At 39.3% G+C, this 69,525-nt stretch overlaps 1 protein-coding gene and 1 pseudogene across 1 annotated transcript; one reads left to right on the forward strand and one right to left on the reverse strand.

Annotated features, from left to right (window-relative positions):
• Positions 1-32,403: 32,403 nt before the first annotated feature.
• LOC118834854 lies at positions 32,404-32,761 on the reverse strand (annotated as a pseudogene).
• A 14,581-nt stretch (positions 32,762-47,342) lies between these two features.
• Positions 47,343-60,426, forward strand: PTGER4 (prostaglandin E receptor 4). The gene is made up of 3 exons (XM_036742033.1): positions 47,343-47,943; positions 48,526-49,429; positions 58,441-60,426. The coding sequence occupies exons 2-3, from the start codon at positions 48,563-48,565 to the stop codon at positions 59,029-59,031; spliced, it is 1,458 nt and encodes a 485-aa protein (XP_036597928.1). The 5' UTR covers positions 47,343-47,943; positions 48,526-48,562; the 3' UTR covers positions 59,032-60,426.
• The last annotated feature ends 9,099 nt before the right edge of the window (positions 60,427-69,525 follow it).

Genomic DNA, 69,525 nt, shown 5'->3' on the forward strand with positions numbered 1-69,525 from the left:
CTCCAGAGGACCTATGATAAAGCAAACTGTCTCCTTTTTTTTCAGAGTGGGGAAAGCAGGGCCAACTGGGGTTAAGTGACTTGCCCAAGGTCACACAGCTAGTAAGTGTGTCAAGTGTCTGAGGCCAGATTTGAACTCAGGTCCTCCTGTCTCCAGAGCCAGTGCTCTACTCACTGCGCCACCTAGCTGCCCCAAGCATGCTGTCTCTTGACAGAGAGGGGGACTCAAGTTGCAAAATGAAGCATATTTTTTGGACATGCCCAATGAATGAATTTGTCCTTATTTTACTTGGTATATTTTTTACAAAGATTCTTTTCTTTTTTGTGGGTTGAAGAGAAGAGTGGGGAAAGGAAAAATAGGTTTCTATTCATTTAAAAAATAAAATTTAAGTTAAAAAGAAAGGAAAGGATTGAGGGCATTTGGAATAGTAAGGGCTTTTTAGAGCTGGAGAAGATCACTATTATCCTTCCTTAACTCGTGTTACGTCATATTGAATTTGTATCTATTCTGTTCATGTTCCTTGAGAGCAGAAATTATTTTATTTTTGTGTTCCCAGCACCACCTAGCATAACACCTGGCACATAGTAGGTATTTGACAAATATTGGTAATTAGTTGATTGAAGACCATTAAATGGGCGTTTCTTCCCCTCCCCTCTCCTCTTTCCTCCTCTCTCTCTCACCTTTGTGGCCATTGAGCTAAAAGTTGAAGGAAGCGAACGAGGGAAAAAACAAAGAGCATTTTCAAAGTGCACACTCCTCCCCTTAGCTTTGGTAGACAGCCCACTCTGAGGAAGGGAGAAAGAAAAGAGAAGATGCAGAGGGGAAAAGTGAATAAACCAGGCATGAAATAGTGAGGACCTGCCTACATAGTCTTATACTGCCATGCAACTAATCCCTGAGTGCGCTTTGTATTACTCCACATATATTATAAACTCTCTGTTCTCTACATTTTAGTTGCTTTTCACAGCACATATCACTGTATTGAATACTTCTTAAATGGACAGGAAACTACAAACTACTCAGTAAACACAGCAATGCCCAGCAAACTCTGGGATTGTGAAAGAAGAGAACATCCAATTTATATGAATTTTACAAATTATTAAAGCTATCACTTTAAATGACAAAGCAAAGCAGAGGTTTTATTTTAGGGTTTAACCAGCTAGGTCATGCAATGTATAGCATGCTGGACCTGGAGCCAGAAAGACTCATCTACCTGAGTTCAAATACGGCCTCAGACTCTGCTGTGTGACCCTAGGAAAGTCACTTAACCCAGTTCTCCTCAGTTTCCTCATCTATAAAATGAGCTGGAGAAGGAAATGGCAAGCCACTCTAGTATCTTTGCCAAGAAAACCCCAAATGGGGTCAGGAAGAGTCAGACACAACTGAACAGCAACAACCATTTAACAGAAGCCTTTCTAAATTATATTACATTTAAACCAATGACATGAAACATAATATAACTTTTTATCAATTACTAAGCTTTTATGAGCATCAACCTTTGTACCATGCTATAAAGTGCTAGACAGTAATACTCTACTGGAATGCTGTGGGTGAAGAATCTAAAGATAAATAGATTCCTCCTGAGTTATTGAGATGTGGAGAATGGTTTGTCCCTACATTAAATGTCCTTAGAATTCTGTGCTTTTAGAGTTTTTCTGACTGCTTTTAATAGTTCATCTGTTTTCTTTGTTAGAGGTCATTTCTCTCTACTATCAGTGTATCCTGTCTCTAATAGCATCCTCTTTCTAATCTGAAATCAGTAATCATGGCTGCTAAATCAGTAACCTTAGTGGACTTCTGATTATTAGGAATAGACTCTGAATGAGGGCCTCAGGATGGTGCCACATCTGTCCTATGGTTGGTTGTTGTCCTTTGTTCTCAAAGAGGACCAAAATGACATCACTACATTAGAGTCAAGTTCCAGTGTGTCCGACTATGCTGATCAGACTAATGTAAGCTCAGAATGTTCTACCCCAGGTTGGGCACAAGCAGTCCATGTGCACATTTGGGGCGTATTCTCTGAATTTGCACGTCTCACATTTCTTTTGAGCTACTGCAATTCTGCTTCGCTCAGAGAACACAGCCTTCTTTGATAAGGGCATGCCATGCTGAGCACTCCTGTGCCAGTGTCTCTCGTGTCACCCAATCAATTTTAAAGTTATTAAGAGAGACCTTAATAGTGTCCTTGTATCACTTCTTCTGACCTCCATGTGAGCGCTTGCCCTGTGTGAGTTCTCCATAAAAGGGTACATTTGGCATTCAAACAATGTACCCAGCCCATTATAATTGTGCTCTTTGCACAAGAGTTTGAATTCTTGGCAGCTTAGTTCAAGAAAGGACCTCAGTTGCTAGTGTCTTATCCTGCTAGGTGATCTTCAGAATCTTCCTAAGGCAATTCAAATGGAAGTGATTCAGTTTCCTGGCATGGGGCTGGTGTACTGTCCAGGTTTCATAGGCATATAACAATGAGGCCAGCACAGTGGCTCTGTAGGCCTTTAGTTTGGTAGTCAGTCTAATACCTTTTCTCTCCTACACTTTCCTTCAGAGCCTCCCAAACACAAAGCTAGCTCTGGTAATGAATAAGTCAAACTCATTATTAGTATGTACATCCCTAGAAAGGGATATACTGCCAGGGTAAGTGAACTTATCCACAGTATTCAAAACTTCTCCATTTCCTGTAACCAATGGTTCCACATATGGATGGTGTGATGCTGGCTAGTAGAGTACCTGTGTTTTCCTGATGTTAATTGTTAGGCCAAAATTAGCACAAGCAGCACAGCACAAGATCCATACTTTGTTACATCTCAGCTTCAGAGGCTGCCCTGAATACACAATCATCCACAAACAAAATATTATGCACCAACATTCCCTTCTTGTGGGGGTGGGGGGAGGGTCAATAAATATACTGGAACATTCAGATGCGGATCAGTTAGAAGTCCTTCATTCCATTAATTATATCTTCCTCTGTTTTATACCTATTTCTAGTGTTCTGATAATAGGAAAAGGGGCCCCACTACAGAGTTGTAAGTACTCGAGTTTTGGGGTAGCTATTTTCTGGCTCTATTTCATAACTTACTGAGCATTAATTGTGTATGAGGCTTTGGCCTAAAAGGGGAGAGCGCTAAGGGCTCATCAACTTAGGCAGCCTCTGATATAGACCTCTCTTCTCCTTCTCAGTAAAGTACCATGCCACCAGCCTCTACATTACACTAGAAAGCTGGCATGTTAATTGCTATTTGGCAATTAACATCTCCCCTCTTCATCTTCTCTCTCTCTCTTCCTCAGAACTCGCTATCTGCCAAAGCTAAGGGAAGAAACATGCACTTTGCCGATGCTCTTTGTTCCTTCTCATTTTCCCTTCCTTCAACTTTTCAGCTCAATGACCACAAAGGAGAGAGGGAGGAAAGGAAGAGGACAGAGAAAGGGAGGGAATGTTCATTTAACAATGGATAAACCTTTTTCATCTCTCAAGGCTCAGGGACTTTTCTGAAATTCATGAATTTTTTTGAGGGGGTGGGGGGGATCTAAAACTTCCAGGGATACCACTGAGTAAGCCCAATAAACCTGTTGAGGCCTTCACATACAAATGTGCAGTCTATCACTCTATGTGACATATCTCAGATTGAAGTCAAGACAAGTGACCCAGTCCAGCTGTACCCACAGAATTCCTTTGCTTCATTTGTAAATATTTTTTAATTGTCAAGCTTGTGGATACATATCTAAAATATACCTTTTTGTTTTCCACTCACAGAAATCCTCCTTTCTAGAAGAATGGACTCACTGAGCTCCAGCCACTTCTGCATTGACAATGTCGGTGCATATTTATATCAGCCGGGGAAGCCTTTGTCAATTGCTGTTTTTATTTTTCTCCTCCTAGAAATATTTGGAAAACTTGGAGGGAAAATGAATCAGCAACAATGAGAGCTTTACTTAAGAAAACATATGATATGGCTTATCATTTCTGCATGAGACTAAAGGAGCTTAAGTACTAAACTCCCAATTTCTGAAAGGCAATATATCTGAATTCTGATAGTAATGATGCCTCATTGTGTATACCTAGTTCAGCTTGCTATTTTGTCCAGTTCAAGATCCTTTATCTAGTCCTCAGCAAATTATCACTAACCCCAAAGTTAAGTCCTCCACCAGGTCTGCATTTAAGTGTTCATTTAAGTGAGAATACCTCAGTTGTGTCATACGCTTCCGAACTGTCTCTTTGGCGTATTAGGGAAATAATATTTATCTTCCTAATAGAAAATACAATTACTTGTGAAGCATCTAATTCTGAGAAAATTATTAGGGTTGAGAATTGTAGAGGAGGATGGGAGTATGAGAGTGGAAATGGGGCTTTTTACTGCTTTCTGAGTTCAGGGGATTCTTTGGAAATTATTCTACAGGATCTTAGATTCAGGGCTAGAAAGGACCCTAGAGAATACCTAATCTACCTCTCATTTTACATGTAATGAGTGTAATCAGAGGAACTCCTCCTACCATCAACTCTGGTCAAGTATGTACCACGGATCATGCCTAGATCTTGGCCCCTTCTAGTTCTATACGTGCTGACCTGTAGTGGGACCCAATTCTAGGCATGTTCTATGGGGTGAATTCACACCAGAGCCAACAAGGAGGGGGAGGGGTCTCCCTGATTAAACCCATACCACACAGATGGAGAAGCTGAGGGCCAGAGAGACAAAGCAGCTTGTCCAGGGTCACCTTGACACAAGTAGAAAGCTAATATTTGAACTTAGATCCTTTGATTCCAGATCCAACGTTCTTTCTGATTCCCCTGTGTAAAATACCACATTTCCGTCGGCCCCCTCTCATTGCATCCAGTCCAAACACTTCTTCCTGACTTTCCAGTTCCTTCAATTTCTGGCCCCACTTAACCCATCCAGCTCTATTTCCCACTCTTGTCCAATACATAACTTGTTTCCGTCAGGTAAGCCTACCATCTGTATTCCCCACATAATCCATGAGTGTTGCCACCTCCATGACTTTATTCATTCCTCTGCTTCTTGATACATCTTAACTCTCCCTTATATTTATTTAAATCCTTTTCATCTCTTAAGGCACACATCAAGTACCGAGTCCTCCATGAAACCTCCCAATTATTCCTACATGTATATTTCCTTTTTCAAACTCTTATGTCTAATAGTTGTATTACACAGTTTGTCAGTAAACATTTTCATGAATGTCACTTCTGTCTCCTCACCTAGACTATAAGTACCTCAAGGTTAGGGACAATGTTTTATATGTTCCTCTCCTGTCTGCCTTAGTTCCCGGCACAATGTGACTTGCCTAAAAGTGTTAGTTTTGAAATCTGCCCAAAGGGCTATGATGTATTCTAACTGCATGTTAGTGCCTCAGTTTGACCTTCAAATCTAATTTGTTTCTCCCGATATCCCTTTTCCAGTGGATGGCTGAAGACAGTAACTCCTCTATTAGTCCAAACATTCACTAATGAGTCTCGTGGCCACAGTTACAGAACAAGGAAGAATTTTCTCAACAAACCAACACTGGTGACATCCTGCAGAACTCATCCTAGAATATAGAAAGGGACAGATTACTACAAAGGTGTTTTGTTAGAAACCTGAAGCAGATTAAATGAAAAATTCTGCCTGAATGTTAGAGGAAGAAGTGTGTAGGTGCTATCTTCAAGCATGTTGGCATATGATAGAGGAATAGGATATTTAGTGCCATAAAGCACCTTAATGATAATTTGGTCCTGCCTTTGCATTTGCCAGATGTAAACTGTGTGACCTTGGCCACCACCCATATTCTCTGGAACCCTGCTCCCTCAAGTGTGAAATGAGGGGGTAGGTTGGCCCGGATGATTTTCTAATTCAAAAATCCTATGGTCCTCTGAACCAGGAAATTAAATTCACCAGAATAGCCCATTCACAGGCATTCTGATTATCAAGATTTTACTGAACAGATATTAACTGGTTGTGGGAGAGTTACTTAATCTCCTTGAAACCTGGAAAGGGGTCCATGTTCATACGATAAGTAAGTGGCTGAGTTAAGATTCAAATTCAGATCCCCTGCTTCCAAATACAGTGCTTTTTCACACTGTACACCAGAATTTAATCAATCAATTAACAAATATTTATTAAGAATATACCATATGACAGGAATTATGTTAAACTTCAAAGTATTAGAGATAAAAAGACAAAAATGGAAAAGTCATTTCCCATAAAGAGTTTACATTCTGTTGGAAGCCTTTCTGCTATCAGCTCTTACTTTTTGTAAATCTTTCTGTAATATAAGCCTACTTTCCTGCTTCCACTAGGGCAGCTAAGAGCCACTGCTTAAAGCGCCAGATCTGGAGTCAAGAAGACCTAAGATCAAATCCACTCTCAGATTGTTGAGTGAACCTAAGTGAGTCACTTAACCTCTTTTTGCCTCAGTTTCCTCAACTATAAAAGGGGGATAATAACAGCAGCTCCCTCTTAGGCTTATGGTGAGGATCAACTGAGATAATAATTGGAAAGAGCTTAGCACAGTGCCTGGCCTACGATATGGGCTATATAAATGTTAGCTCTTATTATTAGAGAACAGATTCAATTTTTCTTGTTGTTCAAGATCTTATACTGCCTTGGCATCATCTTCCTGAACGGTAACTTTAGGCTTACATGCACAAAGGAGTCTTCTATTCCTTAAGGTCTCTGAATTCCATCTAAAGAGTAAATTTTCAAGTCCGTATTGAATCAGCTAATATTAGAGCTCAAAAGGACAACTGGTCCTACTCTCTCGTCTGACAGAAGATACATTTGGGCTATGAGAAATTCAGTGGCTTGTCCAGAACCACATAGCTAACTAGAGGCAAAGACAGGCTTCCTGGATTCCATTGCATTGTATCCCAGAGGCCAGTTGATCAACACAGAGAAGGCAGCAGTACCAGCAAGTCAATCAAACAACCTCATATTGACTTTGGTGAAATAGCACCTGCTAACATTGTTCTATGACTTACTTTGATAGACTTAGCTCTTCATAGCAATGCAAGGATCTAAGGCAACTCCAAAGGACTCATGATGGAAAATGTCTTCCACATCCAGAGAAAGAGCTATGGAGTCTGAATGCAGATAAAGCACACTATTTTCTCTTTTTTGTTTCTTCTTTCACATGGTATTGTGTGATTTGACCAGATGAGACTCTGGGTAGTTGTTGTTAAGGACCCTTCCAGCTTGAAAACCCAGATTTGGTGCTTCTCTGGTAACTATGTACTGAGATGTTGGACAGGAAGCTAGAAGATTGTCTACTGGTTTGTGTTATTTGGTCTGTCGATATTTTCTATTTGTAATTTCTGTTTGTATTTGCTCTGAAGTTCAGGGTGGTGGTGTTCCCCCTGAACTAAGTGAATTATATATATATTATATATATATATATATATATGTTTGATTAAAGTGAGATTGTTAACCCCTTAAGGTTGCTTTCCTTAGAAAAGCAGATCAAAGAACCTGTGCTGGCAGGTCTTCTGTGTGCTGGTGTTGTTGGTCTTACACAGCCACAGTAGCAGCAAGCCACATTGTTGTTATATATGATCAGAAGGAAATTCAGCAATCCTCTAGTCTAGGGTATCCACCTGCACCCTAAGAGAAATCCTCCCTTATTACGTATCCAACAAGGGGTCATCCAGCTCCTGCTTAAAGACCTTTAAGAAAGGGGAACCCACTACTTCTCAAGGCAGCTTATTCCACTATTGGACAGCTTTCATTTCTAGGAAGTTGTTTTCCTTACTCCAAACCTAGATTTTCTTCTTTTACAACTTCTATCCTTTGCTCTCAGTTCTGCCATCTTACACCAAACAGAACAAATCTCTCTTCTAAAAGACAATCGTTCAGACACTTAAGCAGAGTTAGCTATCATGACCCATCCTCTTACCCTCCCAGTCTTATCTTCTGAAGGATAAACATCCTCATTTCCTTCAGCTAATCTTTTTTTAAGGCTTTTGAAAAGAGTGTTGAAATAAATTATCTCTGCCTCCATATTTACTATTCCACCCTTTTCCCAATTACCTTTAAACAGCCTAAAAATTTGTCATTAAAAAAACCCAAAACATTTAACTTTGCCAATAATTCTAGGTAATGCTGGATTTTTCCCAAAAGGATTGTGATAAGATCGTGTCTAATTTTAAAAAATTATTCCAATGGGATGAACTGAACTGTGTAACCTATGATTGTGTTTCAGATCTTTAACATTAAATGTGTGAAGGATTTGAAAAGGTTGGGGAACAAGACTTACTATGAAGGCAGGAGGACTCAACTTCTTACCTGTCTAAATGTAATTAAGCTAACTGGAATAGTTACCAAAATGAAGACCTCAGGACACCAAAGCCTTCTTTATTTCTTCAATAAAGCTCTTTGATAATGATTATCTCATTTACTAGACCTATGTCTTTTGCCATTCCAAGGACCAAACCCACAGACTTTCCAATTACCAAACATACTGTAACGCTGAATCAAAAATCCAAACGGGAGCTCACTGTTTAACCCTCCTGGTGCTGACCTCCCCAATATCTAAAGGTGGCAATGAAGTGCACAGAAAGAAAAGGAAAGGATGCATGGATGTATACATAAGGGATGCAGCACCAGAGTTAACGGAAATAAAACCAGCTTAGGGCAAGGAGGTGTATAAAGGTTAAACCACTGATGGGCTGAGCCAAATAGGGGGTTACTTCCCCTGCACAAAGTGGGCTATTTATTTTCATCTTTTAATCATGTAGCCTAACAACCTCTTGTTTCTGCTACCATGCCAAGGACTCATTTCCCATGATTTCTCATATGTCCCATCTCTCCTAAGAGGGAGAACTACTGTGGAAGTGGCCTCTATAACGAATGACTCTGTGGTAAGTAGAGGCTTACTAGCCAATCTAGTAAGCTTTCTATGGATTTTTCTGTGTACATCCCTTGACAGATTTTGAACTAAGATACTAGTATCTTCCGTGACCTATGTATGTAAAGCGGGTAATTTAAGTTGCCTGCCACCTGGCCTCTGACTGCCCTTCCAGACTACCCCTTGCTACTCCAGCCCAACCTGGCAGTTTAGTCAGTGCCAGCAGAGATAATGCCTAAAATTAAAATTGGCTTTTATTTTCCCAGAGTGGGCAAGGAAACTGGTAATCTTATAGTTTTACAGACCTTCCTTTGATAACTGCTGTCCAAAAGCAGCTGATAGCCTGGCTACCTTAGGAGGTAATGAATTAATGAGCTCTCTTTCACTGTAAATCTTCTAGCAGAAACTGGAAAACTACTGGATGAGAATGCTAGGAGAAGATTCCTGCATTCCTAAATAACCACTATATTCCTTTCAAAGGATGAGATTCTGCAACAAGGTGATAAAGGTCCAGGAATACCCAGGACTCAGTACCTGGATGTCTGGGTTCGAGGAGGTCCTGTGTATCCACATATTTACTATTCCACCCTTTTCCCAATTACCTTTAAACAGCTTAAAAACTTGCCATTAGAAAAAAAAACCCAAACATTTAACGTTGCCAATAATTCTAGATAATACTGGGTTCTTCCCAAAAGGACTGTGATAAGATTATGTTTGATTTTTTAAAATTACTCTAATGGGACAAACTGAACTGTGTAACCTATGATTGTGTTTGGGCATCTCAGATTTACTTCTCTCTGGAGAGAGTATGGTGCTGACTGGAGGCCTGTAGAAAGCTCTGCCCTTGTGCCAGTGAAGCTAATTTGCTCTATAACACAGTACAAGGAAGGATAGATTAAGAGGGTCCCCTACCACTCTGCTCCTACCAACCCTATACCACTTCCCCTTTCCCCCAATCCTGTACCATACAGATAATTAAGCGATTTATTCTTGGGGCAGCTAATGGTGAACTGGATAAAGTGCTGGGCCTGGAGTCAGGAAGACTAATTGCTTGTCCTTCTTCCAATCTCTCCTCTCCAATCCATTCCCCACACAGCTGCCAAAATTAACCTCTAAAAGCACAGATTTAAAATTGTCCTTGCTACAAAACAAAACAAAACCAAAAACCTTTCCATGTTCCTTATTCCCAGTAAGATAAAATCCAAACTCTTTCACCAGATGTTAAAGGCCCTCTGCAGTCTAGCTCCAAACTCCTTTTTTGCCTCATTTCGCATTATTCCCCTTTGCACATTTTATAGTCCATCTAACATAGACTCCTGGACACTTCATTTCTCATCTCTCTACATTGGCACAAACCATTTCCTGTGCTTACAATATACTCTTCCTCATCCCTGCCTTGCAAAGATCCTTATCCTCCCTCAAGATTCAGTTAAGGTATTACTTTGGTGAAGCTTTCCCTTCACTTCCTCTCTCCTCAATAGTTCTCTGTTTGCTCGAATTACCTATTATTTACTCATCTCAGTTCCCACTGCCTGAATCACTCTTCTTCCTCAACCCTACCCCCTGGCTTCCTTCAAGTAACATCTGAAGTCCCATTTCCTGCAAAAAAAAAAAAATCTTTCTTAATCCTAGTGTCTTCTCTGAGACCACCCCCAATTTATCCCATCTATATGTTTGTACATAGCTGTTTGTATGTTGCCTCCTCTATTACACTGTTCATAGTGTTCCTCGAGAGCTGGAATCTTTTGCCTTTCCTTTTATTCCCAGCTCTTAGCCCAAAGCCTGGCAGATAATAGGTGCTTAATTAAATGCTAGTTGGCTGACTGACCTTCCTCTTCCCACCCCTCCCAGAAAAATGTAAAGTCATTGAGAGCAGACTATGCCATTTTTTTTTGTATATTTGTATTTTTTTTCTCTATATCCCTTGTGACCTAGCATAGGATATTACCTTGAGCATAGTTTGCACTTAATGAAAGTTTGTTTAATTGAAGTTAATTAAATGTAGTTTTTAGGGTTGCATTGTACCTTCTTTTCCTCAGAGAGGCCCTTAAGGGAATAAAAATATTATCAAAGTCTTTAGAATTCAGCTTCCTTTTGTAAAGAGGGAATTGGCCAGTGATGACAGCTAGATTTCTAATTAAGGACTACTACTAAATAACTCAGAACAATTGTGATCCTTCAGATCCAGGAACATAAATAAGCTCAGGAAACAGAATGAGGCATCATAAATTGATATGAACCATGGGAGCATCCATAGTGTCTCTAGTCCCATTATAATCCACATCATTTTAATGTTACATCTGTGAAACGCTAATTAAGTACATTTCCATTTCTCAAATCTGATATTTCCTTTCTCTAGACAATCTAACTTTAGGGGGCAATGGTTTAGCATCTCATCAATCAATATTGATTTGATGGTCACATCACTATGGGACTTAGAGAGTGTAAGGAAGATCTAGTCTCTGCTCTCCTTACCTGGAATAATCTTCTAATATGGGGTTAAGTCCTTCAGATAACTGAGTTACACAGCCTAATCCTTACTTCACTTAATAGTCACTTTGAAATGAACTTTAAAAAAAAAAGTAGGAGAAGTCATGTTTAAAAAAAAAGTTTCCCTCCTCTAGATCAAATGAGATAATATTCGTAAAGTACTTAGCTCAGTGCCTGGCCCATAGTAGCACTGTATAAATGGTTATTTCCTTCCCTAAAGTCCTACTCCAACATCTCATCATGGTGTGCAGATGACAGGTTTCTTGAAGGCTATATCAGCAGAATTCATGATATGGCAGGTTGTACAAGATTGGAAAGGCTAAACAACCACTGGTTCTATCTAATACAGACATACTGATGGATCTGCTCTGTAGACTATCTATCCAACCACATACTGTCTGAAGAATAGGAGTTCTTTATTAGCTTGCTTTTTCCTGTAAGGTTGCTAGGCCAAAAGCTTTTTGAATAGTTACAGGTCTCATTTAGGAAGTTCTGCAATATTCTAGGGCTTGATGCAATGAGTGCAATGTCATCTGTAAAAAGTTGCCCTGGGAGACCTCACCATCTATGAAGAATCACTCTTTCATTCAGACGCATTGGACATCTTTCCTGACTGATAATGACAAACACCTTCTGAGTGAGCATATTGTCTCCCTGTTTAATGCATGACGATCTCAGCAATCAGGGATCATAGAACAAGTAATCTCTCTTTATGATCTTAATATGTAAGTGGCAGGCAGCTTGTTGGAGAAGAGACTTTAAAGCTCTATTTGGCCCTATTGAATCAAACACCTTTGTATAGTCAACAGACAATAAGCTGTCTCATATTGTCATCAAACTTGTATAAATCATTCTCATCAAGGTTATGTAGAGAAAGTAGATCTGCAGGTTAGGAGTTAATTATGCTCTCTCTCTCTCTCTCTCTCTCTTTCTCTCTCTCTCTCTCTCTCTCTTTGTCTTTCTCTCTCTCTCTTTCACCATTTGGTAGATATTAATAACATCCATGATTCTTCTCAATAGTTCAGTATCTTCCCCTCCTTCAGATGTCTTGAAAATGGATCGCTCAGTAACTTCAAAATTGCCACACTTCCGAGCACAGATGTCCTCTGTGCCTGCCTGTTTTGTTCCAGGTACTGTTCCCAACCTTATTTTCTTTAGTAATAGCTCTACTTTCCAATTCAACACATGGGGGACTGTGATATTAGAATCTGAATACAGTGGCTACATGGTAAGAAGATAATATGAAAGAAATAGCTTCCCTTTTTTCATCTGTTATCCTCTTTCCAATTTTCTCTTTAAATGCATACAGGACAGGCAAACTCCTGATGAGATTTTTATTGCTCCTTTCAGAGATAACTTTCAGGTTATCTGCAGGTTGCAGCTTCCATATTTGTTCCCAATACTCTCTGTAATTAAATGTGGAGGCGGGGCGGTGTATGTGTAATCTCCCTCTCAGGAACCTCCTTGTTATGCATGAGTCTTCTTTGCCTAATGGTGATATCATTGTTGTTTAGTTGTTTTCAGTCATGTCCCACTTTTCATGACCCCGTTTGGGGTTTTCTTGGCAAAGATACTGGGGTTTTGTTGGAAAAAAAAATACTGGATTAGCTTGCCATTTCCTTCTCCAGCTCATTTTACAGATGAGGAAACTGAGGAAAACAGGGTTAAGTGACTTGCCCAGGGTCACACAAATAGTCAGTATCTGAGGCCAGATTGGAACTCAAGTCTTCTTGACTCCAGGCCCAGAGCTCATGTACTATGCTATTTAGCTGTCCATAACTGTGACGTATGTTAAATCTAAATTATTAATGAGAAGCTGCTATTTACTTAAGCTGATTCTCATTTTGATGAATTATTCATCTACTTGGCCTTGAGCTAACATTTCTCCAACAGGAATGATGTATATTTTGATTCTGTATGACTCATACATTTATATATTATCCGAGACAAAATACTGTCATTTCTCTCTTCAAACATCCCTCTTTTGTGCTCCTTTCTCTCCACTCACAAAAACAACACCCAAGTTCAGGCCTCTATCACCTCTCATCTGAACTATTACGATGGACTCCCTACCTCAAGATTCACCCCACTACAATCCATCTTCTGCTCAATTTCCACAGTATTTCTCCTAAACCATAAATCTGACCATGCCAACCCCCAGCTCTATAAATTATGTTGTTTCAGTCATTTTAGACATGTCCAACTCTTGTGAACCCGTTTGGGGTATTCTCGGCAAAGACACTAGAGTGGTTTGCTGTTTCCTTCTTCAGCTTGTTTTGCAAATGAGGAAACTCAGGCAAACAAGGTGAAGTGACTTGCCCAGGATCACACAATTAGTAAGTGTCTGAGGTCAGACTTGAACTCAGGAAGATGAGTCTTCATGACTCCAGGCCCAGCATTCTATGCACTATGGCACCATATAGCTGCCCCTCTATAAACTATGGAGGGCCCCTAATACCTCCAGGAACACATATAGACTCCTCTGATTGGCGCTGAAAGCTTTCAACAACCCTCCCTATCTTTCCACTCTTACACTTGACTCCCCTCTACACTCTAATCTAGCTATGCTGATGTACTTGCTGTTCTGCATCCAAGACCCTCCATTTTCCGTCTGTACTTTTGCACTGGCTGTCCCTAATACTTAAAATGCTTTCCCTCCTCCTCTTAGTTTCTCAGTCTTCCTTCAAGACTCATTTCAAACCTTACCTTCTCAGGGTGCCTTCATGGTACACTCACACATCTCCAGATACAATTGCCCTCCTCTCTGACAGTACCTTTTATCTACTCAGTATATTCCTGGACCTATCTAGTTATTAACCTCTTATCTCTCCTATTAGAATGTGAGTTCCTTGAAGGCCATATTGCTTTTGCTTTTCCTTATATATCCCCAGAGCTTAGCACAGTGCCTGACACAAAATAAGTATGTAATAAATGCTCTTTGACTAATTGGCTGCTTAATAGACACCGGTTACTTGCCTGTTTGATTATCTAGGGACCAAGACTGGCTCAGGTAAGAAAGTACTCATTTCTGAAGTGGACAAATTTCTGTACAATAGCATAGACATCTTAAGACTCTTTTTTTAAATGGTGACAGGGTTGAGAAAGAGGTTGATTGGGGCAGAAAATAGAAATACTATATGAGTCACAGGCTGGGAGGTACTCTCCGGCTCTTCTTGATTGGCCAACAATAGTCTCAGGGCAAGCCTTAGTTGGCCATTGTTTGGACCCTGATTTGGCTCAGAATGAATATAGATAGTAATTGTTTCTGTTTTGGCCAGAAACTGAGGCCCTCCCCCCTCCCATATGAATTTTTTTTTGACTAGGTAAAGAGGCCATTCTCTGCCTCATTTCTTACCTAGCCTTAATCACTAAATGGGTGTTGCCTCAGTCAAACTGAGGCCTGTTAAAGACCGTAGCTTGAGTTGTCCTGATCTACATCTGGCCACTAGACCCAGAAGTCTCCAGAACAGAAAGTGAAGCTGGTGACTTTGTACAGCCCTCCTTCACTTAAATCCATGGCAGCACCTCCTGTGAGAAGGAAGGACCAACAACAGCCACAACTTTCTGGGTAGAAAACATTTGAAGAGTCCTGCTTGATAGCAGAGGAGAGTTCCTTTTTGTAGCATTACTCTGAATTATCTGGTTTAATAGAAGACATTCACTTTGCTCCAATAGCATCATTCCCTTTTTTAAAAAAATGGTCTGCTGCCTTCATTTCCATAACCTGGGCATCTGGCAGCTCACTGTAGTACATTAGCATTTGTCAAGGCTGTTTCCAATAAAATAAAAATAAAGGGACCCAGAATTGCTTAAGCATTAAATAAATAAGCCCTCTGAATGTACTGGTGGCAGACACAATGTGGCAACTCTGCCAGTTTAAAATTAAACATTGCTATCTTTTTCCTTCTCTTTCGTAAGGCAACAATCTGCCTTCTACGTGGTGGCTAATCATAGGCCAGAGGCTGGGTGATTTATCACAAAGAATAGGTGAAATGATTGCAGTAGGTAACAAAGGGGCAATGACTTTCACTATTACTGTATTGTACATGTTTAATTAGTGCAAAGTTCATAAGCCTTATTCCTGAATCCTGACAATAAAAGGTCAAGTCTGGGTCTTCCCCTGAAACCTACAGTAGAAGCTGAGTTCAGGCGAAAATATACAGGAAGTAATATGTATTATATTAATCATTTTATTAGAATAAAAAGTCATGTTCTTTCAGAATTGCTGTACTGTAATCCGATTGGTTCAAAGAATATATCTGATTTGTACTCACTGGGCTAATATCTTTACAAAGCATTGCAAATAAGCATGTAGCCCTTCCTCCCCTTCCCAGAATAAAATAAACCAGGTCTGGCTTTGAGTAATAACTCTTAAGAAAATTTACTAAATTGTTTTGCTATCATGTATTTTTTCATAGGAATTTTTATTCATGAGGAAACTCTGAGAACATTTTCATAAGAATGCATTTACTCTCCAAGCCCAGAAATATGGGGACTTGTCAAAAGGGATATTGAGATAATTGGATGCAAATTTTGTGAGTAGCTAAATATTTCTATGGGCAATATTCACATATAATCTCCAGCTGGGTTGACAGTTAAAGTGAAATGGAAAATAAGATAGAAAATAAGCCAGACAAAAGTTTTCAGGGTTTTATTTTCCCTTAAATTACCAAAATTACTGTTTTTGATCTCTCCATATAGAAACTCAATTCCATCACCATAGTACAAAATGAAATATAGATCCAGCATTGAAATGATGAATTTACTGACAAGTCAATGGAACAACGGAAAATTTCACTTTGATTTTTAAATTTAACATAGCTATCTTCACTGATCAAAATGAATGAACAAATGGATGAAGGAGGGAGGGAAGTAAAGCCATTTATTAAATGCTTACTGTGTGCCAAGCACTGTGCTAAGGGCTAGAGATACAAATAGGAAAATAAGACAGTCCCAACTCTCAAGGGGCTCACATTCTAAAAGGGGAGAGAACACATTTAGGAGATTTCATTGTTATTGTTTGTCCATCTTTCTCAAAGAGGACCAATGACATCGGGAGGGTAATGTCTTGACTTGCAAGTGAATTGGATTTAAGTGAGGCAGAGCTTTGGAAAGTCACCAGCCTCACTCTCTCCTCCAGAGTCATCAGAGTCCAGTAGCAAGACATAGGTCAGGACGACTAGGGATGTCCCCAGATGCAGTGGGAGACTTGGCCTTTTTAAGCTAGTCTTTCCCAGGTCTCAGTTTGTCTGAGGCAGCACTCATTCAGTGATTTAAGGCGAGGTAAAAAAAATGAAGCAAAAGACAGCCTAGTTCACCTACTCAAAAAAAAAGCCTGGGAGGAAAAGACCCTCAGAGTTTCTGACCAGAACCAAAAAAAAAAAAAAACGCTATTTGAGCTCACTCTGAGCCATCAAAACCCAAACAATGAGCGAGTGAAGCTTGGGCTTGGACCTATTATTGGTCAATCAGTAAGAGCCACAGTGATTTGGGTTTAAAGCATGGTCAAGTAGCTCCATTTGAATCTCAATGGGCTTTATCAAAGCCTGGTTGTCCAGAACTCTATTTCAAAAAATCACAAATGAAACTACGTGGACAAAAGAGTTAATTGTCTCAGTTTTTTTTTTAATGATAGAACAAATAAGGAGGGAAGAAAGAGGTTTCAAACTTAGGGCAGATGGAAAGATCAGAGATCCTTAGAGGATAATGGCAAAACAGATGTCAATGCATCTTCTTCAGTGTCCCTTCCACTGATGAAACTACTTCCATATGTAATATTGAACTATTTGACAGTGCCAAGGACTTTGGTGAGAGCTTTCTTTTCTGGGTCTTCTATAGCTGTGACTTCTGAGGTGGCAGGGACTTCAGCTCTATAAGAGATAGTTACAAGAAATGTTAGAAGCAGGGCTACTGGCCTGGAGGGCTCTCAAGCTTCCCAGTCCACCAGTAGTAGGCTGGTGTTTGTGATGGAGGTCATGGCAGGACCTGTTTCCACAGAGCTTGCTCTCTTGAATGGTGCCTGGTGGGCCTGAGCTGGAAGCAAGACCAGTAATCTGGGAGATTTGGGATACAATGTATAAGGGCTATCTTCACCAGGGTGGAAGGAGAAGTGGTTATCAACATGGTGGCAATTGTTTGACCAGGTTGGTCCATGCTGCTTTCTGTTTCTCCCTCAGAGTTCCTTGTTGCCTCAGCCAAGCTGGTTTGACCACCCCAGAGGTAGTAAATGGTCCAGAGTTGATGTCGCTAGTGGTAAGGATGACAGGCTTCCTCTCCACAGGTGTTGTTCCCTCGAATGAGTGCCAAGATAGAAGCCAAATTGTAGAATAACTTCGAAAAATTAAAATTAGAAAATAGAAAAGTTGGGCAGTAATTCTCATCTTATTTTAAAAGATTTATTCCCTGAGGCCATACCATGGATTATTATCATTAAAATGTGACTTACTTCTCAATCACTCTTTTTCTAGAAAGCTTTTTTTTTCCCCTAACTCAGTGAATCCTATCATCGCTAGTGCTCACTATTAGAGAAAAAAACCCAAGAGAGGATATCTTCAACTCTTCCTTTGGCTAGAAAATTCAACTCAACTTTTAAAAGTATTGCAATTACCTAGCTGGAAATTCAAAAGTTGAGGCCAGATCATAAGGCATGCTTTCATCTGGTGCATTTGAAACTTGTATGATCATGTAATATCTGCCCAAGTTTTAGGGTTTTACCTAACTATCTAGACAATACAGATAAAATACTTCTGGGACTGCCAAGGTAAATAAGCCACAGGTAAGCTTTTCAAAAGTTAGACTCAGTTTCAAACTGCTGCAATCAACAGATCAATTTTGAGCCTGAAATTTCCTGTTCCATTAGACAAATCGTACCACCTCTATGTCAAACATCATGAGGTCAGGCCCATAAGGGAAAATTGTAAAGGGTAATATAATGTAATGTAATGTAATGTAATGTAACATAATATAATATAATATAATATAATATAAGTAACATAATGTAACATAATATAATGTAATAATAATATATAAAATATAATATAATATAATGTAATGTAATGTAACATAATATAATGTAATATAATATAATGTAATGTAATGTAACATAATATAACATAATATAATGTAATATAATATAATAAAATATAATGCAATACAATACAATACAATATAATATAATATGATACGACATGATACAATACGATACAATACAATACTATACAATACAATATGATAAAATGTGTATATACATATATACACATATACATATATACATGTGTGTGTGTGTGTGTGTGTGTGTGTATCTCTGACACGTCCAGATAATAGAAGCTACAGTAGAGATTGCTTTGTCTTTTTTAACCCAGTTTACCTGGTTAAGGGCTTCAGTTCTCAGCTGTAGGTATCTATACATGTCCTTAGGATGTCTTTCTTTGAGGTTGGTAAAATTTTCTAACAATTAGAACTAACCTTTAAACACCTTTCACCTGGACAATTGTAAGAACATCCTAATTAGTCTTCCTGCTTCAAGTCTTGAATGAATAAACAAATGAAAGAAAAAGCAGTTATGGGGTATTTATTATATGCCAAGAAATGAAGACAGTCCCTGAACTAAAGGATATTATTATTATTATATATTAATTATATTCTAATGGGGAGAGGAGAAAGACAGAGACAGAGACAGAGAGAATACATAAAGGAAGTGGTGGCCAGTAATGGGAAGTTATAGAGATGGAGATATAGGCTAAGATTGACACACCCTTTCCAAAAGCAAAATGGTCGTCTTCATTTTATTTGAATCCAAGAACTGGAAAGCAGGGACTGGAAGAGCCTATAGGGGTCTCAGCTTTCAAGAAGATGGCCAAGGAGCAAAGTGAAGCAAGGCTGGAGAAAACCTAGATATAGTGGACCACGTGAGGCACTCACCAGTTAGGACAGTGGGCTCCTAAGGTAGAATTCCAGAGATGAAGAAGTTAAGTCCTCGAGTGCAAGGTTTCTGATCCAGGTGGAATCCTCCATACAGCTGCCACAGTGATTTCCTAAAACAAAGGTCTGACAGTGTTCCTCTGCTCAGTAAGGTTCAGTGGCTCCCTGTTCCCTCAAGGCTTAAATACAAACTCCCCTGTTCAGTATTTAAAACTTGCTTGTTGATTGAGTGATTGAACAAAGGACTTGAACAACTCTATGAAAACCTACACAGAGCTCCATTTCATTGAAGGAGGATCTGATCAGTTGTAAGGTTAAGTTGGGTTTAGGAACAGAGCGAGTTTTCAAGGTATCCTAGCTGGTGGCAATCATCTGGAAGTGAAGTATTGATCAGAAAGATACATTGATGCCATGGCTCTCAGAGCATATATCCATCAGGCAACTGTTTTGATAATGAAGATGTGGTCTACTACACAAACTGTTCACAGATAATATATTTGTAAATATTCAGGAAAAAAAAGTTTGGCCTGGGGTCTCCTCTCCTTGTCTTACCCCCAAATATAGTATGCCTGGAAATATTTGCTTTTTAGTAGGATTTCAGAGCTGCGGGTGGACTACCATCATTAATCTCAGGCTCAGAGATGTTAAGTATTTTGCCAAAGGTCACATAGCAAGTGAATAGCAAAACTGAAACCAAAAATCCTGAGTCCTTGGCTGGATAGACACAGATAACACCACTAAATACTTGAGTTTCAAATATTGAAAATATTTGAGTATGTTATATTTAATACCAGCAGAAATAAACTGTCAGGGTGGAGCCAAGATGGCGGCTGGAAAGCAGGGACTAGCATGAGCTTCCCACCAAGCCCCTCCAAAAACCTATAAAAAATGGCTCTGAACCAATTCTAGAACTGCAGAATACAGAAAATGGCAGAGGGAAGCAGGGCTCCAGCCCAGGACAGCCTGGATGGTCTCTGGGTGAGGTCTATCCCACATGGAGCTGGGAGCAGAGGGGAGCAGAGCGGAGCAGAGCCCAGCGTGCGCTGCACGGACCAACCAGACCAGGAGCCGGGCTGAGCGTGCCCTAGTGCCCTGAATCAGTGAGCTGCAGCAGTTACCAGACTTCTCAACCCACAAACACCAAAGACAACAGAGAAGGTTAGTGGGAAAAGCTGTGGCAGTAGAAGGAGTTCGCAGTTCGGCCACCGCCCCAGGGGCAGCGGAAGTGGGGCAACTACAGAACTACAGCTGCAGTTACTTCCAGCCTCAGGCCCACCTGGGGGAGGAATTAAGTGGCAGATCAGAGCAGGAGTGAAGAGCCTGCTGAAGATCTAAGTCCAGTCTGGGTTGGGTGTTCTTGGGGAAGGAGGAGTGCTGGTGTGGCAGAGCTGGCACATCCCCCCCAGGCATGGAACATAGTTCTCTTAACTCTATAAGCACGCATACCCCCCTGAAAAACTCAAGGGTCAAGTTAGTTGGCTGGGAATATGGCCAGGCAGCGAAAACGCACCCAGATTAAGTCTCAGACTCTGGAATCTTTCTTTGGTGACAAAGAAGACCAAAACATACAGCCAGAAGAAGTCAACAAAGTCAAAGAGCCTACAACAAAAGCCTCCGAGAAAAACATGAACTGGTCTCAGGCCATGGAAGAGCTCAAAAAGGATTTGGAAAAGCAAGTTTGAGAAGTAGAGGAAAAATTGGAAAGAGAAATGAGAAGGATGTGAGAAAACCATGAAAAACAAGTCAATGACTTGCTAAAGGAGACCCCAAAAAATACTGAAAAATATACTGAAGAAATCAACACCTTAAAAAATAGACTAAGTCAAATGGCAAAAGAGCTCCAAAAAGCCAATGAGGAGAAGAATACCTTGAAAGGCCGAATTAGCCAAATGGAAAAGGAGCTCCAAAAGACCACTGAAGAAAATACTACCTTAAAAATTAGATTGGAGCAAGTGGAAGCTAGTGACTTGATGAGAAATCAAGATATTATAAAACAGAACCAAAGGAATGAAAAAATGGAAGACAATGTGAAGTATCTCATTGGAAAAACCACTGACCTGGAAAATAGATCCAGGAGAGATAATTTAAAAATTATTGGACTACCTGAAACCCATGATGAAAAAAAGAGCCTAGATATCATCTGTCAAGAAATTATCAAGGAGAACTGCCCTGATATTCTAGAGCCACAGGGCAAAATAGAAATTGAAAGAATCCATCGATTGCCTCCTCAAATAGATCCCAAAAAGAAATTTCCTAGGAATATTGTTGCCAAATTCCAGAGCTCCCAGATCAAGGAGAAAATACTGGAAGCAGCCAGAAAGAAACAATTCGAGTATTGTGGAAACACAATCAGAATAACTCAAGATCTAGCAGCTTCTGAATTGAGAGATCGAAGGGCTTGGAATACGATATTCTGGAGGTCAATTCCGGAGGATCAAAACCAAGAATCACCTACCCAGCAAAACTAAGTATCATGCTCCAAGGCAAAATATGGATTTTTAATAAAATAGAGGACTTTCAAGCTTTCTCAGTGAAAAGACCAGAGCTGAATAGAAAATTTGACTTTCAAACACAAGAATCAAGAGAAGCATGAAAAGGTAATCAAGAAAAAGAACAAGAAAAAGAAATTGCAAGGGACTTACTAAAGTTGAACTATTTTGTTTACATTCCTACATGGAAAGATGATGTGTATGATTCATGAGACCTCAGTATTAGGGTAGCTGAAGGGAATATGCATGTGCATATATATATACATACATATATATATATATATATATATATATATAGTTCAGGGACTGTCTTCATTTCTTGGCGTATAATAAATACCCCATAACTGCTTTTTCTTTCATTTGTTTATTCATTCAAGACTTGAAGCAGGAAGACTAATTAGGATGTTCTTACAATTGTCCAGGTGAAAGGTGTTTAAAGGTTAGTTCTAATTGTTAGAAAATTTTACCAACCTCAAAGAAAGACATCCTAAGGACATGTATAGATACCTACAGCTGAGAACTGAAGCCCTTAACCAGGTAAACTGGGTTAAAAAAGACAAACCAACATATATATGTAAGTATGTATGTATGTATATTTGTATGTATATATATATATATATATATATATATATACATGGAGAGAGAGAGAGAGAGCGGGCACAGGGTGAGTTGAAGATGAAGCGATGATATCTAAAAAAATAAAATCAAATTAAGGGATGAGAGAGGAATATATTGAGAGAGGGAGATAGGGAGGGAGAGAATGGGGTAAATTATCTCGCATAAAAGTGGCAAGAAAAAGCAGTTCTGTAGGAGAGGAAGAGAAGGCAGGTGAGGAGGAATGAGTGAATCTTGCTCTCATCAAATTTGACCTGAGGAGGGAATACCATACATACTCATTTGGGTATCTTACCCCACAGGAAAAAAGGAGGAAGAGGATAAAAAAGGGGGGATGATAGAAGGGAGGGAAGATGTGGGTGGAGGTAATCAAAAACAAACACTTTCGAAAGGGGACAGGGCCAAGGGAGAAAATTCAATAAAGGGGGATAGGTTAGGAAGGAGCAAAATAATGTTAGTCTTTCACAACACGAGTATTGTGGAAGTGTTATACATAATGATACCCTTGTGGCCTATGTTGAATTGCTTGACTTCTTAGAGAGAGTGGGTGGGAAGGGAAGAGGGGAGAGAATTTGGAACTCAAAGTTTTAAAAACAGATGTTCAAAAACAACAAAAAAAGTTTTTGCATGCAACTAGAAAATAGGATACACAGGCAATGGGGCATAGAAATTTATCTTGCCCTACAAGAAAGGAAGGGAAAAGGGGATGGGAGGGGAGTGGGGTAACAGAAGGGAGGGCTGACTGGGGAACAGGGTAACCAGAATATATGCCATCTTGGAGTGGGGGGGAGGGTAGAAATGGGGAGAAAATTTATAATTCAAACTCTTGTGAAAATCAATGCTGAAAACTAAAAAAAAAAAAAATTTAAAAAAAAGAAATAAACTGTCTTCTACAGGTTTTAGAGGAGTTGTGTAGACCAGTGTTGTTCAAACCAGTTTGATCACAGAGCACTTTTTTGGCTTTGAGTAAATCAAAGATAGTATGTAATCTAGGGAAATATCCAAACCTGGAGTCAGAAGACCTGGTTCAAAATCTCACCTCAAAAACTTAGCTGTGTAACCATGAGCTCAGAGCCTTAATAATAATGCTTGTATTACAATATTGTTGTTAGGACAATACTCTGTAAATGTTGGAGCATGCTAAAACATTAAATATGAGTTATTATTGGTCCAATGAGTCTAGGCATATTCTTTAAGGACAGATCTCACCCCTTACTCAATGAACTCCACTGTCTTCCTATGGCTTCTAGGATCAAATAAAAACCCTATTTTGTCTTTAAAAGCTCAACACAACCAGCCTTCACCCTCTCTTTCCAATGTCACTGGACATTACTCCTCCCCCCACACTCTTTGATTCAGCACACATGCCTTTTCTCTATTGCCTATACATGACATTCCATCTCCAGTCTCTATGGCTATGCATTGGCCATGCCTAGAACACCCTCTCTTCTCACAGGGTCCTTCTCTTTCTTAAAGATAGAACTCAAATGCCATCTTCTACATGAAGCCATTCCTGATTCTCCCGAAGCGTCAATACCCTCCTTCCTAAACGACTTATATGAAACTACTCAGCAGTGTAATAGCACTTAGCACAGTGCCTGGCACACGGTAGGTGGTTTATAAATGGTATTGAATGAATGAATGAATGAATGAATATTTGTATTTACTCATTTTACATTTATGTTGTATGCATTTTGATATGTATCTGTTATCTCTCTCATTAGAATGAAAATACTGTTTCATTTTTTTGTACTACTATCCACAGTGTCTAGCACAGTGCCTGGCACATAGTAGGTGCTTAGTGAATATTTGTTAATTGATTCTTCGATAGAATACTCCTAGAACAAAGCAAAGTTTAAAAAAAAACTATGGAGCAAAAATTATACGTATTGTTTAAGGACACTTATTGTTAAGAACAATTAATTTTTTTGATGTAGACATGATTTTATACATCATGCTTCAGAGTGGAAAATGTTACCATCACCAAAATGTTCCTGTGATACCTACAAATACAGGTGCATTGAATGCAATAATCTTATTGTGTCCTCATTAGGTTACTTAGAATTTTTTTGCATTGGGTAGCGTGTAAGATTGGGTGCACATTATTTGTTCCTGTCATTTTTAAGAGGGCCAGTGACCTAAAGAAGATGACACCTGCCAATAAAGTACATTACACAAAAAAAATCGGAAATTCTGGGGGAATGTAAATAAACTTTACATTTACATTTACATTTACAAATCTCATCAGAGATTCTTTGGTTACTGAGTGGTTTGCAATTCATCAGCTTTCTGTACAGATTTGTTTTCATTGTTCCTAGGACTTCCAGATGGGACCCCAAAATAATTCCAGCTCTCCACTAATTACTGGATCTGTGACATAGTATGACTCACTTGACCTCTCTGGGCCTGAGTTTGCTCATTTTCAAAATGAAGAGGTCAAACTAGCTGACCTCTACAGTGTCTTCCAGATGTGGATCTATGATCCTGTCATTTTCCAGCTCTACATCTTATGTACTTCTATGACCTGATGAAATAAACCCATGACCCATATGGACAGTGATAGCCACCAAATGTGCTAATTTTGTTACAGTTTTATTTGGAATCGTCGCATGATGGAGAGACATTCATGACTCATGGTTGGGCTGTGCTAATATAATAAAAATGACAAAACTACCTAACTAATTTACAGATTTAGTGCCAAAGCAGTCAAAGTACCAACTGGTTGCTTTATAGAACTAGACAAAATAATAACAAAATTCATCTGGAAGAACAAAAGGTCAAGAATCTCAAAGAAAATGATGAAAAAAAGGGGAGGGGTGGCTAGCAGTGCCAGACTTCAAGCATCACTACAATGGAATAATCATCAACACTATTTGGTACTCATTAAAAAACAGAATACTTGATCAATGGAACAGATGAATCAAGTTAAACAAGATCTAGAAGTAACTGAACATAGTAGCAGACTGTTTGATAAAGCTAAAGACAAAACAACAAAAAAAAGCTAAGGATCATGTGTTTAGAGATGAAAGGGACCTTGGAAGCCTTTGAGGACAATCCCTCATGCTACATATGAGGAAACTAAGCCTGAGGAAGGCTGTGTCTTGTCCGGATCACACACTTCACAAGTGTCTGACACAGAATTTCAGATTCAGGTCTTCCTCACTCCAGTTCCAGGCTTTATCCCCATACCACTGTGCTGCCTTAAGGACTCCCTTTTCAATAGTGATTGCCAGGAAAACTGGAAGGCTCTCAATCAATCAATAAATAAACACTTATTAAGAGCTTATTATGTGCCAGGTACTGTGCTAAGTGCTAGGCATACAAAAAGAGGCAAAAGACAGTCCTTGCCCTTGCCCTCAAGGAGCTCACAATCTAAAGAGGGATACAACACATAGACAAATGTACACAAAGCAAGCTCTATATAGGATAAATAGGAAATAACAGAGGGAAGGCAATAGAATTAAGAGGGTTTGAGGAAGGCTTCCAGTAAAAGATGGGGTTGGAACTTAAAGCCAGAAATTATATACAGTTATCCCTTCTGCATCATAGGGTTTAGGGTAGCCCCTGCAATACAGAAAATCCCCATAAAATTTTCTGACCCTCCCCTCACACCAGAGAAGTCTAATTTTTCTTCTTTTTCTTTTATGTGGTGTTTACGGTACTAAAAGATAAAATACGTTGATATTATATGATACTATACATATATTTTATGCATTTTTAAACTTCTAAGCTTTTTTCTGTGTTGTCTGCTGGCCTTCACATATCATCTGTGGCTTCCACAAAACTCTCTCAAAATTCCCATTTAATTTTTTATGCTGTCAAGCAATATATTGAAACTGCGATGGCGAAACTCACAATGTGGAAGGAATAACTGTATAGACCAACATCTCATATTACAAGAAATTCCAAATAGACACAGGAAGAAATAGAACAGAGTAATGTAACTCACAGGATTCTATGTCTGGAAGCAATGAGAGAAATGCGTTTCCCATAGAAAGGCAGTGACCAGGGATACACATTATGCCCGCTAACATTTTGTGTTGACATAATAAAGTGGTCTGAAAATTCAGTGGCCTGAACCTCAAAGATCCCATGGGTCCTAACCCCAGAAGGCATAAGTCAGGTCATCCTGATTGATAGAATGTATGCTAGAGGGCAGCTAGGTGGTGCAGTGAGTAGAGCACCAGCCCTGGAGTCAGGAGGACCTGAGTTCAAATCCGACCTCAGACACTTGACACACTTACTAGCTGTGTGACCTTGGGCAAGTCACTTAACCCCAATTGCCCTGCCTTCCCCCCTCAAAAAAAAAAGATAGAAGGTATGATCAACCACCCCATCCAAAAGCAAAGCAGAGGGTGGGGAGGATAGAGGGGAAAGCCTGGTCCTGGAAAAAAGCTTCAATTTAAAAACTAAGGCTAGAGAGATGAGGAAATCTAAGAAAACACCAACCACTAGTATAATTATTGTAGATTCAGAGATACCCCAAAATCAAACATAGGAGAGAGTATCTCCATAACAATGGCAAGCAGAGACTCAAAGGAAAAAAATGGACTTTTTTTCCACAGGTATTATGTGACTATCTCAAAGAAAGAAAAGGTAAAAATGCAATAAAAGCTCTATTGGAAAGATTTGGAAAAAGAATAGCTTAGAAGAGATACTAGTAAATTTTACCTGTTTAATGAACTCCTTTAAAATTCAAATAAATCAAACAAAAATCAATGACTCCTTGAGGTAACAAGAAAGAAAGTTTTTGATCAAACCAAGAAAAGGACCTAAGTGTAAAAAAATATTTATAAGAACTCTTTTTGGTGCAGCACCTACCTCCCCAACTCATTATGAGGATCAAATGAGATAAGATTTGTAAAGTGCTTACTGCAATGCCTGGTACATAGTAGGCTCTATATAAGTGCTAGCTATTATGATTATTATTATCATTGGACTCCCTGAAAACCATGATTTTTTTTAAAAAGCCTGAACCACATATTCCAAGAAATCATAAATGAAAACTTCCCAGACCTATAAGAATCAAAAGAAAAAAGTAAGATCAAAAGAGTCTACCCAACACCTCCCAAAACAAACCCAGAAAGGAAAAGTCCCCAGAATATCACAGCCAAAATCTAGAGCTTCCATATAAATATATATATATATACATATGTTTAGTAGCCAGAAATCCAACAGTTCAATTAGCGAGGAACCATAGTCAGAATCACATGGGACCTAGAAGCTTCTGCTCCAAATGAGAGGAGATCTTGGTAAAGGTTATAATCAAGAATAACCTACTCTGAAAAGTTGAGTAGAATTCCATGGGGAAAAATTGGATCTTTAATGGAAGAGAGGACATTTGATCATTTCTGATGAAAATACCAGAGCTGAGTAGCAGCTTGAACATGCAAACACAACACTCAGGAAAAATCTGAAAAGGTAAATTTATTTGGATAATTAGAAAGAGTCATATGGTGATGATGACGGGCTAGCACTCAAACAGGAAGAAAAACAAGTATCCCTTCAGATCCTTAACTGTCTCCAAATGGCAACTGGGGAGTTAAACAAGAAAAACAGAAGAGGTAGGGAAATGAATTGATTTGGTTCTGAGGGTTTTAAGGAAGGAAATTGAAACAAGGATAAAGGGAATTTCCTAGGGCAGAAAGGAAGAAGTGAGGAGGAATTTGCTATTTCTCATGATTGGAGTGTGAGAAAAGCATAGAGGAATAGATGAAAGGAGTGGACATTGAATGAACCTCCCTCCTACCTGAAATGGAGGAGAGAGGAGGGAGGGGGAAGAAGGAAGAAGAAAGAAGAGAGGGAGAGGCAGCTGGTGGTGCAGCAGCCAGAACACTGGGCCTTGGAGTCAAGATGACTTGAGTTCAAATCCAGCCTTACACGTTTACTAGCTATGTGAATTTGGGCAAGTCATTTGACTTCTATTTATCTCAGTTTGCTCAACTATAAAGTGAAGACAATAACAGCACCTACCTCGAATGATTATTGTGAGGATCAAATGGGATATTTGCAAAAGAAAAAAAAAAGGCCCTTAACATAGGGCCTAGCACAAAGTAGGCACTATATAAATGTTTGTTCCCTGCCCCTCTTTTATTTTACTAAACATATTGCAATATAATTGACTCCCTTCGCAATCCTATGTATTTGATTTTGTGCATTTAAAAATATGATTCCTGGAACGGGTTGATAGGCTTCACTAGACTGTCAAAGGGGGTCCATGACACCAAAAAAGACTAAGAATTCTTATTCCAAAAAAATTAAAACAACTCTGAGGAACTACCTCACACCTATCAGATTGGCTAATATGACAGGGAAAATAATAACTGTTGGAGGGGATGTGGGAAAATTGGGACATTTATGCATTATTGGTAGAATTGTGAACTGATCCAACCATTCTGGAGAAAAATTTGGAACTATGCCTAAAGGGCTGTAAAATTATGAATACTCTTTGATCCAGCAATATCACTACTAGGTCTGTATCCCAAAGAGATTTAAGAAAAAAGAGGGAAAGGACCTATTTGTACAAAAATATTTATAGCAGCTCTTTTGTAGAGGCAAAGAACTGGAAATTGAGGGAATGCCCATCAATTGGGGGATGGTTGGACAAGTTGTGATATATGATATGTAATAGAATATTACTGTGCTATAAAAAATCATGAGCAGGCTGATTTCAGAAAACCCTGGAATGACTTAAATGAACTAATGCAAAATGAAGTGCGCTGAGCAGAAGCAGGACAGCATTGTACACAGTAACAGCAATACCATACAATGATCAGCTATGAATGACTTAGCTCTTCTCAGCAATACAATGATCCAAGACAATTCTAAAAGACTCATGATGAAAAATGTTATCCACTTCCAGAGAAAGAACTAATGGAGTCTGAATACAGATTGAAGCACACAATTTTAAACTTTCTAGATTTTTTTCATGGTTTCTTTTTTCCTTCAGTTCTGTTTTCTTTCACAACATGACTAATATGGTAATATGTGTTGCATGATTAAACATATGTAACCTATATCAAATTACTTACTCTTTCAGGGAGGAGAGAAATGAGGGAGGGAGAAAATTTGTCTTTATATATAAATGGGGAAATTATTTAAAAAAAAAGAATCCTTACTCTAAAGGAATTTTGTTTCTGATAAGCCATACGTAGTCATGTCAAAGGGTAGTAAATGAGTTGGATTCAGGCAATAGCAAAACTGATACAGAGGAGGGACAAGGCCTTCCACTCCACTCCTTGGGGGGGATATAGTTCAATATGATGCTGTAACTAGAAAGGTCAACAAACCATTGAGTGTTATTAAAAATGGTACTGGAAGCAAAAAATAAATCAATAGAAATAAAACCATTTTACCAGCTTTATACAAAGTTGACACATGCTGTACAGAGTTCACGTTGCCACCATTAAAGAAAGAGGTAAAAGAGCTGGAGAAGGCCAGCTGAACCCATTCAACATAGACGGAGAACCATGATTACAGATGCAATGATGAAACACTACCCAGCTCCTGACAGAGAAGTGATGGACTCAGGGTGCATCAGAATAAGATGTACATATTGGGACGTGGCCAACGTAAGAATCTGTTTTTCCTGACTGTGCATAGTCAAGTCATATCCACAAGGGCTTTGCTTTTATTTTCATTTCAATAAAGATGTCAGGGAAGGTAGAAGGGAGAGAATATGTGTTTGTTATTTTAAAAAATTAAGTTTAATATGTGGAGAGTAATAATAATAGCATATTTTTGTAGCATTTGATATTTACAAAGTATAATACAAACATACCGTTACGTCTTCACAGCAATCCTGTGAGATAGGTAATACAAATACTATCTGCTTCATTTGACTGATGAAGAAATTGAATCTCAAAGAGGTAAAGTGACTAACCTAACATCCCAAAGCTAGCACAGACATGCACAGAGTATATATAGGTCAGGTATGTCAGCACATCCCATGCTGAACACTACCATTGGTCCTTCTCCAAAAAGGGATTTGTTCCACCGAAGGACAGAAGGACCAATAATAACACTTGCCCGCTCATCTTCTATGCATGATTAAGATGTCTAAAAAGTGGAAAAGCCAGGAGCGTAATCCAAATTTTCTGACTGCTTCCTATGCAATACCCTGCCTGCATGCCGACCTCACACAAGAAATGCTGCATGAAGTCAGACTAACAAGATTTGTATTAGACTGTAAGCTCCACAAGATTAGGAACCATGTGTGATCTAAACTTCATTTCATCCTCTGTACCTAGCACAGTGCTCTTGACACAAGGAAAATATAAATGAAGCACTTCAGCTGTTAATATTAAATGTTGGTGAATTGGATCAAATTGAACTGACTACTCATTCAGGAAAAGCTGTAGCCAATAGAAGACCTGATGGAACAAAGACACTCCTGTGCCCCAAATCCCACTGGAACTAGAAACTTGATACAACAAAACAGTAAGAGAAGAATTCTACTAAACAGTATGCTATTAAAGCCTAAAAATATAAATAGGTTTAACAGAAGTTAATATAAATTAATGAATGACAAATCCTTAAAGGAGTGTTTAAGGGAAAATAGGGTGTTTGAAGAATATCCTAGAGCAGAGCTGTCAAACACAGCTTATGGGCCATCTGCAGCATCCAATATCCCTAAGTACAGCCTGAACCAGATTAAAATATAGTTGGAAAATATTTAACAAAATAAAAATATAATAAAACATAGGTAATATTACATTTTAAAACCAAGCCAATATGTGGCCTACAAGAATGAATTTGTTTAGTTGTTTTTGACTCTCTGTGACCCCATTTGGGGTTTTCTTGGCAAATATACTGGAGTGGTTTGCCATTTCTTTCTACAACTCATTTTACAGATGAGGAAACTGAGGCCAACAGGGTTAAATAACTCACCCAGGGTCACATGGTTAGTAAGTGTTTGAGGCTAGATTTGAACTCAGGAAGATGAGTCTTCCTGACTCCAGGCCTAGTGCTCTACCCACTGTGCCACCTAGCTGCCCCTTATGTACAGTTTAGTGGCCCCTATTTCTATTTGAGTTTGATACCACTGTCTGAGAGTGCTGGGCCTGAAGTCAGGAAGACCTGAATTCAAATCCAGCCTCAGATACTTAATAGCTGTGTGACCCTGGGCAAATCATTTAACCTTCCTCTGTCTTAGTTTTGCCAAATGTAAAATGAGACTAATCACAGCACCCACCCCCCAGGGTTGTTGTGAGGATCAAATGATATAATATTTGTAAAATGATCAACACATTGCCTAGCACACCGTAGACAAAAGCAAATCCAACTTTCTGGCCCTGACGGGAAGATTAAAAGGCAGAAAAAAGAAAAGCAAAGACCTGGAACCTAAGGGGATGTTGACTCGCTCATTGCCCAGCACCCAGGGAATGGTGGAACTAATTGTTGTATATGTAATGGTATAATAACTACAACCAAAAAAAAATGAATTCAGTGCAATTACAATAAACAACTTGTGCAGACAAAAAATGGGGGGGGGGGATCCATCTCTCTTTTCTTTCTTTGCAGATGAGCAGTATTATAGCTGTAAAACATTGTGACCCACCATGTCACACGCTGTCAGATTCAAGTGGATAGCTTTGCTGAACTGCCTTTTTTTTCCTTCGTTTTTTATTACAAGAAATGTTACACTGAGTTAGAGGAAGGAGAAAGGATCTATTCAAAAGGGAAAAACAAAAGTTATCAGTAAACTTTTTTTAATTTGGAATACCTAAAACATTTTAAAATGTTTAAACCTAGAAAAAAAGTAAAATTAATGTGTGAAATTTGAGGCACACCTATATCAGGGGTGGGATGGCAGCTAAAATTCGTCTTTAATCTGTATTTTATTTTCAGGTCTCGTGCAAAAAAATCCCCACATACAAGACTGAGTCCTACAAAAACTAACTTTCTCCCCCCTTCCTCTTCATCTCTATCATCCAGCCTCCCTGGCTTCCTTGAGTCACAGCTAAAGTCTTACCTGTTGTAAGAAATCTTTCACAGTCCTCCTTAATCTTTTTTTTTCCCACATTTTAATTTTCTTTATTATTCAAAAAATATATCCTTTCTATTTGCTTTTTTGACTCTCGGCCTGTACCTTCAACACCTTCACAACAATTTTCTGTTTCTCTATCAGGAAAGCACGCTTGATCCTGTCATGGACACACTTAGCACACATGGAGCCATCATAAGCCCTGCTGACACGCTTTTTTGTTTTTGATAGCCTCATAAGAACTTTAGCTCTCACTGCACGAACACCTCGAAGTCTTCCTGGGCATACACCACAGGCTGATTCTGGTGCTTTTTCAACTTTCTTGGTATAAGGGTAAACAATTTTGTTACCCGCGGTTGGTGACAGCCGAGTTTTGTTGGAAGCTGTATTTATTGTAGGACAGCCTACGGCGATATGTGAGATGCTGAACCATTTTTAATTTCTGTCAGGACCGTCACTGGAAGAGGGAAAAGGAAGTGTCGGTCCTCCTTCATCTTAATGCCTTCTCTCTGTTGATTATTTTCAATCTAACCCATATATAGCTTGTTTGTATATAGTTGTTGATATGTCGTCTCCCCCATTAGACTGAGAGCTCCTTGAGAGCAGGAATTAGCATGTTTTCGTCTTCATTTCCCAAGCACTTAGCACAGTGCCTGGTGCCTAGTAGCTCCTTGATAATGCTTGTTGACTGAAGCACAGAAAAGTTGGAGTTCATGTCCAGTTCAACAGAAATGCTGGTTTCTTTATTATGTGTAATGCTCTCTCTATGGCAAGCATACAAGAGGAAGGTATTTATTATGCTGTTAAAATACATTCCAGATGCTCCTGAATTGTCTTGCCACAGGTCAGTATACATCGCTTGATACTATATTCTTAGAGTTCTTTTTAAGTCACATGCCCCATGATCTTGATTTTTTTCCTCTTGTGCTCCTTCCCAGATTCTGAAAAATAGTTCTCTTATTGACTTTTCTATAAACTTTGCTAATTCACATAAGCTAAAGGGTTGAAAGGGACTTGAGAAATCAAGTAGTGCCCACCTCTAATACATGCATAGCATACCCTCCAAGAGAGAATTGTTAACTTGGATTGCCTGCATAAGGACTACTGATTTCAAAACTTCCATGTACTTGAGAAATCTCCCATTCCCAGATTTGCAAAAGTACTACTGACTTGGAATGCCAATTAAGACAGAGAACCCATCATTTAAATACAGTTCATCTAAGGACACAATACGTCCTAGATGCCATATACTCTTCCCCCAAATTGCTGTTGTTGTGTTTGTCCTTCATTTTCAAAGAGGATCATAACATCAGGGAAATGATGACATGACTTGCAGTTGACTTTGATTTGAGTGAGGGAGGGCTGTGCAAGGTCACCAGCATCACTTTCTCCTCCAGAGTCATCTGGTTCCAGTGACCTGATATTCATCAGAATGATTAGAAATGGCCCAGGATGCAATGGGAGACCCTGGCCCTTTTAGGCTAAGGCCTTTTCAGGTTCTCACTTTGAGTGAGGTAACGCCCATTCAGTAAGAAGTGAGTCAAGGGATGGCCCCTTTAATTAAAAAAAAGTCAAGCTGGGAGGGGAAGATCCTCAGGGTTGCTGGTCAAAACAGAAACAGTTACTATTGACATTCACTCTGAGCCAGGAGGGCCCAAAATGTATAGTGGAGCTTGGGGAGGGACCTACTGTGGTCCAATCTACATCTCCAGTCATCTTGATGAATATCTGGCCACTGGACCCAGATGGCTCTGGAGGAGAAAGTAAGGCTGATGACCTTGCACAGCACCCCCACCCTCACTCAAATCAAAGTCAACTGCAAGTCATGTCATCAATTCCCTGATGACATGGTCCTCGTCCAAAACAAAGGACAAACACGAGCTGTGAATAGTCCAAGCTGCCTTAATGGAGACCCAGACAGTTGGGTAACTCACCTCATCCTCTTCCTCTCCTTCTCCCTCTCCACAGGAAAGTAAATTTTGATGGCCTGAAGCTTCCCAGTTAACTTGGGGTTTTCCTTCCTTCCTTCCTGTCTTCCTGTCTTCCTTCCTTCCTTCTTGTCTTTCTTTTCTCTCTCTCTCTCTCTCTCTCTCTCTCTCTCTCTCTCTCTTTCTCAAAGACCAAACCTTAAGCCCATTTCTTCCCCCAAATACAATGAAACCAAATATATATGTATTTGTGTATGCATGTGTGTTTATACACATTCATGCATCTTATATGTTTATATACATATAGCACAGACATACATATTTGGGTATATACATGCATATTATTGACTATAAACTTTGCTAATTCACAAAAGCTTGAGTTGAAAGGAAATCTAGAGGTCCTCTAGTCCCAACTTAAACCTGAGACATAAACTGCTTCTATAATAGACCCCCAAAATGACTAATCCAGCTTTTGCTCCAACATCCTTAGTGAAGAGGAACTTGCTATCTCATAAGCCAGGCTACTAAATTTTGCATTACTATTTGGTAGAAAGATTTTCCTTCTCCAGGATCCATGTAAGCTTCCCAATAACTTTCATTCATTAGTAAGATATCTGCCCTCTGTATCTCAGAGATAACATATGCCTAATCCCTCTTCTACAGGACGACACTTCCAATAACTGAAGAAGGAAAAAAACATTAAAAGAGAAAGTATTCTAAATATTTATGAAGTCAATGTGCCTGCTGCTTGTCCTGAGTCCATGTTGTTCTATTAAGAATTCCTCCTGTCATCACTGATGAGGTTTTTTGGTAAGGTGTGAATTTTTTGCTTTGCCCTTCCTGGTCATTTCAATGAGATAGCAAAATCAGACCACATTCATGGGGATTTATTGATTCCAAGGCATTTCATACAACTGAGCTTATCCTTGGGGCTTTGTTCACTAAAAGAAGGTGCAGGAGAGAGAGGACAAGGACTAGAAAACAGAAAATGTAATAGACACAAACTCAGTTCTTTGAAGGGAAACTTTTGTAGTCATGTGACCCCCTATGCTCTGGGGAACCACTTGCTTTCAAGTATTATCTGGCCCTTCCAATTTAGACACAGGGGAGGACTTCTTGAACCAAGTGAAGGTCAGAGCCAAGGGAGAGCAAGGGACAGCTTTAATGTGGAAGAACAAACCTGGACTTCACCTTTCACTAGGATTGTGAGAATTTAGATTCTGTATGTCTGAAGAAATGGGGATCAACTCTGGATTGACTCTGAGTCACTTACCCTTTTCAGGAAAGGGGAAGATCACCTAAATCTGGAGAAATGTGTATGTCCTTGAGAGGTGAGGCTCACCAGAGGGCCTGGTTGCCTAACTCTCTAGCAATGCCAAGTTCTCTTTCCTTTCCATAGAAGTCCTACCTAAGATAGTCCTATAAGTCTGAAGGAATAGATACCTCATTAGAGGGGTGTCTTGCTTGACTTTCTAGCAACCCTGAGCTCTTTCCTCCAATGGGAGTTAAGGAAGATGGAAGAATCACCTAAGGAGAATACTATAAGTTGAGAAGACTTTAAAGTTCTGTGTGGCACCTAGGTGGCACAGTGAATAGAGTGCCTGAATTGTAGTCGGGAAGACCTCAGTTCAACTCTGACCTCAGACATTAGCTGTTTGACCCTGGCCAAGTCATTTAGCCCTGTTGGCCTCATTTTCCTCATCTGTAAAAAGATCCAGAGAAGGAAATGACAAACCACTCAAATATCTTTACCAAGGCCACCCCAAAGGGGGTCACAAAGAGTTGACAGGACTAAACAACAAAAAGCGGAGGCAGGGCTCATGGAAGAGGGTTGTTTTGACTTTTATGGGTTTGAGTGTGCATCCTTTCTGTTTTGGTTGGGTTAGGTAAAGGAGACTCTATTTTCAATGTTCTATTAGCCTGAGTGCTTACAGTATGAGCTAAAAGTTGTCATACCATCATTGAAATTACCTTTATCAGGTGAGAACACATCTCAATTGACTCTATCAATCAGAGGTGTGAATAAGGGCTCCCTTGAATCAGCCAATCAAAGCTATTTATACAATACAGGATGTCTGCTCAGGCTGTTGAGGGACTTGACCATGTTCTGTGAAGCTTTTATAAAACCATCAAGATAGTTTGGAATTAGGGAATTAGGCATCTGGCAATAGAGATGAGAGAGCTACCCCAGCCAAACTCCTGAGGAGGAAATGCTTTAAGAGAGAACACCTTGACCCTTCCACCACAATCCCTAGAAAAGAAGAGAACCTAGTAAGCTTCGGAAGGTTGAAGGATTTTGGAATTCCCATTGGTATCATAGCCCTACTAGCACCCCTGAAACAAACACCCCTGACACAGGGTCTCTATTGGGAGGCAGGACAAAATAGACATACTGAAGAAATCAAATTCCGATGTTTCAGATAAAACCCAGGGTGCTGACGCAAGCCAGAGAATTACTTAGGGAGAAGTTCCTAAGATTGAACCCAATATGTAAATACATAGCTTTGGCTCTGGGCCACAGGTTATACTTACATTAGAACTTGTTGCTATTAAAGTATTAATTCAGTTGCTATCATCATCAATTAATTCTAATTAATTCACATTCAGGAAAATTTATTACTGGGGAAAGTCATTGGAAAATGACTGATATTTTAAAAAGAAGAACATCATTAAAATATTAGCCAAAAATGCAATGCACGTATTTTAAAATTACAAAGTAGAGGGAATAGTAAATGGAATATTAATGCAAATTGCTAAGTAATCCTGACTTGGCCCCCTTACTACCTATGTGAGCTTGGACCTCTCTGAGCAGATTTCCCTTCTTTAAATGAGGGGGTTGGACTAGATGACCTCTACATTCCCTTCCAGCTCTAAACTCACGATCTTTTGATAATTCTATAATATGCAAGTTGCTGTTCCATCTACTAAGATCTTCAGGAATTGTTTGCTACGTGATTTACAGTTAATGGTGCTTTGTTTTGTTTTCTGTAGGCAAACAGTGCTCAGGAGAAAGGATCAATTTGAGATTTCTCACCTTCTTAGATCAGTCTTAACTGGGCTTGATTTCCAAATGACTCAGAAAAAATCTCTCTGCAAAACAATTTAAGCAAAGTTTTATAACTCTTTTTTATGTAATCAAACAATAACTTATAAGAAAATTTAAACTCAGACGGACTAAGTTAGTCTCCCCCCCAAAAAAGCGTTATAACAAAGCTATTTGTTGATTTAAGATGAAACAAATCCTAGTACTTTTGGAGATTAAATCCTTCAGGAATTTTTAAAAATGATGGTAGAATTCCCTTCCCATAAACCAAAACAGCTCATTTGATGATTTAGTTTGAAGGAATTAACCTCCAAAAGACTTTTAGATCTTCAACTCTCCTTAAACTGCAACGCAATCTAACCACATAAATTTAAAGCTCTAGTTTGTGATCGATATCCATTAAGCAGGAGGAAAAAGATGATATATTCCACTGTAGGGACCAGGCCTGAGGCTAAATCCTTGCTTTGATTTCAAATGAGTGACTATGGTGGTTGCATCTAAGAAAAACAATCCTCTTCCCTTTCACACCCTGTATGTTCTTTGAACTCTCGTTCCAGGGGTGACCACATTCTTCACCCTGCTGGTTCCCTTGGGTCAGAGATCTCTTACTAAACACTTGTCATTTTTCTCTACTTTAATCCTGCTCACACAGGTTTACCTAATGCCAATTTTCCCTCAGGATCTTGTCCCTAATGCCGTATGCCCCATTTCTCTTCAGCATAATAAGTATAGTCATCAACACCATGAATAGATTCTTTAATAAGAAAATGCAGAGAAGCACCATTACCTGGAGACAACTCCATTTTCTATACATGCTTACATATGGACTTATGTTGAGAGTAGGGATTGCTTCATTCTGTGGGTTTGGATCCCTAGAACCTAGCACATTTCTTAACACATAGTAAGTGGTTAATGAATGCTTGCTAAAGGTGAGGAGTATAGGGATTGGAAAGGCAATGAGGAAGATGGAAGCCTTATTTTGGTGGTAGAAGGGGATGTTATTGATTAATGCTTATAGGAGTAAAGAAAGAAGCTCTGTGAAGAGAGATGGGAATCTTGTGCTGGGCATTATCTGCAGGGATTTGGTGCTTGGAGAAACCACTGTTCCTACCTTGGGATGAGGGAAGGGGAAAGGGAATCTAACCTCCCAAAGCAACTTGCTTATTCTTTCCCTGATTCCCCTAGGTTCCCACACTGACCTCCACTTCCTGAGGGTTCAGCTTCTCTGGGTTTTTGAAGTTCAGAGCTCTACTCGGTATCTCAGGACCTCAAAACCCTTGAGCCTGGAGTGTTCCCATCTGAACACTTCCACAGTCTCCAACCTGGGGCTTTCTCAGGGGATTCCTCCACTCAGTCCCTCAGGACAAAGATTTTTTACAGGCTGCCAGTGTCCCCGGCAGTCTCTGGTTGATCTGGGATGCTACACAACCGTTGCTAGCCTTGCTAGTCCCCAGGAGACTTTTTGCAGTTCTGGGGTGAAAGCAGGAATTTGCTGTAGTTGTTCATTCTTATATTCTCATTGGTTTTCTTGATCATTATTCAGCCTGGTGAGAACCTCAGGATTTTATTAAAGTAGGTTTGTGAGAGTTGGACCAGACTACAGTTTAGGTGACCATCTTGGCAGTGATTCAACTGCTTTCTGACTGGTCTGAGGTTAAAGGCTCTTGAATTGCCTATGCTCTACTTTCCACCAATCAGAGGTTGCAGGGTTTTTTATCTCTGGGGATCAGTCACTGGCAGGGATTGGTTATGATATATTGAGGATGCTATTAGCAAAATACTGGTTGGGGCAGCTTAGAGAGGATGGAAAAAGGAGGCTACAGTTACTATAGCAGAATTACACTCACCTTCTCTCCCTCACCTGTCTGCAAAAGATAAGACAACTTTTCAAACCCATTCTAACTAGGTGAATGAACATATATTAAGTCTGGCTACTATATGAAAAGGCACAGTTCTAGGTGGTGGAGATATAAAGATAAAAATAAAAGTCCCTGCCCTCAGGTAGACTATATTCTTCTGCAGAAATACCATCTGTACATATATAAGTAAATTTAAGATAAGAATATTTTTCTCTTTTTCATTCTTAAAACTCTACCCCTATTTACAATGAAACTAGATTAACTGCCCACATAATAGGCACACCATTGCTCAATAATAAAAGTTAGCATTTATATGGCTGTAAGGCACTTTACCAAATCATCTAATTTTATCCTCACAACAGCCCTGCAATGCAGTATTTAACTGAGCTTAAGTAACTTGCCCAGAGTTACACAGTAAGTGTCTGAGGCTGAATTGGAATATAGGTGTTCTTCCTAACTCCAGGCCCGGAATTGTATCTACTGAACCACCTAGCTATTTAAGAACTTTTGTCTCCAACATACTATATAATACACTATACAGATTCTTTAGTCATTGACCACCAGCTCTTGATATAAGTAGAAAGTTAGGCCATAGGCCTGCCTACCATCTTTGTTCTTCTCCAACAAAATGTGAGATGCCCTTGTACAACTCACTGATCTCTAGGGAAAGGAGGCTACCGAAAAGCTGGCGATGTTTTACCCTCCTGTTCTGTCAATATCAATATGAAGAAAGACATCACTAAGGAAGGAGAAACTGATGGGGGGGGGGATTGTCAGTACAGCATGAACTAAGACTGACAGGTTTCAAAGTATATATTTATGCTTGAGCCACTACTCCCATGGCTGGTTTTTGATTTGTTTCTTTGGCTGATGATTTATGTGTACATCCCTATAAATTTCTGTGATTTTTCCAATGTGATACTGATATACTCAAAGCACAGAACTGAAAGTTGGCACTGTTGAAATTTGGTATAATAACCAGATTTTTAGCTTTTTCTCAGAAATCTTGAAAGACCTTATAATTATACAGTGTACCTACAGAGCTCCAAAGAAACTCTCCCTGTGACCATATGACTCATTACTTTATTTCCCATTCTGACAAAATTCATAGAACCATAAAGTTTCACATCAAGCCATAATTTCCATATTAACAGTTTAAAATCTGTTCATTTATTTTGAAAGTATTTAGCATTTTTCCTTCTGATTTTCTTTTGAAATGTAGCTTTTTGCCACTGGGGGAAAAAACTTGGACATTTTATATAGTTGTATCATAAAATTACAGACAGTTCTGTAAAGTCCCTTATCTCTTAAAAATATAAATAATACAGAAATATACATAAGAACTAAACAGCAGCAAGAAATATGGAAACCACTAGACCACATACAAAACAATCCCCATGCTGTCATTTTAAACTTTACACTGAAACTACTTTGGTCTTTGAGCTGATTATTTTTGTTACATCCTGATGGGTAATCAGACCTCGGTATATTTATTGTTTCTTTATATCCTAGAAGAGATGCATAGGAGGTCATATGAAACCTCATTGCTTTATATTCCTTAGGTCACTGCTCCCACCACTATTGTCCCAAGATCTTCAGCCAAAGCATACAGCTCCCAATAATGCAAGATCAGAGATTTAGAGCTAAAAAGGACCTTGGAGGCCCTCGTTTATAGATGGGGAAAGTGAGATCCAGGGAGGAAAAGCAACTTACTTAAGGTTAAGCCTACTGCATAACAACACAGACAAAATTAAATTCTTATATGATGAATTTAATCAACATAAGAAGCCAGTTGGATCATAGAAGTTGGAAATGGAAATATTTACAAAAATATTTATAGCAACTCTTTTTGTGGTGGCAAAGAATTGGAAACCAAGGGGATGCCCATCAATTGAGAAGGGTATACGAATGTAATGGAATACTATTATGCTATAAGAAATGAGGAGCAGACGGACTTCATAATAACCTGTAAAGACTTACATGATCTGATGCTGAGGGGAGCAGAACCAGGAGAACATTATACGCTATTACAGACACACGTTGTCTGATAGACTTGGCTCTTCTCAGCAATACAAGGTTCAAAGACAGCTCCAAAAGACTCATAATGGAAAATGCTATCTACAACCAGAGAAAGAATTTTGGGGTCTGAATGCAGATTGAAACAAACTATTTGCTCTCTCTCTTTTTTTTCTTTTTTCTTCTTTCTTGTTTTTTTTCTTCTTTCTCATGATTCATTCTATTGGTTATATTCTTTACAATTTGACTGTTGTGTAAATAAGTTTAATGTGAAGGTATATGTAGAACCTGTATCAGATTACATGCCATCTTGGGAGGGAAGGGGGAGGAAAAGGAGGGAGAGAAAATTTGGCACTCAAAAACTTCTGGAACTGAGTGTTGTAAACTAAAAATAAAAAATAAATTTTAAAAAAAGAAGCCAGTTAGGGATAGTGAAAAATCTCTTTCATCAAAGGGCTCTCCTTCCCTGGTTTTGCTTGCCTTATCTGAATAATTATTTTGACCCTCACACATTGCTTTTCAGATCTTTTAGGTTTGGCCTATAAAAAATAAACACCATTAAAGTTATTTGTATGGTTCTCAACATACTCAATTTAGGGAGTTATTGTGATTTGATAGGAAAAGACCTGAATGAGGAAGGGCTCCATTAGTAATTAGCCACTTGGGCTGGGCAAGAGGAAAGCATATTGGATTTGGAATCAAAAGAACTAGGTTTAAATCCCAATTATGCCACTTGCTATGTATGGGAACTTGAACAAGTTCCTCAAAATCTCTAAGCCTCAGTTTCCTCACCTGTAAAATGAAAGAATTAGATTAGATCAGAGATTCTTAACTTGGGGTCTATGAACTTGGTTTTAAAAAATATTTTAATGACTATTTCAATATAATGAGGAGAGGGGAGATGTAATCCTATGTATTTAATTTTATGCACTTAAAACCATTATTGTGAGAAGGAGTCCTTAGGCTTCACCAGAAATGCCAAATGGGTCCCTGACGCAAAAAAAAAAAAGCTTAAGAACCCTTGGATTCCATTGTCTCTAAGTTCTCTTTCAATTCTAAAGTCCCATTGTCTTATTAACCCTGGGTCTCAGTTTCTGTAAATGGGGTAAATGTCTTTCCTAGTCTGTCTACCTGGCATATTACATCAAATGAGCTAATGGAAAAGAAATCACTCTGGAACAAAACGCTAAACAAATTCGAGGTCATCATCATTATTATAATTGAAAAGGGAAAGACTTGCGTGTCTTCAGAAGTAACTGTAAGAACACAACTACTATGGAAATATGATTTACATGGTTGAACATATATAACCTATATCAAATTACTTAGCATCTTAGGGATGGTGGGGATGGAAGAGAGGAAGGGAGAAAATTTGGGACTCAAAATCTTATTTAAAAATTAATGTTAAAAATTGTTTTTACGTGTAATTGGAAAAAAGATAAAATATTAGTAAAATAAAGAAGAAGAAGAAGTAGCTGTGGGGAGAACTGTCCTAGAACAAAAGGGGAACCTAAACAGAAAGATTGCTGGAAAGTCCTCACTCCTACAGAGCAGATGTCCAGACCAAGGAATTCCCAGCTTGTAGGACAGCTCCTTCTGAAGGTGTTTCTTTCCAAAGATAACAAACCAAACAAGTGACTCCTATTAATTGCCCATTTCCTTAATAAAAATCAATCATTCTTGGGTGAACACAAGATAAGACTACATAAGACTCCATGGTAACCATTATTCAAATTTAATTCAACAAACATTAAGAGGCTACCATAGGCAAGGAGTTGTTCTAGGAGCTGGAAATACAAAACCCAAAATGAAACTGTGTCTGGCCTCAAAGAACCCTTCTAATAAGGGTTATAACACATCCACAAAATACAAGAACACACAAAGTTAGAACAAAGTAATTTCTGACTAGTTAGCAGGATATAGGAATAGAAAGGTAAGAGGCAAAGTGACGCCTGAGCTGTGTTTTGAAGAAACTAGGGCTTCTACTTGGTGAAGTACAGTGGGAGTTTCTTCTAGAGAGGGGGAATCATTTAGGCAAAAGCACAGAGAAAGGAGATTTGATGTCACATATGAGCAATAGCTAGTAGGACCATTTGACTGAAACAATACATAAAGGGGGTTAATATGAAATAAGACTTGAAAGGTTGGTAGGAGCCAGATTATTGAAGGCTTTAAATGCCAAGACAAGGATTTTGTATTTCATCCTGGAAGCAATAGGGAGTCATCAATTATTTCCAAAGGAAATATGAGTCCAAAGTAACTGTTCTAATATGTGTTCTATTTTCCCCTAGATGCTGCACAAAAAAGAAGGCCTGGAAAATGAAAACAATTCAGAGCAATACATTTGACACATACCAAGGGCGGGAGGGAAAGATTTTCTGGCTCTAATTCCCACTAGTTTTCCTTACTATCATGCTATATCTATCTACTGATTAAACTGATCAAGTGTAAGAGAGGCACTATGCTATCTACCCCAGAAGTATTTTCCCTACTGTTATGCTTGTAGACATGGCCTATAATGAAAAAGTGAGAACAGACACAATGTGGATAGACTTTAATACAAAAATGATTAGCACTCTGATCTTATCAGGAATATTCTTGAAGTTACCAGTCTTAGGTTAACTCGAGGATCCAGACCTGGTCCAATTCATTTCATTAAGCCTTTTCCCACAGCTCTTTTAGCTCATTCCTGAGCATGTTTCTTTTCTCCTCCTTGCCCCTCTTCTCTCCCTTGCCTTGGAAAAAAAAGATCCCTTTCCTCCCTGCTTTTCTTCCTTTGGCCCCCAGAGAAGATAGAACCAGAATGTTGGAACTGAGCACATGTATAGACAGGCAGCCTTTGCTTGCAGGCAAAAAGAGCAATTCCTCCCTTTCTCTGTTTACCCTAGAGTAATAAAAGGATAAATTAACTGAGACATCAAATCCTTTGGCATAATACTTAAGCTGCCCTGACTGGCACTGCCAAGGAAGTATGATCCTGCTGCTAATTAAGAGCACTCCTACTTATGTCCCCCTATGGTCATTTTCCTCCTGGTAATGGAATATTGACTTCAGGCAGAGCTGCATACTTTGCTGGAGCACTGAAAATCTGCAGGTGCATCAACACTTGGCAAAGAGAAAGAAAAATGTGAAGCAATAATTGAAACTTCAAGGAAGAAAAAAATCACACGCACATATTAAAATTAACTAGATATTTCAAATGATTGAGATTTGAAGCTATCATCCTAATAATCATTCCCCAATTCAATTGCTAGTATGTATTTTGCATACACACACACAAACACAGACACACACAATTGCCTTGGCTAGTATATAGATGTTTTTTCTGTGGAATATACACAAATCATTCTGATAGCCGAAGAAAACTGCACTGCTTTGCTTTCTGAATGCTGAAAACAGAAACAAAACCACCTCGAACAATTTTCTTGAATTATGATAGCTAACATTTATATGCTTTACAAATATCACATTCATCTTCAAAACAACCCAGGGAGGTAGGAGCTATTATGATCTCCACTTTACAGAGGAGGAAACTGAGGCTCAGAGAGGTCATGATTTGCCCAGGGCCACACAACTATAGCAAGTGTCTGAGGCAGAATTTTGTACTTAGGTCTTCCTGACTCCAGGTCCAACTCTCTATCCACTGCACCACCTAGCTGCCACCTCTCTGTTGCACCATCTAGCTAAACTAAACTGTCCTATTGTGACTGAAGATTAAAGTAGTAAAATGGTTGTTTTTATCAATCTAAACTTCTACTTTACGACTGTGGGCAGTGACTAATTTCATTACACTTTACACTTGCTGGATGGATCTTTAATTTAGTTCACTTTCTTTCAAAATCATTGTTTCTTTAAAAGACATTTGGCTCAGGGAAGTATCATCTAAAGTGTTTTCTCTAGCTACATCTGTGACCTTCTAAGCAGCCTGGAATCCACCATTTTAATTGCTTTTAGCTCAGTTTCTTCATTCTAATCTATCATCAGTATCTAAAATGAACATTGAGTTTCCATATGATGGGTGTAGCATTATTTTCTCTAGCTATCTTTTGGGATGAAAATTATGAGACTAAGAAACTTTATTTACATATAGTCCACAAAATTCAACCATAATATTTCCTACTTCCACTGTAAGGTTTTACTGACTACTGCCATGAGCACAAGGAAAATATGATTAGTGATAGGGATGTAATTCGATTAACAGGAAGTAGAGTGGGCAGTTTCTTATTTTATTGCTGGTTATTCTGTAATGCTGACTTCTAAAAGTTTGGTCAGATTCACAAACGAGTACAGATGGAGTTGTCTTGGGGCCATGAGAAATTGAGCCGATGACATTAATTTAAATAAATATGTAGTTGAATGAATACGCACTTTCCAACCTAGAGTGCTAACATTTATGTGGCATTAAATAATCATTATGTCACATTTATATATTTAAAATATTTATTGGTGCCTATCTTTTGTGAAAAATCAGACTACACAGATAAATTCAATTCAAAAGTCTATAGCAGCCCGTCTTTCATCAGTTACTAGAGAGGAAGAGCTCTCCCTCTGAGTCACATGACCTAGGTTCAAATTCCACCCCATTAATTACCCCCTGCGTGATCTTGGTCAAGTCACTTAAACTCTCTGAGCCAATTTACTAATCTAGAAAATGAAGGGACTAGAGGAAGCCACCTCTGAAGCCTCCCAGTTTTAGACCTATGATCTTACAATAATTTGTATTTCATTTCTTTCTTAACCATTCCCTCCCTTTAGGAGTATCCTCTGGATTTTCTTTTGTAGCTAGCTGTGAATATACTAAAGAACCAGAGGTGGTTACAAAGTACAGGAACTAAGAAAGGATGATTTACCGGAGTTTAATGGGAAAGTTCCCCTCCCCCACCTCAGCCAATTTTTGGTGACTAGGACCCAAAAATTACAGTTCTGATTTTTAGACATGGGGTTGGGGAAAGAGTCATAAGTACACAATATAAGAATGGTTTTTCCGTGCCTTCCTCGAGAAGCCAAATGTACCAAAAAAGAAACCAAAACTCGAAGGAGGGGGAGCTAAGAGTTTTGAAAATTTAGCCCCAGAAATTAGCAAAGGTGGGATATAGTTACATCGTTATTCTTCTCCACACCCGCAACTAACCAATCTTTCTTTCTAAGAAATAGGTGGTAGGAAGATCACTACTCTTAGGTTTAGTGACCCAAATCCTGGCTAGCCATATATTCGGTGTCAGTTCTAGGTGGGGAAATCCCAGGGTCTGAGCAGGAGAAGCCAACCCCGCGGTTAGACACAACTACACTTCGGGGAAAACAGTGGAGGAAAGCCAGTGGAGAAAGATCTTCGCTTCCACGAGGTCAGGTTGGTCCTAGATGCCGGTCTACTGAGTCTTTTTTCATCCTGCTGCCTTCAAGGCTGCCGCTCCTTCTTTTGGGCACCTTCAGCTCCTTTTATGGCGTAAGGATAACAACGCACCCTCCCATCACCAGCCTGGCACCCATCGCCTCCAGGGCACACCTTCCTATGCTTTCCTAATTTGCACTCCCTGAGGCTACGGGAGGACAGACATATTCCTAAAGGTTGCCTTCCTTTCCCACTCTGTAGAAAGAAGATTTGAGTGATAGCCTACTGAATATATGAGAGTCAGAGGCATCTACCAGAGATGCTTTTCTATCCTGCCCCCCGCCCGGCCTCGCCCCTTCCCTTCCTCGAGCCCCAACCCGAGAAAGAGCAGGGATAAAACAGGCAAAGAACGCGCTCAGTGGGAGAGAGAAAGGAGCTTCCCCGGCTTGTCTCTGGCGGTGCATCCTCGGGCCACAACGGCGGCCGCAAGTGGATGGTGATTCTGCTGCTGGCTGTGCAAGCTACCTTCCTTCCAACGGGCGGCCAAGGTACAGGAAGCTGCCACCCTGTGGGTACGAAGGCTGCCTGCTGATAACAGCGGAGAGTAGGCAGGCAGGAGACCAAGGAAAGCTCCTGCGCAGCACAGAACCCCGCCCACAGAAGCCCCAGCGACCCACCCCCCGCTTCTTTTTACCCTCAACAGCAGGGGAACCTCGCGTCTGGCAGCAGAGGTGGGGGAATTGACCCCTCCTTCCCCGCCCCCGCCCCCCCTCCCAGTCAGGCCAATTGCTAGATAGGAGGTGCGTTGTCGGTCTCCGCCCCCGTAAGGGAAACTTGGAGGAGGAGAAAACTTTGTGCAGAGTGTGAGAGAGCTGCACACTACAGCACATGCCCTGATAGAGCAGAGGAAGATGAACTGCTCCAGGTCCGAGACCCAGAAAAAAAGGTTCTCAAGCGATCCCCAAGACTCAGGAAGCTCTTGCAGCCCCAGCCGCCGGCCTCGATAGCCATCCTCTGCCGGACCACTGAGAGACCAGGGACCACCTGTGTCCACCTGTGGGACAGGATCTTTGAGTGTCAGCGCCTACTTGCCTGCGCCCCAGAGTTCAGGGACCTTCACTGTCCCACGGAGTTAAGAAGGAGGCGCAGTCCCTAATTTGGGGCTCAGAAATCCAAACCCCAGACAAAGATAATTCACTTACATCCTCCTACATATCCTGCTCTCCTTCGGTCTTTCTTGATTCTCCTAAAACAAAGGCAGGCCGAGCTGACCTTTAGTCTCGAAAGCAGGCGGGCAGAGGAGACTCGAACCCTACCTAGGAAAGAAAAGCTTGGCAAAGCTCCACGCTGAGTGGGGCAAAAGGCTGTGGAGGCAGGTGAAGGTGTTTCAAAAGGAACTAGGGTGCGGAGGAACCTCTGGTGACACCGCCGCCACCGCAGGTGAGAGCTGGGGGGTTGGGGGGAGTGAGGTGGGAGGAAGGAGGAGGGGAGAAAAGGAGAGGAGGGTAACTTTGACAGGAGGTGAGGTGCTGCCCTAGGTTGGGAGCGGGAAAGGAGTACAAGGGCACAGAGCAAGTTTGGCGGGTTCAACTTTTTTTTTTTCCCAAACAGAGCCCTCAATTAACTCGGTTTTCTTTGTTTATTATTGTTGTTTATAATGAGTATCGTTAAATAGAACCAAGTCCTATGCCATAAAACAGCTTTCCTTCTTGCCCTGGGTCTTGCCCTACTAGCTTGGGGGGAGGGGGAAGAAAGGGGGTGGGAGAAGATGTGAGAGAGAAAAAAGGAGAGGATGCTTTTAAAAACTAACTGAAAGGCTCTATCCTTCGTGCTGTAATATTGGTTAAGCCTATAGATTTCTATCTAGATGAAACTTGATTATCATCTTCATGAATTATAATATGCTTACGCTTATTATATACAATGTGTGAAAGCTGAAACCCAGAGAAAATAAAATTCATTGCTGCTAAATACTCGTTTCTTCTCTCCATCGATCACACTCTTGATCTCTCTTGGTCGCAGATTCTCTCCCTAGGGCTCCATCCCCCTAGCCATCACCATGTCCTCCGATGCCAATTCCTCTGCCCCTGGCAACCACACCAGTCCTCTCCCTCCCGTGACAATTCCAGCGGTGATGTTCATCTTCGGCGTAGTGGGCAACCTGATCGCTATCGTGGTGTTGTGCAAGTCGAGAAAGGAACAAAAGGAAACGACCTTCTACACATTGGTGTGCGGGCTGGCAGTCACCGACCTGCTAGGCACATCGCTGGTCAGCCCGGTCACCATCGCCACCTATGTGAAGGGAGAGTGGCCCGGGGGCAATGGGTTATGCGAGTACAGCACCTTCATCCTCCTCTTCTTTGGCCTCTCTGGCCTCAGCATCATCTGCGCCATGAGTATCGAACGCTACCTGGCCATCAACCACGCCTACTTTTATAGCCACTACGTGGACAAGAAGCTGGCCGGACTCACGCTCTTTGCAGTTTATGTCTCCAACGTGCTCTTCTGCGCCCTGCCCAGCATGGGACTTGGGAGCTCCACGCTTCAATACCCCAAAACCTGGTGCTTCATAGATTGGCGCACTAACGTGACCACACACGCCGCCTTCTCCTACATGTATGCTGGCTTCAGCTCCTTCCTTATTCTCGTTACGGTTCTCTGTAACATTCTGGTCTGCGTGGCGCTCATCCGCATGCACCGCCAGTTTGTTCGCCGCACCTCGCTGGGCACCGACAGCCACCACCACGCCGCCGCTGCCGTAGTCTCCGCTGCCTCCTCCAGCCTCGCCTCCTGCTCCGCTGTCCCTCGTCTCAGCGATTTTCGTAGGCGGAGGAGTTTCCGCCGCATTGCTGGTGCTGAGATCCAGATGGTCATCTTACTCATTGCAACCTCTTTGGTGGTGCTCATCTGCTCCATCCCTCTCGTGGTGAGTTAGCCAGAATTCTACTGATTTAGAATCCTTAGGAATAGCCGAACTGGAAGAGACCAACTAGACAAATCCACTCATTTTACAGATCAAGTAGGTGGTTCAGAGACGTAAAACGATTAACCTGAAGTGAGTTTGTTAGTGAACCAGACTAGACTAGGACAGCACTAGAACTCAGGTCTCCTGACTCTCGGTCTAGTACTCGTTCCCTACCACCTAGCTGCGGTTAGGATAATTTCTGGTGATCTTTACCCTGCTGGTGGCTCCTCCCCTTATTTGCTCCTTTCCTTCAGCAACTATCTTATTTCCATTATTTTGTCATCTCAGCATCTCCCAAGGTCTTAGATACATTCCACTCCTCCTTGATTCAGTTGCACCCTCATTTCACGTCTCTTCATGGTGAACTTTGCCCACAAGGTTTTGAGAGGGCTTGTTCTACATGTTAATATTTCTTTCTTTCACAGTATTTTTTTCCTTCCTTATTTACGTCATCTGCCTATCTTTTGCTGTCTTCTTACCATTTGAGAAATACCCTACTCCATCCTGTTGCCAGACGTGGAGAAAATAAAGTAGAATGCTCTCTTCCTTAGACAACTCTCTTATCCCTCTCTTTTCGCCCACTGTTAGGATAGAATCTGAGTTTGGTAGTCTACAAAGACGAGATTTTAAAGGACTTTTGAATTAAAATCATAGAGAACAGTAATTTTGAGCTTGAAAGAGATCTGATAGATTCCTAGATCATCTGTGGTTCAACAGAGAAACAGAGACTCAAATACCTATATCCAACACAGAGAGTCAACACTCAAACCTGGATCTCTTAACTACCAGACTGCTGCTGTTCCGACTGCACCTCCTTTTTCTTACAGAAAAAATTCCCTTAAATTTTCAGGAAGCACATATTTCAGCACTAATGCAAAACTGATCGTTCACATACATTGGCAATAATTCACACACATCTTCCTTCATGGAACAAGTATGATTCTGACGTCTGTATATGAATATCATTGGATTTTGGTGGGCTTTATTTTTAAGAGAATAGGTTTGGTTTGGTTTTACCCTGTTTTTTTTGTTTTTTTTTTTTTTTGCCATTCTCACATAAACAGGTGTAGATTAAATATAAACCTGTGATTTCACATACAGGGAACTCTCTTCCAGGTGAAGGAGCTCCCTCTACAGATTCTCTGCATCTTGCAGTCTGACAGCATTGTCTTGGAGAGACTTGGGAGGTTTTGTCACATGTCGGAAGCAGCATTTGAATCTAGATTTTCTTGACTTTGAGACCTTCTCTCTAATTACTGTACCACATAGCCTCTTCTAGATACAGATTGTCAGGAAAGGTAATACTAAACCTTAAAACTGATGATACTTTCTAAAAAGTAATTGCATTTTAGTCTTACTAGTTTTGTGTTCAGCTGGAAATTCACCATCAGTTCAATCACTGAACAAGTCAGTTCTTCTTTCTTGCACTGGTTGGGATGATAATAAATATAATAAAGCTATTATTATTTGCCACCAACCACTTAGGGATCTTGATTGTTAAAACAGCATGTCTCTGATAAAGGTGAATGTAAATGGAAGTGACTTAAGAGTTGATAGGAGCCAGCTTACAGTAGCATCTTACCAGAGTGCATAAACAGAAGCACAAAACACAGCCAAAAGGGTCTAGGACCTCTTGTAATCTGCAGAGTTAAGTGACTTTTGCTATATAAATATGTTTTGTTGTCCTTATCAGTGGCATGAAATGAAGTGAGATTTTGGGGATAACAAGCTTCCTGATGCTAGAGCTGGAATTCTTTGGTCTTTTCCCTTGGCTTTACAGTATGGTAAATGATAATGTAAATGATTATTATTTATAGAACATCTACTTTGTAGAAATAAGAACTAGAAAACAAAACAACATGTAATTCAAAACTGTTTTGTAGTTGTTCTAAAAGGACATATATACAAAGTGTAGTAGTTTCAATTTTGGAAATGCCTTCTTCTAAGATCGGGAAAGATCAAAAAAGACTTAATCATTTTAATGGACAAATTCTTGGTGCTATGAATTTGAGAGTCAAGCTCATTTCTGATACAGTTCTCATGCCTATTTGAAATAACAAGGAGAAAAACTCAGCAAAAACTCATAGATATCAAGCTACAAATGCACTTTGAGCACTCTCCATCCTGTTTAAGATTTTTAAAGAGAAAATAAGGAATTTCAGTCTGTCAATGAAACACATTTGAATAGGATAAGCACTTTTGTAAGGAATCTATGGTTTAATCTTTTCTTAACTTTAAAAAGGCAATAATGAAAACTAATGGGTTTCATTTATATTCATGATTTTTAAAATGAGAGACATAAGTGACAATGGGAAAAAATTAATCAAAATTAACTATTTTGATAACTCTAAAATTATTACAGTATAAGACTACGTACTGCTTGACAAGCTTACGAATTATATGATGAACCAAAGAATAATCCAAAAGTGAGTAATCATTAAGCCTAAACTTCAATTTCAAGAAACCAGTAAACTGGATCTGTGGGGTCAGTGATGTCTGTCTGAGAGACAAATCCTTCAGATCATTTTCGTCAATCAGATAATGGTGATAGGCGACAAAAAGCTTACTTGGATTTCCAAAAAGCTGAGACAAGATTAACCAGAATAACAAAATGCTATGGAATAAAAGCCAAATTTTGCCTAGTTTTGAAAAGTTACTGACTACTAGAAAAAAAAGTAATAATGATAGTTTGCCAGCTGTGATCTCCTTTGCTAAAATATCAGTCTTTGAAGGAATTTTTTACCTGGATAACAAACTGAAACTTCTTCATTGAACTAAGCTGTGAGCAAAAAAATCCCTCCCTTTTCAGATACTCCAAGAAGATAATGGAAAAAAAATTAGCTATTCACATACTCTTGAAGGAATTCAAGTAGAATAATATGATGAACTGAATCTGTAGAATCCTCTGAAAAAAGTTATAAAGAGAAAATAGATAGCGGAGATGATACACTTAGGATCATTTCATCCATTCCTCCATTTATAGCCAGTTTCAAAACCCAGGAAGGTTTGAAGAAATGATATCTCTACTCATGGGATGAACAAAAAACAATGCACATTAGAGAAGGCTTCAGAAAAGACTGCCTCCGAAAGTTGCTTAAATGCAATAGCTAGATCAGTTTCTGGCTGCTCATATTTGCAGCTCTCCAAGCAAAGATAATCACTGTAATCAAATATCATGCTTCAGGGTATGAGCCAATTTGCTGCAGGATCTGGAAAATATTTTTTTCATCACCATGCACAATTAGTCAAATGTGAGGTAGTCTTTTTTTTTCATTACTCCAAATTTAAGAAAAATCCATCTCACTACTAAAAGGAGGTTGGCAAATTAGACAAAAATAACAACTCTGGCTTAATATGCCCTTAGTCTAGAAAATGACTGGCCATTTCTTGTTTTGTTTTTTGTTTACTATAAAACCAATTGTCTCTATAAAGCCTTTGCTAGCATGTGATTAGGAGAGGTTTAGAAAGGCAGATGAAAACCAGGTAAAAGAATACTTTTTTGTTTATAGTAGGCTTACTGTAAAGAGAGCAATAAAATGCCCTGGGAGGCATTTCAGACTGGGTTAGACAGTGCAGGTTTAGGTAAACGAATAACACAAGAAACAGGCTTTGATGCTGTTAGAGCAGAACCTGAAATGTTTTGTTATTTTTCAAGTTTATTATCTCCTTTAACTTTAAACATAGCACATTTTAAGACTGACAGTAAGCCTCCTGGTGTGTATATTTATGCGTTACTCTGTCTCCATGACTAAGATGAATACGCACAAACTGCTATATTAGAGCACCATGGTTTCAGTCCTCCCCTTTTTCCAATTTTCTTTTCCACAGCTGAGTTTTACCCATCATTACATAACTTGAAGCATTAGACAGGCTTTACTTTAAAGTAGCTAAGTTGATTAATTGATCTATTAGAAACCAAACTTAGCATCATTAACCTTCTCCTTCACATCTTCACTTTCTTCCTTATTGGCAAAGTCCCTTGATCATAGTAATTACTTTATCACAGTAACATGCTGGCTCACGACTTGATAACTTTCCAGTACCTTTCAGCCCTTAGAGGCAGACATTTTTTTTCTGATGATACCATACACTTGTATTACGTATTAGTTTTCCAAAAGGCTTTCCCATGCACTCTCTTTATCTTTAGCAGGCATATTATTTCCATTAGTTTGTCACTTAGGCTTAGATCTCTATACCTATTCCCCACATACTCAGGTCTTGGATATATTCTAACCCCCTTTGAATCACTGGCACCCTCATTTTGCACCTCTTCACACAGGTATTGCTAACTTCATCTCACTGACCAAGAAAGGTGGGCTTAGAAAGGCTAAGCAGTGTGCTACCAGTTAATAGCAGAATCAGACTAGAATATTCGAACCCAGACCTTCTGGCTCCTAATCCAGTGGTCTTTTTGTATCACCACATGAATCTGTGACATTTCTGTCAACTTTTTGGTGAACAAATGCTTCCTAAGACATATGGACCACAATGTGATGGCCTGCATTCTTTCAGTGCTGAGGTAAGGGTTTTATTTAGGAATATTTTTTACCAAAAAAAAAATCTTTTTCAGGGACTTCAGTAACAATTGTGCCAATTTTAGCCTTTTCACAAGGCAGCTGGCTAGCTGAGCACATACAAACCCTTTTATGCTCTTCAAGTAAAACAAGTGCCACAGAACCTCAGTAACAGACCACTTTCAGTCATTTGAAGTCATAATTTCTTTGCTAGGTTATTAAATCATTTTAATTAGAATGTCAGCATCCTTTTTCAGTGCAACATTCCTTGCTTCCTGTTGAAATGCTGCTAATTATGGACTGTTATTGTTACTCAGATGTTTTTTCAGTTGTGTCTGACTCTCCATGACCCCATTTGGGGTTTTCTTGGCAGAGATACTGAAGCAGTTTGCCATTTCCTTCTCCAGCTCATTTTACTGATGAGAAAACTGAGGCAAACAGGGTTAGGTGACTTGCTCAGGGTCACACACACCTAGTAAGTGCCTGAGGTCAGATTTGAACTCAGGAAGATGACGCTTCCAGACTGAAGATCCGGCACTCCATCCACTGTGCCACCTAGCTGCCCAATAGTTATGGAGTAAGTCTGTATTTTTGCCCTGTGACTTTCAAATTGTGTTTCCCTGAACCATAGGTTTTTATAAAAGCACCTCTAGAAGTTCCTGGAAGAGAACCATCCACTCCTCCTCCCCATACTACCCTGGAGATGAAAGTTCAGGGGCAGGGAAGGCAATACCAAATCTTCTACAGGTTCAAGAAGTAGTAAAGCTACTACCTAGCCATTGCCAAGAATAAACCACATATATAAATCTGCAGTTACTTTAAGCCAGATTAATTTCTTGAAGTTGGCTGGTAATAGCTTGTTTGTATTCCATTTTTTAACCTAAATTATTTCAAGATTTTTCTTTCCTGACTCAGACTGATTTATCAGTAGTGCACCTTCCCCACAATGAAAACTGCCTGAACATGTTTGTTCTGTATAACATTTAGGGCCTGTTGAACAGGAATTTCAGAAAAAAAATGCTCTCATTTTTCCCACATAAATTGGATTGCTTCTCCGGATGTATTCATTCTGATATAGGCTTTCCACCCTCTGGGAAAAGCAGATCAAATAGCCATGATAATGTATTTATATAAGACACTATAAGATGCTATATCTTGGAGTAAAATCTCCGTGGAAAGTAAGTTAGCATGGAAATTTCAACAACCGCTTTGAAAGTGTTCCATTAACTACTACTTAAAAGGTTTAAAAATAATACATCCCCCTCAACTTTGACTGGTTTAACCATTCTTACCACAAAAGATTAAAATAGAAATGTGTTCTTCTTAATATGACTGTCATCCATCCATGGCCTTCTAGCATCATGCAGGCAGGCATTCATTCTACACATTACCACTATAGTTTGACTACTAGGTAAACAAAAGCACAGAACTGTTACTCTCCTTGCCTATAGTAATCCAAGTCAGTGGTGAAAGGAGGCTGGTGTTCTGTGAGTTAGTACTAACCACCAACTTGCTAAACCTTCAGTGACATTCTCAGTTCTCTAAGATAATGCCATGGATTTCAAAGAACTGTGTTCTTTGACATACCTTGATCTCTACCATAAATTTTCTAAGAGTTTGCCCTCTTTCCCTAGTCTCTTGAGGTGGAAAGATGGGAATCATGCAGCACCTGGCCATTTCAAAGGCAACACTCTTTGCTAGATACAAAGTTTGCATTTAACCAAGGCAAGTATTTTTGAGTTGATTATTCTTAGTAGCTGACTTAGAAATTGAAAAAGTAAGGCAGCGTTCTTTAAGGAGATAATTGGAGCAGCCCTGCCACCTAGTGGCCATAGTTCTCCAATCCTGCTAAAATCCCAGCCTGCAAATTTACCACACACTCACTGCATGTGCCACACGCTGACAAAGCTTTGGTTTTTTTTTAAATTAAGATACAGTATTTACTTTTTAAAAAAAAATTCAGGTACAGTATTTACATTACTTGAGCACCTAGGTGGTGCAGTGGATAGAGTGCAGGGTCTGGAGTCAGGAAGACTCACCTTCCTTCAAATCCAGCCTCAGACACTAGCTGTGTGACCCTGGGCGAGTCACTTCACCTTGTTTGCCTCAGTTTCCTCAACTGTAAAATGAGCCGAGCCAGAGAAGGAAATGGCAAATCATTCCAGTATCTCTGCCAAGAAAACGCCAAATGGGGTCACAGAGAGTTGGACATGAATGAAAAATGACTAAGAACCATTTACATTACTTCTGGGTAATAAGTATATAAGTAAAGAAAGAAGATACCTATAAGTATATAAGTTGGAAGTTTTTGTTTTCTGTCAGAAGCTCCAGTATATGTAAGCCATGGTAATATCTATCCTTAAATAAATAGACAGACAAACAGATAGATAGATAAATAGAGAGATAGAGAGATAGATGGATAGATAGATAGATAGATGCCTGTTTTTCATCAGTGTAGGGAAAGGGAGGGAGAGAAGAGTTGGGGAACTCCCTCTATTGATGCAGATTGGAAGCTCATTTGTATTTCTAGTCCTAGTGATTACTTGGGGAGATTGAGAGGGTAAATGATTTACTACTCATGATTACCCAACTAATATTTTAGCAGTAAGACCTGAACCCAGGTCCTCTTCTCTCCAAGATTGGCCTTCTACCTTCTTATGTTTATTTGTCTCTTTAATATCTATACCAGATCTAGAAAAACAAAGACCAGGCTGCAGACATAGTTCTGAGTGTTTTCTAAAATGTTACTACATTACCTAGAGAGTGCATTAAGGTTATTATGCCCAAGTGGCTGAAATTACATGTAAAATACATGTTCATCTCTCTTCCAAAGATTAATTCTATATTAATCACTATGTCCACTTCGATTTTAGTAATAATGATAACAACCAACACTTATAAAGCACTTAAATAGTTAACACTTTCCTCACCACAGCCCTGTGAGGGAGGGCATTTAAGTTTCATTATCCTTGTTTTACGCATAAGGAAACAGTCTCTGAGAGGTTTCATGATTCACCCTTGGTCACAAAGCTAATGTGCTGTAGTTTGGGGTTAATTTATACCTGAATTACTATTTAAAAACAAGGAACTTATCAAATATATGGAATCTCATTCACTGACATAACTGGGCAATTAGCGATTTTTTAAATTTAATTTTGTCAGAATGTTTTTATCTTAATAACTTTGTGCAAATCTTTTAAAAATATATTTACCCACTTCCCTGTTCCCCTAAGTAGAGGATATCAAACATCACTTAATGCTTGCCTTATGATTCAGGGTCATTATTATGAAAAGTCATATTATTGTGCAATCCTGGACATAGAATAGACATTAACAGCTTCATTGGCTACTGAAGATATGTTAAATAGTAAAATGTACTGCTGTGGGTTTTTGAGTCCTTATGTTTGTTTTTTGTAGTTTTTCTGTTTTCTCCATCATCCACTGTTAATTCTTTCTGTTTTCAGCGTACTGTCTTCTAATGGCTCTTCATCCAGCTTCTATTTTGCTGCTTATAGTCTGTTTAAACCTGGGGAAAGAGCAAAACAAATTTGTTAAAATCATTCCCTGCATATGAATAAATAGGCTCTGAGTGAGTATTTGACTCACTGTGGCTTTTGAAACATTGGGTTATCAAATAAACTTCATTTAAAAGATTTGTGAAATCAAGAGTTAGTTCTTTGTTTTTGCTTTTCTTCTTTTTCTTTTGCCAAAAAGGCCCAAAGTAAAAATTGCATACCTAATAAAAATTATCACCATTAAAGGATGTCTTTAAAATGTTTGTAATCAGATTGTGTGTTTCCAATAAGTCTAGTCACCCTTAGAGAAAAGAAATACAAAATTCCCCTACTTATATTGGGTCCCGGATCACCAGATAGCTTCTATGTGAGACAATTTTTAAAAAGATCCGTATTAGCCGTCCTAGTCAGTCAGTAAGCAGCTTCCTAGCTGATTAGTTCCAGTAAAGCTGCATTTGGAAGGATTAAATAGTTCCCTCGACATTCCAGGACTGAAAATTACAGCGGCCATTTCTAAACTATATGAAAAAGGGCAACTCTAGGCTTGCCTGTGAAGACTTGTGTAAAACAAGAGTTTCATTTAAAACGTACGACAGTGAGAAGGCAGAGCAGTGGATAATATATGTGGCCTCGCCCACATATATTAATATGATAGAAGTGAAAGATAAAATGGATCTCAAACGATTTAGCAAAGGTTTGCCTGCGTTGAACGGTGATCTAGAAAAAATAGGATTTTAATTTCTTAGCTAAAAGGCAATACTGGCATAATTTGGTGTCGATTCTTATTTCTCATTTTACAAACTGAGCTCCCGAAGTTTTGGCCAGAACCTTTTGCTTCCCTCTTGCTACAATGTGCCATGACTTAGCAAAGCTTTTTTTTTTTTTCTTCAAAGTACTTTTCTCTGGACCGACTTTAAGTTTCAGGTATATCTCCTTGTTTTAGGTGCGTGTCTTTGTGAACCAGTTGTACCAACCAGAAATTGAGATCGATATCAGCAAGAACCCTGATCTGCAGGCTATCCGAATTGCTTCAGCGAACCCTATTCTGGACCCTTGGATCTATATCCTTCTCCGAAAAACGGTGCTCAGCAAAGCAATCGAGAAAATCAAATGCCTCTTTTGCCGCATCGGAGGAGGTCGCAGGGAGCAGCCAGGAGGCAACTTCAACTGCACGGGGCCCCGGACATCTGCCATGTCCAGCCACTCGAGGTCATTCGTTTCCCGGGACCTGAAAGAGGTCAGCAGCACCTCCCAGACTCTCCTTTATATGCCAGAGCTCAGTGAAGCTGGCATTGGGGGCCGTAATTTGTTGCCAGGAACTGGGCCCGGGCTGCCCGCATCAGAAACCACCTCACTGAGGACTATGCGAAGCTCAGAGACTTCAGACTCCTCCCAGGGGCAGGACTCAGAGAGCGTGATATTAGTGGATGAAGTTGGTGGACACTGTAGGGCAACAGGCCCCGCAGATAAAGGCGGCTCTCTGCAAGTCACTTTCCCTAATGAAACATTAAACTTTTCAGAAAAGTGTATATAGAGCGTATAGGACAAATAACGATGCTGTTTCCAGGACCTTGTAAATAAGGTCCAATACACTCAATACATAAGGAGGGAGTTGGTCGGGCTCTGAAGGGCTATTTTTGTCTGTCCACCCACTCCAGAGCAGTGTCTCCTGATCAGGTAAATCAGGTATGCCGGCCTGGACTCCAGACATCCTCAGTGCCATGGCTGTGACATGTGCCTGTGACATAGGACTGCCCCCAGGACTTGATGTCTGGAAGAGCCCACTCTTTGCCTCTCTCAAGATGGTAGACATTTTGTTGTTCCTTTGGCATCGGGGGTTTAATATCTGGCACTGAGCAATGAGTCAGATCCTAAGAGGCCTCCGTTCAGATAAACTACAAAGACTGTTTGGTAGACAACTTCAGTGTCTCACTAAAGCATGAAAATGTGAATTTTTATTGCTGTATATATCATGATTGAAAGTATTTAATGTATTTTCTTCTCTGTGAGAAGGTTTTATTATTAATACAAAGTATGATGGAATAATGGCATACCCTTTCCTCCCAATATTACCTGCTGATGTTATAGATGCTACAGGTGTATGATTTATTTTTCATGAGGCATGTCCAGGTCAAGCTGTGATTGGTTGATTGTTGATGATGGAACCAGTAGATCTGAAATTTTAATGAGAGCTTTTAGCAATATCAGAAGGGTAAAGAAAAGAAACGATTGGGCTATAATTTTTAAATTTTAAGTGCTTAAAATTCTTTCCAAAGTATATGCTATACATACTAAAAGAGAGAGAAATGGTTCATCCCAAAGGAAGACATTCTTTTAGGAAAGCCAAATATGCTGGTGAATATTTTCCCTTTAGATCCCCACTAGTACATTGATTTTAGTAGTGTGCTATGACTCTGTATGTCTTAAAATGAATAAACCCCAAACTGAAATGCAAAATGTAAAAAAAATCAAAATTTCAGGTCTCTCTTTTTTTCCATCAAAACAAAATATACATATTTTTGCCTAGTTGCAGAGGGGAAAAAAATCTACAATATCCATTAAGTTTTGAGAGGAAAATGAGTCATCATTTAAGAAAGTTCCTATTTGCCAGATGTGGAAGGATTGGACCATTTGGTCTTCCACAGATCAGTCATGAAAGGGTACCTGTATAAGGAATTTAGAATGATGTTCTTTCGGGGTCTCCTTATAACAGCTTATTGTATCACACATTAATCCTGTACAGAAATTTGGAGGAGCCTTTTTCAAAGAAATATTAAGCATGTTCTGTTGCCTAAAGTGTTTTGTGAATTGCTTTATTGTAATTAAATTCTGAGCCTGTTATTGGTACTATTTGAGAAGTTGTTGTACCCAGTGAAATTATTTTGGTGATCACAATAAAAAAGAACAGTCAGTCAAATATGAACTCTCCATAATTTTGAAGGGCTTGTGTAACTTTAGAATAGAATCATGTGGTTCACAACTTGCTCCAAGTCACAGCTTGCAAAGCCTTTTCGATCCTTCATTAATGAAAGTTCTTTTGCCTTGTAAAGTAGATATCAGGATACGCAGACATCTATGATGTTCCTTACAAGTTTCAACATACTCCCAAGAGTGTCTACAAACCAGCTTCTGTGGAAGTAGCAACAGTATAGTGGGGAAAGCCCTGGGAGAGTCAGGAGGCCTGGATTCCATTCCTGGCTTTGCCACTAACAGTTACATTGATTTGACCAAGCCCCTTCAACAACCTGAGCCTCAGTTTCCCCTTCAATAAAATAAGTGGTTGGATTAGATGACCTCTGAGTTCTCTTCCAGCTCTGAAATTCTATACTTCTCTTATATCAATGGAAAGCAGCATGACTATGCCCATGCTTGACATGAGTTGGTATGCATAAAATATAAATGGCTTTCTGTACACAAGGTAAATTCTGTGAATATGTTTCTTGATCATTATTCCTTGTGTAAACACTGGTCATTTCTAATCAAGAGCAGGAACCCAAAATCTCTCAGACATATCCTGTAAGTGAGGTACTAAAAACATCTTTGAGTGCTTTAATTGACTAAATTTCTATCTGTCAGTAATGAGAGACCAAAAGCTTAGGAAAATGTGACCCTAAACCTCATAAATCATATAACATGGAGTAATTAACAAACAATAGAATCAAAAACAGTATCATGAGAGCTTAAACTCCTAAAACTTTCCATTTTGTCAATCTAATAAAAGCCTGAAAGGATATGTTTTCAAGCATTATCTTAAGTTAACAAGGAATACAAACATTAATTACTTTTGAACACATTTTAACTCATCGCACTCAAGTGAAACAATGCCCATTCACAAGCAGGTATTGCTGATATGCATATCAAATGACCATGAAGAACATCAAATTACCATTTCTTCATCCTTTTCTGTCCAAAAATGTTTCATCTAAAACAAGCAGTAGTTTCATACCACTTAGAAAAAGAGTTCTAAGGCAGAAAATTCTGTGACATTATTCCCATTTTATTTAGACTCATACCAATGGTCACACAATGTGTAAGTGTTGAGAACTAGGGCTTAAATTCAAATCTCCTAACCCAAAATTCTGTACTCTTTCCATTAATCACATCAGGCTGTAGTTTAACTGTTCACTTTAGTAACATTTGCTCATATATCCCACTACTAAATTAGGCATATTAACATTCGGGAATCGATAAACTTGTTTATATGGGGGTGGGTATTTTCCCTTTACTGTTTTCTTTCAGAAAACAGAAAACAGCCACTATCACCTCCAGGAAACTTCTGATTGGCTGTTCCTGGAGTGGCTCATGTATAAATGCTAAGTAAAATAAAGACCTGAAATACAAAGTCCTAGTCCATGAAAAGAGTACTAGATAGAACAGCCATTCTCCATCCTTGAGAAAGCTCTTTTGAACTAACAAATTGTCTTTAATTCTATCTTTATCTTTAATGCTCAAATTGGCTTTGGCATTGTTTGATGAATACAAAAACAGTCCTATAAGAATTGTATCGAGAGTGTTAAAGATTAGAATGAACTGCAGTTGGCAAGGAAAGTTAAATACAACCAAAAGGAGAATGGGGACTTAGCTCAACTGGGAAAATGAAGATCAAAGAGTAGGACCACTGTTAGAATAGATGGGAAGACAATACTTGGCAAGAGAGAGAAAGCAGAAGTGCTCAATTTTTATCTTGCTGCAGTTTTGTCTGCCAAGAAAAATGATGTAAGGACTGGAAAGGTCAGAACAAAAAATGGCTAATAGAGAAGGATATATGTGTGTGTGTATACATATATATATATATATATATATGTGTGTGTGTGTGTGTGTGTGTGTGTGTATATAGACACATATACATATATGTGTGTGTGTGTGTGTGTGTGTGTGTGTGTGTATATTAAGAAGATAGAAAGAAAGCATCCAGGTGCATTTGGTGAAAGTCACAGGGCCCAGGTGAACTGCATCCTCAGGTCCTAAAAAGAATTGTCTCTGCAATTAGTGATATTTAAAAGTAAGATCATTGAAAAGAGGAGAGATGGAAAAGTACTGAAGAAGGGCAATTGTCCTGATTTTCAAAAAAGGGAGAGAATAAAAATTGCAAACTGTAGGCCAGCTTATCTTTGATTCCAGGCAAAATTCTACAATGTATTATTAAGGTGTAGCACCCTCTTGTGGTGTACTTTAGAGCAGGTGTGGATGCTTCCTGTTAGCCATGATGATACTTTTAGTTGGCTGCTAAGCCAAAAGTCAGGGCAGCTAGGTCACACAGGGGATAGAGTGCTGGGCCTGGAATCAAGAGGATCTGAGTTCAAATCCATCCTCAGACACTTAACTAGCTATGTGACCCCTCGTAAGTCACTTAACCCTGTTTGCCTCAGTTCCTCATACGTGAAATGAGCTGGAGAAGGAAATGGCAAACCACTCTAGTATCTTTGCCAAGAAAACCCCAAATGGCATCATGGAGAGTCAGACATGACTCAATAAGAAGCCAGAACTCAATGGATATACTAAGGAAGAAATTTCTGACCCTTAGGTATCTGCTTCTTGCCAATTTTAAAATATATTAGGACTCTCTGAGCTCCAGAGGATTGGTAAGGATTGGGGTTGGGAGGGATCCTCCTTTGACCCTGTGTGTCCCAGCCAGAAGAACACGTGACATCCTAGCCTGTGTGAGATGGGGCCATCTCCTGTTTGTGTCTTCTTTTGTTTCATATGGAAGCTTGCGAGATTTCAAAAGAGGGCTGGCAACTCCCCCACCCCCACCCCCACCCTTTCCTGGACAATCAAGCCATGAAGTATTGGCTACTGAAGCCATCACAGTAACAACGGCAGTAGCGTCAGAGGCAGATAGGATGAGAGGAAAAGAGTCAACCAAAGGAGAAAAAAAAACTACAGAAAAGAAAAGAGATCCCTGGCTTTGACCTGACTGTACTCAGTGAAGGTGAAATGTAAAATAGCTAATGATCAGCCCTGTCTGCGTATGTCCCAGAGAGGTTTGAATACTAACCTCCCAATTGATCCTAATTCATTCTATAATTCTTTATCGCTTAGCACTCCTTTTTCTGTATCTTGGGAATAAAACTACCTGTTCTATAACTGAGTCATAGCTATACTCTGAGTACCTTTTTATCCCCTTCCCCATACATCCCACTGGGGAGACCTCTTGGACTAAAGGCCAAAATAGAATTGTTCCTCAGAAATCTGAAATGAGGTTAGAATTGAACTAGGTCCTGTATGAGAGAATCAAGGCAACCCAAGAACAACAAAGCTAAGGCAAACTCCAGGGCAAGTAAAAGACAAGGATTAGTAAAGGTCACCTGGTGACCTAGGGCCTGGTGGCCTTAGATTAGCAGTCCCAGGCTAGCAACTCTGCTAGAAAAAAGAATCAGAGATCACAAAGGGTCAGCCTAGCCTCCTCAAGAATAGGGTATGCCACTCCTAATGCATAAGGGGCAAAAAAAAAAAAAAGATATGAACAATTTTCACAAGAATCACAAATTACAAATAACCACATGAAAATATGCTACACTAGTAAGAGAAATTAAACTTAAAACAACTATGAAGTTTGTCTCACACCATGAAAATCAGTAAAGATAAAAAATGTGAGGAGAACTGATGTTCATGAGACTATGGATAGGCACTCTGATGCCCTGTTGATGGCGCTATGAAGTACTTTAACCATTCAGGATTTCACTTCGGAATTATGCAAGAAAAATTATTATATTGTCCATACCTTTGATACAGAGGTCCAATAAATATCAAACTCATTATAGCAGTTATCTTTGTGATAGCAAAGAAGAGAAAACAAAGTATCCATTGCCCATGAAATGACTGAAAAAAAAGCTATGCTATATGAATGTGATGGAATATTATTGTACAGTAAGGAAAAGATAATGTGAGGAATTCAGAGAAATGTGGGAAGAATTGTATAACTGACATGGAACCAAAAGAACTATATTTACATACCAATGTAAATGAAAAGATCAGTCAAAGGAAGTTAATTCTGAAGAATGGAAAAAACATGAAGGTCTTGGATAAGAAATGATGAAACATACCTCCTCCCTTACTGCAGAGATGGAAGACTACCAGGATAGCTGGCAGTAACAGTAATTTGAGGGCAATGGACTTGATGGTGTCAGGTTCCTTTCAATTCTAGATTATATGCATCATTAGACATGGTCTCTGAATTAGATATTTTTGCTTGTTTTTCATAATTTATTACAAGGAAAGACTCAATATAAAGAGTGGGGTGGGAAATGATTAATGTAAAGACAAAAGACATTTAAAAAAGAAAAAACAGACATCAGGAATTCCCTTTTTGACTGATAGATTAGGGAAATGTTGTTAGATATAGTTTACTTTGATTTTAGCAAAATATTTGATAAAATATTTCATAATATTCCCATAGAAAATACGTGAACAAATGATAGTACAGTCAGATGGACCTGTAATGGTCAGGCTCAAAGTGTAGTCATTTATGGTTTATGTCGGCTTGGAAGGTCTCCAGTGGAGTATCCCAAAAGTCTCTGCTTTTTTCAAACAGTATTATCAGTAACTTACATAAAAGCGAAGATGATCTCCTTATCTAATGGGAAGATGACACAAAGTTGGAAGAGACAGTTAATACTGGATGCCTGTCAGAATCCAAAAAGAGAACATTGAGCCAAAACTGTTAAGATGAACTCCAATCAGGATAAATGGAAAGTCTTACTCGTGAATGCAACAAGTCCACTTAGCCAAATCAAGACTGAGTTCTAAAATAATTTGTCTGAAAAAAAGATCTAGGGGGATTCATGGACTCCAGGTGCAGCTGAATGAGTCAACAGAATGACAATAGCCAAAAAAATAGCTAATATGATCTTTGTTGTTGTTCATTCATTTTAGTCGTGTTTGACTCTTCATGACCCCATTTGGGGTTTTCTTAGCAAAGATACTGGAGTGGTTTGCCATTTTCTTCTCCAGCTCATTTTACAGATGAGGAAACAGAGGCAAACAGGGTTAAATGACTTGCACAGGGTCACACAGATGGTGTTTGAGGCTGGATTTGAATTCAGAGATGAGTCTTCCTGCTCCAGGCCCAGCACTGTATCCACTGTGCCACCTATATGTGCACCAATATGATCTTGGGCTTCATTAAGAAAGGTGTGGCTTCCAGGAGTTCCGGATTTCAAATTACTATTACTACCAGCTACCTAATCAGACCACAACCGGAGTATTGTTCTTGACACCACTTTTAGGAAGGATGTTGATAAGCTAGAAAATTCCAGAAAAGAGGAAGCAGAGTGGTAAAGGGCCTCAAGTTCAAGCCATATAAGAATCAGTTGAATGTACTAGGGATGTTTAGTTAGGCGAGGATAAGACTCAGAAGGAACATATCTTCAAGTACCTGAAAGATTGTTAGGAGAAAGAGGAATTGGACTTTTTTTGTTTAGCCCTGAAAGACAACCAGGAATAGGCAGAAGGTGAAGAGAGGCAAATTTGAATACCATCAGGAAAACTTCCTAACCATTAGAGCTATTAAAAAGTGAAATAGGTTCCCTAATAAGGTAGGCTAGATAACTCTAACCTGTCAGATGTATTATACTGGATATAGGCTAGATAAGATGGTAGCTGAAGTCCCTTCCGACTCTGAAATTCTGTGACAAAATCTATGTACGATAAAGATTAATAAAAATAATAGCTGACATTTATATATCGTTATATGCCAGACACTGTGCTAAGGAAGGACTTTACAATTATTATCTCATTCGATCCTCACAACCCTAGTAGGTAAGTACTATTATTATCTCCATGTTACAGATGAGAAAACTGAGGGACTGGGAGTTGTCCAGAGTCACACGCGTAGCGTAGGTCTCAAAGGCCAGATTTGAAGTCAGGTCTTCCTGAGTCCGAGCCCAGTACTCTATCCACTGCACCACTTAGCTGCCCCTATCTGACAGCGATTTGCAGGATGGATTAGAAGGGAAAGAGGCAAGAGAGATGGAGTAGGAAGCTACTGGAATAGTCTAGCTGAGAGGGAATGAGGACCTGAATTCTATGATGGTGGCATTAAAAAAAAAATGAGGGAGAGGATTATGGGGAAGGGAGGAAATAGAAGTTCTATTTCTGACATGTACTTGAGGTGGGACATCCAGGTGATGCAAGTTAAATTGTAGCTCTAAGGCACCCTAACTTGCAGTTGATGGAGTAATTATTCTGTTAAGAAATTTGGAATTATTCTTGCTTTTAAAGTGACTAAAATGTACACTTTCTTTGACACAAAGACTTTGTTGCTAGATATATACCCTCTGGAGGTCAAAAATACAAGCAAATTATCTATATTCATCAAAATGTCCACAGGAGACCTATGGATATTTTTTTTTTGTTGTAGCAAAGAATCAGAAACAAAGTAGAAACTTACTAACTAGGAAATGGCTAAGTCCCTTCCAGGTCTAATGATCCAATGGGCCATAAGAAGAGATTATGAAAAATTTAGAGAAGCGTGGGGAGATATATGAACCAATGCAGAGAGAACCATCAAAATAACATACCAAAGACTAAAATAATGTAAATGAAATTAACAACATTGGATAGGGTTGTGGAGAAGGAAATATTTGGAAATGAATGTAACATAAAAACAAAAGACAACAATAAAAATAAGGATTATTTTTAAAGAAATACAATTCAAGAATTCAGGGGAGAAATCTGAATTCAAACTATAGCTTTAAGAGTCATTCACATAGAGGCAGAATTGAAGAAATTGACAAGGTAGATTTAAAACTGGTTATGACCAGATGCCAGTTGTCATTAATGGATCATAATCAAGTTGAAAGTCTCTAGTAGGGTGCCCCAGGGACATGTCTTTGACCCTATGCCATTTAAAGTAACTTATCAGTAAATTGGACCAAGACATAAATGGAATACTTACCAAATTTGCAGGTGATACAAAACTGAGGGATGGCAAACATGCTGGATGACAGGATTAGTATCCAAAAGGCCCGTGACAGGCTAGAATTATGGGCCAAATCTAACAGGATAAAATTTAAGAGAAAAATGTAAAGTCCTGTACTTGGGCTCAAAAACTCCATACCACACATGGGAGAGGCATGACAAGATAATAGTTCCTATGAAAAAGATATGGGGAATTTCATAGACTGTTAGGTCAAGGTAAGTCTCAAAGCAGCAAATGTGATCTCATACATTATTCAAGACACAGTTACTTGAACAATGGAAATTGTCCTACAGCATTTTGCCCTAATCAAGTCACATCTTATATGTTGTATTCGGTTTATATAATGAAGAGCATTGACAAAATGGCTCATGTCCAGAGATTAGGACTAAGGTGAGGGGACAGGAGACCATGTCCTATAAGGATCCGTTGAAGGAAATGGAGATGTTTTATCTGGACACTTGGTGAGGACACAGTAACCGTATTCAAGTATTTGAAGAGTTGTCACAGAGAAGTAATAGATTTATTCAGCTTTGCCCCAGAGAGCAGAATTTGGAGTAGGTGGTAGAAGGTACTAAAAAGGCAGATTTGGGGATGAATGTACAGAAAATCTTCCTGATAATCAAGAATGTCCCAAAGTGGAATGAGCTGCTTTGGGAGATAATGAATTCTTCCTCAGTGGAGGTCAATATTTCAAGGATCTGTATATCTTTCAAACCACCATGACTCAGTTAAAAAGAATTCAAGAATTGCTATGGATGAAGCTAGAGAGTAATTTATGTGACAATGATTTAAGGTAATGTAATGTTTAATAGCAAGCTTCTTGAGGGCAGTGATTATTTCATATTTGAATTTAAATGCCTAACACAGTGCCTGGAACATAGCAGGCACTTAGTAAATGGTTATTGATTCATTTAAAGGAAAATAAAATTGAAAAACTTTAGAACTCTGATCAATGCAGAAGATAACTGTGACTTCAAAAGCTTGATGAGGTGGCAGAAAGGTGGTCGATTACGGGCATGAAATGATGCATACACTTACGGATATAGCCAGGGTTTTGTTTCTTTTGCTTGACTGTGTGTGTGTGTGTGTGTGTGTGTGTGTGTGTGTGTGTTACAAGACAGGGTTCTATTGGGAAGTGTGAGTCAATGAAAAATGACAGTAATGTAAAAAAGTCATTTTTTAAAAAATTAATGTAGAATGTTTTAATTATCACAATCCAACTATTAAATCATTTAGTTTAAAAAAAAAAAACCTAGTAGTCAAACTGGTAATTAGCCTCTCTAAATTTAGCTAGACTGGTCCTTGAACAACAAAGTCACTCACTGAGCTTAAGATGTGGTGACTGTACCTTAGTGGACCTACTAGAGCTTGGGCTCCAGCCTTTGGGAAGCCAAGGGTCATTTCCATATCATAAGAAGCCATCAGAATAAGGCTTTAGCAAAGGCCAGAGGACTCAGCTGAGATAAATAGGATACATTTAGGATCACAGAATTTAGAGCCTGAAAAGCACCTTAGAAATCATCTTGTCCAACTCTTACGTCTTACAAATAAGGAACCTACAGCCCAAAGCGGGGTAAGTGCCTCGCACAAGGTCACACAGGGAGTAGAACATGGAGGTATTTCCTCCTACAAGTCCATGAGCATCTGACTCCAAATTCCGTGGAATCTGCTGCCCCCTGGTGGGTTCCAATCATCATGGTACAATATGTGGCATAATTAGGAAACCCACAGGGTTTTCTGAAAAGACTAGAGCTGCAGGAAATATTGGTTCCACATTGTGATCTTTTAAAAGTTATTTCAATACGTACTAAATTTACAATTCACCTTTTCTTCTAACAGGTCTCTACCACAATATCCATGGAAATAATTATATAGCAAACTTTTCTGGCATATCTGTAAAATATAATCATTTTGCTAACCAAATATCCTATTTATTTAAAAACTGACATAGTTAATATACATTCATGTAGCTCTTTTCAAAGAATTAGAATATTTTATATGCTTCATACTAAAATTATACTTAACATAATTTATTGTTATTTTTCTGTTAATGTGATTGTGCTGGCAGTTTGGAAAGGCATATGTTAATAAATACTTTCAACTGAC

The sequence above is a fragment of the Trichosurus vulpecula genome, chromosome 1 (assembly GCF_011100635.1).
Source record: "Trichosurus vulpecula isolate mTriVul1 chromosome 1, mTriVul1.pri, whole genome shotgun sequence".
NCBI lineage: Eukaryota > Metazoa > Chordata > Mammalia > Diprotodontia > Phalangeridae > Trichosurus > Trichosurus vulpecula.

Bases quoted from the DNA above. Each gene is read 5' to 3' on its own strand.
- PTGER4 (XM_036742033.1), top strand. From the start codon at position 48,563: ATGTCCTCCGATGCCAATTCCTCTGCCCCTGGCAACCACACCAGTCCT. The intron at 49,430-58,440 runs GTGAGTTAGCCA...TCCTTGTTTTAG, and splicing joins TCTGCTCCATCCCTCTCGTG to GTGCGTGTCTTTGTGAACCA.